Here is a 72,089-nt window from a genome sequence, read left to right on the forward strand (position 1 = left end):
TGAGGTTAAGAATAGGGCCCTCCTTGGCAAATGGTTGTTTAAGTTGTTGTCCGAAGATGGTGTATGGCAAACCCTCCTTGGGATAAAATATGTGGGTTCAAAGGCGATATCTCAGTTATACTGGAAGCTTGGGGACTCTCATTTTTTGGGCGGGGTTAATGGCAACGAAGAAATATTTCTTCCTCTATGGGTCCTTCTCAATTAAGGATGGCTTAGAAATTAGATTCTGGGAGGATAAGTGGTTAGGTAATGCTACTCTCAGGGAACTATATCCAGCTCTATACAATATTGTACGTCACAAGGGTGATACTATTGCCAAGGTTTTGGAATCATTTTCGCCAAATGTGACGTTCAGAAGGGATTTAATTGGACCTAGACTCCAATCGTGGAACATACTACTTCAACGATTAACTACGATACAGTTGTCACAGGGGTCCGATTTATCTCGTTGGAACCTACATGGGAATGGGCAATTCTCAATGGAGTCTATGTATAGACACTACTAAAAAAGACACATCTGTGACATTTTGGGCCGAACGAAAATATATTCTGTCATAATTATGACACTTCTATGACGATAATTGTGACAAAATCTGGTATCATCATAGATGTGGTGGGGTCCTACTTCTATGACAAAAAATCATGACAGAAAATGGGCTTTTTGTCCTGGGCGGGCCAGAGACGCAGCTGCGTGACATTCTTTGGGCCGTCCATGACGGAAAAAATTGTGGTAGAAGCGAGGGCGACGAAAATATAGGGAAGTTCCCGGTTACGGTGGATGGTCGGGGCTGAACCATGCGCATTTCTCTCATACGTAAGTGCGTGTGTGCGAGGCGTTGTGATCTAACTGAACCCAAGCGAGGCATTGGGCTCTAACTGAACCTGAGTGATTGCACTGCAGGCTACGCATTACTGAACCCGAGCGATCGATCGATCCCTTTCTCTTAACTGAACCTAAGTGATTCCTTCGCTACTGCTGCTAACTGAAGACGATCGATGCTGCCTTTGATGAACAGTGAGCATTTTTGGGGGGTTTGGATGAAAAGTTCCCGGTGTAGGGTTGGATGAACAGGACCCCATGGTAGTAGAGGTCGTTGCCGCTGGATGAACAGTACCCCGATTGATCGAGCCAGTGGACGAACAGGCCCTCGTGGAGGGCTAGATGAATAGGACCCCGTGGAGGGCTGGTTGAACAATAGTCGGTGGAGGGCTGGATGAAAAGTAGCCTATGGAGGGGTGGTTGAACAGGACGTCATGGAGAGGGCTGGTTGAACAGTAGCCGGTGGAGGAGCGCGCGGTGGAGGCTGGATGAACATGAGCCCGTGGATGAACAGTCGCAGGTGGAAGCTGGAGGAGGTCGACGGTGGATGAACAGTAGCCTATGGAGGTAGTAGATGATGGAGATGAACAGTATCCCGTGGAGTCCCGTTTTGCGGTACGCCACACCCCTCGCGATGAACAGGACCCTTGTTTCGACCGTAGCGCTCCAACACAAGTCTATTTGCTCCGTTTTGTAGTACGCCACACCCCTCCCGATCAACAGGACCCCGTTTCCACCGTAGGAGGTCCGTTTCCTCCATTTTGTGATACGCCAGACCCCTCCCGACGAAAGGGATCCCGTTTCGACCATGGCCGGTCGAACACAAGGTCGTTTCCTCTGTTCTGCGGTACGCCAGGCCTCGTTTCGATCGGTTGTTCCGTCCAAGCCGGTTGGCTCCCGATGAACAACATGTGTTCCATTGCCCCCCGATGAACACGACACTGTTTCTCCGTTCCGACCCAGTCGGTTCGCTTCCCGATGAACAAGACATCGTTGCTCCCGTTTGTTATCTCTCCATGTACACAAGCCCTGGTCGTCCGCGAGTATGCACTCAAGACCCTGCCCGTATGTACGTACGTGGCCGTATTTTTTCCCTGTGGTTGTACGTACGTGTACATGACTTAGACGGGACTGTGTGAACTGCTATGTCGGGTGCTCTACAACGACACACGTGCCACTACTTACTCGGCCATGGTTCATACTTGCAGAGAGACCGGTCGACTAGTATGTACGTACACGTTCGCGACCAGAATGACAATGCTACATATGCTTCGACCAGGTGGGTCCTGACTGTCAGGCACTTCCTTGTGTGCGAAGATGTAGCTGGTGGGTCCCAGCAGTCAGCGGGGCGAATCATTTTTTTGCCCGTAATATGGACGCACTTCCTTGCGTGCGAAGATGTAGCTGGTGGGTCCCAGCAGTCAGGGAGGAAACATTTTTTTCACGAAATACGATGGCCCGTCCGGTGGGTCCCTACTGTTAGGAGGAGGAATAATTATTTTGCGCGTAATAAGGAGGCACTTCCTTGCTGCGACCGTGGACCCAGCTGCCAGCCTCTCCATGCACAGTACTCTTTTGATGGAAGTCATTTGTTGACCACATTGACCACACCGCGCCGAGAGCACCAAGGCGGTAGACGACGGCGAGGCCTAGGAAGGGGACGATGCAGAGCCGGGAAAGACGCGGCAGTGGATGCCCACGCGGAGAGCAGTATGAGGGTTCACTAGTTCAGCTACGGTGTGAGGCTGCCATCGCTGGAGAATAAGAGGAGGTGTGGATCAGTATAGAGGGATGGCATGGCCAGCGGTGCAGCACAGCCAGACACGGGAGGCAGGAGCAGGCGGCACGGCTGACGCTTGTTTGGATAGCTGGAGCAAGAAGACCAGAGGTTGAAGAAGCACTACAGCCGTTGGATGGACATCGTACAGTCTGGAGCTAGAATCGTTCATACTGACTAAGTTGACAAAGCCCTCCGTCCCCGTTATCTCAGTAGGCCCACAAGTCAGCCTGACACTATGGTGGGTCCCAGCTAGCAGGGGAGGTATTCATTTTTTGTGTGCGTAATAACGAGGCACTTCCTTGCATGCGAAGATATAGCTGGTGGGTCCGACCTGTCAGCGGGGGAATGTTTTTTTCACGAAATACAGAGGCCCTTCCGGTGGGTCCCAGCTGTCAGGTGGAGGAATCATTATTTTGCACGTAATAAGGAGGCATTTTCTTGCGTGTGGCCATGGACCCAGCTGTCAGCCTCTCCACGTACAGTCCACTTCCGATGCATGTCGTTTGTTGACCACATTGACCACGCCACGCCGAGAGCACCAGGGCGGTGTACGACAATGAGGCCTAGGAAGGGAACGACACGGAGCCAGGGAAGACTAGGCAGTTGTTTCCCACGCGGAGGGGAGTGCGGGGGTTTACTGGCTCGTCTACCGTCGCCGGAGAATAATAGCAGGTGTGGGTGAGTAGAGGGATGGCTAGGCCAGCGATGGGAGAACGATGGGGCGGTGAGGCCTGCGCGGCAGCATAGCCGGTCGCGGGAGGACACTACTAGGGAAAACCCTAGCAGTAGCGCTGGTTTTGTGCTCACTAGTAGCGCGGGTAGGCGCGCTACTAATAAGGCGCTACAGCTATTGCTTAGCAGTAACACGTGCCGCACGCGCTACTGCTAGGACAAATAGCTGCAGCGCTTGTTCACTCCCACGCTGCTGCTAATGTAACTACTGGCAGTGTGTTTTCTTTCCATCGCTATTAGTATTGTTTTTTTATTTTTATTGTATTTATGCGCCATCGTACAAATATTGGTACAATACCAGTTATGAGGTTTACATCATTATGTCCATAATAGTGTGTCAAATGAAGGTGGATTAGGTTCAAGTGGAGGCAATATGTGGTGCATGTCAAAAGTATACTACTAATCCAAACTTGATCTAGTTTGGACTAGTAGTACTTTCGATGTGCACCACATGTTGCCTCCACTTGAATCTAATCCGCCAACACAAGCTATTTAATCATCATCATAATCATTAGCACCAACAATATTTATTTAATCACCACTAACACTAGCTAATAATAATCATCAGTCATTACCACCAACACTAGCTATTTTATCATCATAGTAATAGTGTAGCACATCATCATCCTCAAACTCATTTCTAGCTAATCACTCCTGCTGCTCTCTCTTAGGTAAAACAACATAAAACATGTGTAGCTCTCCTCCTTGATCAAGTTGGAGCATGCAGATGAACCTATCTCCTAATTTTGGGTAGCACATCTGTTTGCTGCCCCCTAGTACTTGTTTGTGCTCCCCCATCACATATCTGGTCCAGTCTTGCACTATTAAGCATTCATCGCTGATCTTGAATGCAGTAAAGTAACATGTAGGATATCTTGGCTGTAAGCTAATAATACTCATGGTACCTTTAGTCTCGATCCCATAAGGCACAACATTCATCGGGAGTCCCTGTTGAAGAACATCGTATGGTCACATACTTAGCAATGAAGTTTAGCTTCACAAATAATGTATGGAAAAGATGCACTAAGGACAAATAGTAAAAATCTTACCATCCTTCCTAAATAGATGTGACCGTAGTTCATGACGAACACTATTGGTCGCACGTTTTCAGTACTAAGATTTCTAAGTCCAGGAAGAAAATTTGTCTTGACGGTATCAAGATCCTCAAGCCATGAAACATAATGACTTAGCTCCTCGCAGTTTAGTTCAGCCCCGGGACAGTAGTAGGTCCTGTCTACCAAGCGCTGGACATGTTTGCTTGCACCAAAATAAGCTGACAATACAAATTAGTTGTCAACTATTTTTGAATAAACAATATCAAAGACATAAATATGGTTGAGAAACTTACATTTTGGTGTAACTGGAGGCGTCTGCACATCGACCCAGATGTCGGTATTACCTTCAATATCATCTTCCGGACGAATATCAAAGGTGATAACCATATCAGGCTGAAATGCATAAGTCTTGCATAGTGCTCGCCATGTTTTGCATCCAAAATAGGTGTAGTCGTCTGAATTGTATAATTTTGCATGGAAAATATAACCATGCTCGGTCTTCAAATAAACTTTCTTTACCTCCATAGTATGACTGAAACCTATCTTATCCAATACAAAAACTCTTGCATGGCAGGGGATACGCTAGTAGAATAGTAAAAAAATATAAGTTGAAGCAAATGAAGCAGATGTCATGCTTAATTACGAAAAAAGACTTGTCGTTGTGACTTACTGTATCCACTTCGAAGTTCTCGTCCAGCTTGATGCTAAAGCGCCTATCATCATCTAGGAAGATTCGGTCGCACAGGCCGCGCTCGTCTTCGCAGTATTTGCAAATACCGAAATCCTTTTTGTCGTCAGACATTTCCTATGTTCGTAGTTAAAACATTAATTGAAAATCGATAGAAGACAACTACCAGGATAGTCAACACACAAATCCGGGGCACTCGATATTTCCTACATATTCTGGCAAAAGTCATGCCAAAATTCATAGAAAAATCCGGCATGACCTTTGCTAAAATAGGATATATCGAGCGCCTGAAATTTGCCGGATCGGAAATGAATCAACACTCCGGCAAAACATAGGCCACTCGGAGGTGTAACCTGCAAACATGACCGGCCACTTGGATATAGAGCAACACAAGATATACATTTCAAAATATCTTATAAGACTCAAATTAGCATGCATTCAATAAGCAAAAGTAAATCATCTCATGCGTCCGTACATCGTCGAATATTATCACTAATATATCCCAAATAGTGTCATACATATAACATCACTAGTACAACTAAAACCCTAGCACATGACGGGTATCGGCGTGGGCGGTGGACACCCACAAAGAAGGAACCATCACGGGATCATAGCTCCAGTGAGATCCCTGGAGAACCTGCCAGGTATTGGAGAACCTGTGCTCCAACGCAAACAAGTAGCGACGGACGTGCGCGTCCTCCTCACTGACACGGTGACGCACCACCTCCGTGGAGTCCTCGAGCCTCTGGACCGTCACTGGCCCACGCGACGGCCACCAAAGAAGGTTCGGGTCAATGACAGGCTGGCTCCTCACCAACCTGCGCGCCCCGGTAGGTAGCACCTCCCAGTACCACCCCGGCGGAGCCCAGTCCCGGACATGGCCCATCTGGTCAAGCAGGTGTCGTCCTCCGCCGACTCGACGACGAGGATGCGGGATAGGCATCGTCCACGTCGATGCGGGAAAATTTCTTTAACTAAAAAAATAGCAACAAGTTCTTACTAACTAGTTCTATTAATTCAACTAGTTCTTACTAAAAATAAACTTACTATAAATAAAAATATTCTAGTACCTAATTAGTACCTAGTTCTTACTAACTAATTAGTACCTAAGAACTACTGCCCTAATTACCATCTAATTTGATGAACCTATAGGGGTGGAAAGTGGTAGCAGATATTCCAATTATCCAACTATAAAGTGAAATAAGTGGTCAAATTTTACTCGTTTTATGATTCATCTTAGAAATTTGATTCGTTTCCACCCTTACATGAACCATAACTCATTTGAGCCGCATCCGCATCCGATTTGTTTCCACCCCAACTAATTTGATGGAGGTAGAAACCCTAGGCAGAGGTAGGGGAGAGGGAGGAGCAGGTGTGCTCACCTCGGGTGCCTGCGATGAGGGAGGGGCAGGCGGCGTCGAGGTCATGGTCGGGGCTCCGGGGCGGCGTTGAGGTCGGGGGGTCGGGGGCGGCGTCTGGGGCGGCGTTGAGGTCGGGGGCGGGGCCGGCGTTGAATCTGGGGTCGGGGGCGGCGTGGGGAGAGCGCGCGGTGGCCGAGGGGCGACGGCGGCGGTGAGAGTGGATTTGCTTTGGGGGATGAAGTGGCTGTGGGAAAGGACGAACCGCGTGGTTAAGTCAGAAATACCAATAGCGCGTTCCAGAAAGGGCGCTACTGCTACGTTAGCTACAGCGCGTTCTGGAATACACGCTGCAGCTATAGCGATTTTCTGCATAACCCGCTACTGCTATTCCTTTCTCCTTTTTTCCCTTTTTTCTTTTATTTTTCTTTACATTTTATTTTTTCCCTTTCTCCTTTTTCTATTTCTTTCATTTTCATTTACTTTTCTACTTGTTTTTCACTTTATTTTATTTCCGTTAGCAGCAGCGCTATACACGTAAGCGCGCTGCAGCGAAGGAGATTAGCAGGAGCGCTAGGCCATTATACGCGCTACTGCTAGGTTGGGCTAGCCATGTGCGCCCAGTTCAAATGTAGCAGCAGCGCTTTTCGCTAGTACGCGCTACTGCTAAAGTCATAGCAGTAGCACGGTTTATTTACGCGCGCTGCTACTAAGTAGCAGCAGCGCTTGATTTTGTACAGCGCTACTGGTAAAATTCTGTGTATAGGCTTTTCCCTAGTAGTGGGAGGGAGCAGGCAGTCCCGCCGGTGCTTGTTTGAGCGGCTGGATTAGGAAGAGCGGAGATTGAAGAAGCATGACGGCAGTTGGATGGACATCCAACAGTCACTGCTCTCGTGTGTTGACTAAGTTGACACGGCATTGCGTGTGCGTCAACCTTATTTTTAGGAAATCATACGCGTCAACCCATAGTAGGTGCACAAGTCAGCCTCAAATCTGTGGAAAACAGCATACAACCCATATGCCATTATTTCTAATAATTTATAGCCCATTTGCCAATTCTTAAGAATTTTTTTCGAGCCCATCTTCTTTTTGTTAACATTACACCCCATATTGTGGCCACAGTTAAAAATTATATAAAATTTTGCATATTTTGATGCAGTCAACTATTTTTAATTCCGAAATATCGAGTCACATTCAAACTATTTTGAAAAATAATTTATATAAGTATAAAATCCAAATAATTGTCCATGCATAAAAAGCAATGGAATTTAAAATCTTGTAATGGAAAAAATAATTAAAACTAATTCCCGGTTTGATGTGTTTTAGAAATGTACAACCCATTTCTGGGCAAACCGAATGAAACTCTCCTCGTCTTGAAAGATTTGCAGCCCAGCAGGGCTCATAAAGCAAGTAGGCCTCGTTTGGGTATTTATTTAGAAAAATAGAACTGGGCTAGCTATTTTTAGCAAGAAAAAAACACAAATGGGCTCATGATGTGGTAAACATAAATAAAACCCTGGCTAGACGGGCCACAGCCGCCACACAGCCCCGTTGTTACCCTCATCCGTCGCTAAAACTAGTATAAATAACGATTGCTTATTCCTCAAAAAAAGTAAATAACAACTACGTGACCTGCTGGGTCCCTAGTGTCATCCGCTCGTTGTGTAATTCTCTCGTTTATTGACTACGTAGACAATGACGTGAGCCCCAGATGTCCAACCATTACGAGTAACCATTTTTTGGGCTTATAATAACGAGGCACTTGCTTGCGTACTGCCATGACGCTGGTGGGTCCCTACTGTCATCCTCTCCACGTGCAATCATATCCTTGTTCCTCTCGGTTGTTGACGATGTTGACAAAGCAAGAGGGCGGTGCACTGCGCACGGTGCGCGAACCAAGGCCGAGAACGATGGTGAGGCCTCGGACGAAACGGACAGGAGTCGTGGAAGATGCGTCGGTCCAGTCGCAGGCGAAGGGGAGTACGAGGGTTGACTGGTTCGGGTGCGGGTGCGCGTTGGGGCTGATGTCTCCGGAGAATAACAGGACGTGTGGGGGAATAGAGGGAGGGATTGGCCAACGTTGGAGGGTATGATAGGGCGGCAGATTCGTAGCCAGCCATGGGAGGCGAGTGCAGGCGGAGCCGACGGGGTGGTTTGGTTTGGGCGGCTGGAGGAAGAAGACAAGAGATAGAAGATACACGACAGATGTTGCATGTCAATCCAACGGCTGGTAGGCAGAATCATTTGTTGACTAGCTAGTCGACACCACCTTGGATAGGCTATTTCCTTGTGGGTCCCAATGTCAGAATCCAAATCTGTCACGGTCATGCAGCCTTTCCTATGAAAATTTATAGCCCATTTGGTGTGCTAGTTCAAAATAAGTTTGTGGGTGCTGGTGGGGGCTAATCACTTGGCTTCTATAATGCACAGTGAGCTCAAGCAGCCGGCGAGGGTGGTGTTATTTCCCTTGGTTGGGATTTGTTACAATATTTCACTCTAAATTAAAGGAATGGCATGCCATTTGCCTTGTTCCAAAGAAAATATGACAGTCACAGAAGAGTTGAAAAGGGCAAGAACATCTAACTCCAGCTTACAAATTGTACAAAAGCACGAGGGTTAATTGTTCATGAGGTTTAGACAAAACCCAAGTTGAAAAGGGCAACAACATCTAACTCCAGCACTATTTTCGGAAGTCATAGTCAAATGGATCGGTTATGTCCATAGAATGAGCATCCTGGGTCGTAAATTTACTGGATTATGACCACAATATGTGGTAAATAGAAGCCCAGCATGTTCAGAAGCTCTTTTGCCCACCTGAAACTCCTTTTTTGCTCTTCGACATACCCATCCGTCAAAACCATGCTGCTGATAAACTTAAGCCTGATGGACAATAGTAACCTCGCATTCAGCAGGAAGAATGTGACAAATCTAGTGTTTGCATGGTTGGCTACATATCATTCTAGCATTATTGTCTTCAATCGAATGTCATGTGAAGTGAGAAAATCCCGGTGCTTACGAATCCACCGATTGGTTATAACTTTCTTACCCCGTCATGTTGCCTACATAGACATGAAGATTGAAAATAGTTAAGGTCTAAAAAAAGTGTGTGGAAAGAGCAACAGCTGAATGGTTAATTCTAGTACACTATATGCGGGCTTCCAATGTGCGTGAAATTATCACCTTTATATACAACTTCTCCAAGCATGGAAAGCATTGCAGCAAGCCAATAATCTTGTTCATATCAAAACTATTCATTTGAATATATAAGATCTTGACAGAATCCAACACTGTTGATAGGTTATCCGTGGAGAAACTCTTCATTGAGCATAGAACATAATATTAGTAAAAACTGTGTACTCCCAGATGATATATAACTTATGCGCAGAAATTTAAAATGCACCTTATGGTTACAAGTGCAGATGATAATATAAAGTACCTGAAGAACTGTGGAGCCAAACACCATCTTGAAAAGAGCACAAAGATCATGTATTACACCCAAGGTCTCCAGTTTAGGCACAGAGAGGACGGTTATTTGCGACGGTGAATAACTAGAATCAAGGATCAACCTTTGAAGTGAAGAGGCATCTTGGATGATGAGCTGCCTTCCGTCAAAAGAAATTCCAATTCTTACAAGCTTAGGCGACTTTATTAGGAGACAGGCGATTCTAACTGTGAAAACAAGCACCAAGCACTCCAGGGCAGGGCAACTGGAGTGGATGATGTTGTGCAATGAGGCCTCCGATATACGAACCCGCACAAGTGAAAGTTTCTTGAGAAATGGGAGTCGAAGGTTTAGTACCAGATTGTCTGGTAGGTAGCACAACGCAAAGGTGGCGGTGTGGAGAGAGGAGGAAAACTGCGAGATGGACATCGGTGTTGAGGGCACAGGTAGATGGCGTTCGGTATCTGGTATGTGATTTCCAGGGGAATAGTAGAACTGAAGTAGCTATAGTTCTATGAATTCAGGGGATTTCAGCCATGCGTCTATCGTGTAGGGCATGGTATGCTTGCTCAGGTAGCATGACGAGATGCAGAGGCTTTGAACGGAGCCCTGGTAGGAGGAGATGATGTCTCTGGGAATTTCAAAATCATTGAAGAGAGATAGCTGATGACAGTCGAGATTAAGGGGCACGACGCACCATAGAGGGCACCACCGAATTGAGAGGACTTGGGTGCGGCAGCAATCCTTGGTGGGGAGAAGCGAGATGATCTTCCCAAGGATGGCGTCCGAGAGATCGCTGATGCGGTCCACCTGAGATTCTATGGGTTCCTGGGATCTGGTGGGGGCGGGGTCGCCGCTTCTCCCCGCGATGCCGGGTGTGGGATCTACAACAGGCATCGCCGCTACCGGGAGAGCCTCATCTTCTTGGCACTGGGGTCAACCTATTCCATTTTCCTCGAGGGCGTCACATCGCTCTCACGGATTTGAGCAGAGTAATGAATGACAAGCCTAGTTGTAGTGCGAGTGAAGAAGAAGGGGAGCTAGGGTTTTTCTGTAGTAGTGAGGAAGAAGGGGAGCTGGGGTTTTCTGTTGAAGTGAGGTGAGGAATTTGGGGGTAGGAGTGGAGCGAGCTGACGTGAGGTGGGTGGGAGTGAGGAGGAAGAAGAGCACCCAGGTTTTTGGGGGGGGCGGTGTGTTGGGTGTGGGTAGCGCCTCTCATTAAGTAAATATATGGGCTTTTGAATTGATTTTATTATTTACTAGGGTGGATGGGCTGTTTTGTCTTGGGCCCAGAGAAACAATTACTACTAGTATAGTGGAGACACTCTACAGCTACCAGAAAAACAATTACTAGAAGTACAGTGGATGCACTACCGCTTCTGGCTCCTCCTAGGTCATCGAAACGTCTCCCTCTACTAAACTCCATTTTACTTTTGTTCACCGACATGCGGGCCATGCCGTGCACAGGCCCAAATGCCATCCACCAAATTAGAAGGCAGTATGCAGGAGGAGAGTCACCTCGGTCGTAGCGAGGCAGTAACGAGCCATCGTATCACAAAACCACACCTCCCCGCAGTCTAAGTTTGACGGACGAAGCAACCATCATTTGACTCTTCGCTAAATCCCCTGCTCCCTCACCATCTTCAAGAAAGCCAACACTCGCATCTGCCACTGTTCTTCTCTCCCAACGAAGGGAAGGTAAGCGGATCTGTGATATTGGTATATTTTCGTTTAGAGAAAAAAAGAACTTTTGCAAAGCAGTAACCGATCCTCACTCTCTTTTTTGTTTCATTGTCATTGCGATTGTGTTTTCCTTTTAGTGGTCTCCTAGTATTCGTCAGTTTCATGATGGACAAAGGAGAACCAGGCAAAGATATGTCGATATTGGAGCAGACACGGGAGGCTGATCCCCACGAGACAGAGAGCTCCAAGAAGATGGAAGCAGCCACTACTGAGATGGTCAACGCCCTGTTTGAGGTTATAGCCCCTGTGGCACTGCAGGAGCAGTTTTCCCCTTTCGAGGATGTGTCCCCCCCCCCCCGCTGAGCTGCCCAAGGTGATTTTCTTCTTTGCCGATCTCGACTATGGTTTTTCATCTATGTATGTGGTGATGAATAATGCAAAATTTTATTAGCTTCGATGCCATGCTATACATAGTGGTTTAAATAACTTGTGTTTATTATACTGGAAAGTAATTCAAAATTTGTTTCTGTTTCAATTAGAGCCTTGATGCAGACAAGGATTGTGTGGTTGTACATGTCACTCGCTATCAGGCGGATGACCTGAATATACACACTGGGAAAACAGAGTTCTTAGGTTGTTGGATCCTGGAAGCCATTATGTACTGAAGCACAAGAAGTTCAAAGCTACACCTTCACTTGTGAGGCATACTGTTCTTGTCAAGCTTACGCAGGAAGATGACGTGGCATGCCTCCACAAAAAAGTTTATGAGTGGCAAGGCCACAAGGTTATCTTCATGAAGGTTCATATGATTGAGCTACTGCCGGACGTCCTCGATGATGTTCATGGCAAGGCCCATCTTTTGTCCAGCCCAAATTAGATCAAGGCATGAAATAGTTGCCCCAACTAGTGTTTAATACTAGTTTGGATTGTGTGTACTTATCCGAACATTGCCTATTATCGAGACCTCTAGGGCTAGTACTCTGTTTGAATCCGTCTATGGGAAATGCTGCTACTTTTGTGTGCCCGTGAATCATGTGAGTACCATCATAATTGTTGTCGAAACAGATGCGTCCTCGCTAGTTTTTTCATGAATATGGCATGGTAAGACATAAGTTGTCACGGTTTATCATACGAGCAGTGTGTGTTTGATGAAATAGAGTACTCGTTTGAGAAATGTGCGCCGACGTATACATAACTACTTGTAAACACTGTTGGTGCTACCCCACTTGTAAGCAGTTGTGCAAAACACGAACATTGGCTCAGCTCGCTTCAACAATAGGCTATCAACCAGCTAACAATCAATAATCTGCTCTTTGACATATAAGAAACTACGTATCTTGTTACAGTGGTTCATGTAGTTAACTGTGGCCACAATGTAAATTCCAACCGTTCACACGCTAGTCCAGCGTTCATGTGGAACACTCACGTTAAACTCGGCATCATAATTTTTTTGAAAAGCATATGTTAAGCAATTTTATACATCTCAATGATTCATAGAACATAACAAACATATACTAGTTCACCACAAAAGACAAAGTTGTGAGAAGGTTTACAAATCAGGAAAAATCAAGCCAACGCTTCTCTAAGCAAAGGGACTCCCTAGGCAGGCTTAAATTTCCTGGAGTTCACCCTGGTTTTTCCTAGAGTTCAATCTAGAATGCTGAACTGAACCATGTAGTGTACTGACCAGCTGAAAGTCTTGTGCATTCCACTAAATTTAAGCACCGCTATTTGTAGAAATAAGAAGAACACAATGCTTCTTGTCCACGCACCTGTCCCAAAAACCACCATGCAGCCATGCCAGCTAGTCCTCGGTCCATGGATGGACTGGTAGAAAGTGCATTCCGGACTAGGATGCAGTTGTTCTCGCTCGTCCTTGCACCACATTCAGGAAGTAAAACGTACGAATCAGCTTCTTTTAGATTGCGTTGGTCATTCTACCTAGTTAGAACCAATGTAGGAATACCTGGAACACTGGTGGTTAGAGGACGGTATCTAGGAATAGGCATCTCATTTTCTGCAGTTGTACTAAAACTGAGGTGTGTACTTTTGATTGCGCGGATAGAAACGATATGGAGACAGACATCCCTGTTTGCGCAAATAAGAAATACAGTTATTTAAACAGTGACAGATATTTGCAGCGGCGTATGATTAACAACAACATCTATTGTATTATAATTGGTACTAGACTGACAATATGAAAGTGCCCTTAAGTAAGTAGCATCACATCACATCAACACTGCCACTAAATTAACATGTAGAACAATAGCATTAGTATTACGGTCATGAGATTAGCACATGGTCAGTAAATGTGCAATCAAATTTGTGCAGTTCCACTAGGATGAAGCAATGTTAGCGGTGTGAGATTTAAGTGTAACTGCAAAAACACAATACATGGGAAATAAAACAAGACGGAAGCACTTCATAAAATGGCGGTGGCATTGCTTCAATTTATCGACGGAACTATACCATTACTTATAGTGACATTACGCGGCATTGCTTAATGCTTCATGTGATTTTACATTAATGGCAGCGATATGGGCGTAGGGACAACAGGGGCATAAAGTAGTGAGGCAGATGTGGTTGCCGAGAGCGGCAAACACTCAGGCAACATGTCTGCATTTGTCCCATTTTTTATCTCCTCGGCGACATTTTCCTATGTGAGCACAGGAAATCTAGACCTCCTCATTCTCATTTGCGTTGTCCCCGAACACCCCTCGCTTTCTTTCCTTTTTCAACCAAGAGACAGGTCCACTTCCCCCCACCTTTCGCCATCCGCCATGCTTTCTTCGCCTTTTCAACCAATAGACCGGTTGGGTAGCCAGTATCTACTACTTTCCCCCATTTCCTCTTAGAACCAAGTCCTAGATTCATGCTACTGCTTTCCCACTTTCTTCCCTATTTGAACCAACTCATAGATTCGACTGTATGAACTAGCTTTACCTCTAATAATAGTAAAAGTCTAGGTGGCTTTGGAATACCCGACGGAAGAAGAAAAAGATCTACACGCAGCCATGTGGGGAGCTGGAGCAGTCGAGCAAGGCAGGTTTCGAAGGAATATATACCCGAGGGTCGTCGGCATGTGGCAAAGACGGCGTCGGGAGGCCGCATCTTGGCCACAATACCGTAGGGAGGAAGAAGGGGTCGGAGGCCCTCCCGAGTCGGCGCTCTCTCGGAGAGAACAACACGCCCGCCGATCGGGACGCACGGGCAGCCGTTGATCTCCTCCCTCGCCGCCGACGACACCGTGAACAATGCACCTACACCCCTACGCCAGTCGAGGTGGTCCGGCCGGATTTGTGACCAGCCATGAGCAGAGAGAGAGAGTGTGGCCACCTATGTCTTGCTTAGATCTGGAGAGCATGAGAGAGTTAAAGAGAGGAACCCTAGTAAAGAAAGCGCTAAGGCTCCTGCTTATATATATATATATATATATATATATATAGTGGAGTGATTTTGTTGTACTAGCTTCAAAAAAATGCGCTCCTACGTGTACCCGCGAGTGGGTGTGAGAGAACTAGTGCGTGCGTGCACCGCTTCTCTTCGTGAGAGTACAATATACTATGCCCAAAGAACATTCGCCACAAGAGTAATAGTATAAGTGTGTGACGTGTGAACTAAAATAAAAGGTGTGCGACGTCTTTTGTTTTTTAGAAGTTCTGAGGGTAGGGTGTGAATAGCACATATGTGTGTGACGTCTACCTGCAGATAGACGGTGGGTGCGAGAGGACTCGGGAGAGTCATGACTCGTGAGGGTGCGTGTGTGCGTGAGAGAGAGGTGGCACGTATCAATGCAATGCATGTGTCCGTAAATCATTATCTAACAAACGTTCGCCACAAGTCGTTTCCTAACGAACGCTATAAGAACCGTTAGATCGGCATCCGATAGTGTCAGTTTTGCCATGTCATTTAACAGAGCAGCCACTCCTCCTACACACAAATCTTCCACGTGAGTGTTAGCAACTGTCATATGCTCCTCCCTCCGTTCCAAAATGCAGTGCATATAGCTTTATTGAAAATTCGAACCTCGCAAACTTTTACCGAGTTTTCATGTACCAAAATGCACATATAGAATACCAAGTATATATCATTTCATTCATCTTCAAGTGGTAACTATAAAGATGGGGGAGGAGTCTACAAAGGAAGACCGTCGTATCACCTGCAGCAATTTCAACTATCCTTTGGTGTGGAGGAATATCATAGGAACTCTATATGATATGATTTTTATAGGATTTTTCCTTTAGAGCCAATTGGTTCATAGGAATAGATTCATATACTCCACATTTCAAAGGAAATAAACATGGTATCATTTTATAGCTTTAGAGCCACTTGGTTCATATGAATGGATTCCTATACTCCCATAATTTCAAAGGAAAATAAACATTAGCGTATATTCAATAGAAAAGTTCATATGATGTGAACCAAATGACATCTCTTTTCTAATTCCTCCTCATAGGAATTGAGATACATGTCATCTCTAGATTCAATAGAAAAGTTCCTATGATGTGAACCAAATGACATCTCTTTTCCAATCCCTACTCATAGGAATTGAGATACATGTCATATCTTTCCCTACAACTTCCATGTATACATCTTCTATTCCTAAATAGCTAGTACAACCCACTAGTAGCTTTTTTCCTGGACATGCAACTCTGGCACAAGAACACGTCATGCATGCAAGTCATAAATCACATTGTTTTTTCTACTCTATGGATGCAAGCACCACATCATCAATTCGTGCATGTTACTCATAAGTTATTTCTTGCATTAAATTTTGCATTGACAATGTATGTGCTGGTCACGTGCACACATATGTAGTTCACATTCACATTTTTGTTAGAAATGTCATTCTTTTAACGACAATTCAGTTTTTCTCTTTTGTACTCCCTCCGTCTAGGTGTGTAAGTCATCTTCCGAAAACCAAATAATCCCAAAACACTTTGGCATGGTACATTAACTCCCTTCTCATTTATGTTTCGTGACATATCAACCAATAAGAGATGTGGGCCATGCATGCTTTCCCAAAACACAAGCACTTCTCCTTTGTTCTAGAATCTTCTGTATCATAATTGCCCAAACTTTTTTTCTAAATGAATTGCCATTATTTATTTTTTTACTTGATGCTTTACAATGCACAATCCCATGAATCTTAACCTTTTTTATAAAACTAATTGATTTTGAATGAGATTACTATAAGAACTAAACGAACATCTACCTCATGCATATATGACTCAAAACTTTACATGAAATAGTGTGTATTTATTCATAATTTGGTTTCCAAATCTCATGCGTTCATTGCATGTGTACCTTACTAGTTTTGAGTAGAGTAGCAAATTTCATGCGGCCGCGGGTATATCCAAATGCAGGGCCCATGCATCATTGCCTTTCAGTCGAACCTACGTCCACAATTTTTTGTACGTATATCTCCACTGGTCCCTGAACCCAAAATGCTGCCTCGTTCCCGTAAAACCAAGCGGCCCACACATATTAAGGTGTCGACTCGAACTCAATCCCTCTCCCGTTTACTACGATGTGGCCCTGCACGCCGTAGTACTCCTACAAACCCTACCGCCGCATGCATCATCGGTTTTATTCAAGAGGACGAGGGAGAAGCAGATTTGTAGTGGAGGCGCTTTAAAAATGGATTCGTAGTGGAGGCACCTACCCTAGAGTGCCCTAGGTAGCTGCCGCACGCATCATTGGTTTTCTCTTTTCTTTATGCTCTTGCACCCTAGAGTGAAACCATGGTTGCTTCGTCCATCCAACTTAATGCGGGAAAGGTGGGGCTTTGTGATTTTACCCCTCATCGCTCATTTACTACTACTGTGGCGCTACGACTGGGGTGCCTCCAAGTCCAACCGCTGCTCCAAACTGTAATTTGGTGCATCGCACGTGGAACAAGATGGTGGATGAGCCACATGTCGGCCAAAGGGGTCCTGTTAAGTGTGTCACCATTTCGTGTGCGGACTGACCCTGCTTGAGTTGCTAAGCCACCACGACAGGAGCAGCCTACCACTTGGTTTTGCTCCTTGGTGAATCCCGACTATATTGATCTAAAAAGATACGTACTGTACTACCCTCTCCGTCTTGGTTTATAGGGCCCGCACGTAGTTCTCGGTCATCCATTTGACTAACTAAATATGAGTTAGTATGTCACAAAAACTATATCATTCGATTCTTCAGCGGATGTAGTTTTTAAACATATATTGTTCATCACATATATAGCCAGTTAAATTCTCAACCTAGAACGACATGCATGCCCTATAAACCGATACGGAGAAAGTAGTAAAAATTAGGTGATTTTACCGAGGGACGGGCGGGGGAGCATGGCCTGTCATGCGGTCCCACGTGTCATGATGTACCAAGGCAATGCCCGTGTCCCTCTTGAGGCAGAACAATGGCAAAAGCAATACTACATGGTTTTCTTGAAGGAGATGATGGCGAAGCAAAGTATGAAAGAATGGTTGCTTCGTCCATCTGGGAAGGTGCGGCATTGTGATTTGACGTCTCATTGCTCATTACTACTACCGGGGCGGTACGACTGAGGTGCGTCCCCCTACTGTTCTGCACTGTTATTTGGTGCATGACACGTCGACCCGGTTGCTATATGTCCCACATGTCGGCGACAGGAAGTACATAATTCATGAAAGCGAGCGTCGACGGAGGAGTACAAGACATGGCTTGGTTTTTCCTGCTTAGCGCGATCCATCGATACAAACCCGGACTAAAAAATAGGCGAGGGCGAGTCTTTTCCTGCGCGGCAGGCAAGGGAGTTTGGCATAGTCTGTTCGAGGCAACGAGGCAGGAAGGGAAACAAGCAAATAAAGTTTGAGCGACTTAGTTTTGGGAAAATCTAATTTTACGGAGCACGTACCCACTATGGAGGTAGTATACTACTTACTACTCCCTCCTTTCCGGTTTATAGGGTTGTCTAAAAAAATCGTTTTTTCCGTTTTATAAGTCTCAATTCTACTACTACTAGTAGTAGTAGTAGTAGTAGTACCATCACATGTTGGATTTCGAGGTGCGTTAAATCACCCGATGCAAGCATTGTTGTAACACCCACAATGCGGCTATATCTCCCACTTGTCGGGGCACGACTTAGAGGCACAGCTGCATAGTAGGTTTGTCGCAAGATCGGTAATCTTCACACATCCCATGTGTTGAATAAGAAAGGGATAAAGAGTTGGCTTACAATTGCCAGTTCATACAAATACAAGTTAAACATACATCATCCAGATACAATCAAGGTCCGACTACGGACCAAAATAAAAGAAGACAACCCCAAATGCTAGATCCCCGATCGTCCTAACTGGGCACCACTACTGATCAACCAGAAAAGACATAAAACAACGATCAAGATCTTCATCGACCTCCCATTTGAGCTGGGTTGCGTCACCTGCACTGATATCATCGACACCTGCAACTGTTTGGAAGTATCTGTGAGTCACGAGGACTCAACAATCTCACACCCGCAAGATCAAGACTATTCAAGCTTATGGGTAGGAGAAGGTAGTGAGGTGGAGCTGCAGCAAGCACTAAGCATATATGGTGGCTAACATACGCAAATAAGAGCGAGAAAAGAAGCAACACAACGATCGAGAAGTTAGACGTGATCTTGAAACTACTTACGCACAAACATAACACAAGAACCGTGTTCACTTTTCGGACTCCGCCGAGAAGAGACCATCATGGTTACACACACGATTGATTCATCTATCTATTATATAATTAAGATAGAAGTCAAATAAGCCATCACGTTCCTCCACATAGATTAAATTATGTCAACCATTAATTTAAGAGATTAACGGCTAAGATTTAATGATGTCAGCGTTACATGAAAATATTGTCAAATATAAACAGTTCAACATGTCACGTAGAATGGTGTTTTTTTAACTGTCACGTAGAATATTTGATCCGAAATAATCCAGTTCGGACGTATTTATAATTGGCAGGCAATAGTGTCCGATGCAGGTTCTTACCGGGACTAAATAAAAGCAAGGGAATTTTATATGGTAGAAACAGAGCACGGACCGTGAATACAAAGAAGGCGTAGCCTCCTAGGACACAGATGCATGCATGATGATTTCTGACCACACGTTTGCATGCATGTTAATAATTATAAACGGACTCCTGTATGGCCTATCAATTTGTTTCAAGTACAAACGCATGCATGCGTGAGGCAGGGTGCTGAGCCAAAAGTTTGCATGCACGTGAGCATTCTAAACGGACTCACTATGGCTTATTAAGGTTTTGACCTGCAAATATGGTTCAGAATAAACTAGCTAAACTTATCAGTACGAGACGAAAATCTAGGGAAAAACTAAGAATAATCAGACCACATAGAAGATATCTAAATGGAATTGAGAGCAAAAAGCACACCTCCCCGACGGGCATGGTCAGAAAGATATATGTCTTGCATAGGAGTCTTTGGTAGATGTCTATGATGCCGACAACGATGAAAAGAAAAAGAGCAACTCTTTGTCTTCCACATATGAGTAATATTAGCCAACGCCAATTCGCCAGGCCACCTCATCATGTGTTGGCGACGGAAAAAAAACACTATGATGATCCGATCACTAGCCAACCTCACATTGGACATCCGGGAGCATCACCTTCGGTTCAATGCTTTGAGTACATTGATGCGCCTCCGGACCAGGCTAGAGTAGATCACCCCAATACATGAGTGTTATTCTATAGGGTGTGCCAAATCTATTGATATATCTTTGTTTACGCATTTCTCCCTTACACACAGTTTGGATAAAGTCTTTTTTCTCTACGATATTTACCTTAAGGTTAACATAAATTACCATATGGGGCACACAAAAATATACACCCAATCCAAACATGCATACATTTGAACAAGAAAAATAATCAATAATGAACTGTACTTATAGTTGTGTGACTAGGGCTTAAGTCCAGTTAAATGATGCTATCGAGCATACAATAATTCCAGTTGATATAACAAAAGTACTTCAACAACATCGAACAATTTTTGTAACGGTAGTCTCATTGAAAAGAATATCATAATTTCTTTGGAGGAATATATTCCTTGCGATTTTTAGTGCTTGCGATTGATCTGTGCATATATGTATTCTCTCCAACTCAGGATAACAATTGCATTTTTTTACGGACATGAGAACCCTGGAATCGAAACTTGCATGCAGGCTGATCTTAGCGCAAAATAGAGATTGCCATTTCATATTTAAACATTATTTTATGAGAAAAGCACTTTATTGGTATATCATATTTACTTACCTGTAATCTTTATTTTTCATGTCACATTTTTCTCAAGCCACAACATTCCAGTTTTAAAAGAAAGATAAAATAGAACTATCCAAATGTGCAGGCCATCTCCAAAATAAAAATTAAAAATTACCCAATACTTGAGTGCTAAGCGAGAACAAATGATGTAAACACAACAACACAACAAATAGAAGTACTGCAAAAAGAAAAACATGCAAATTATTTGCTTTCCCTTAAGTAGGTTAAGTTAACATCGTTAGTGAACACAGAGTGTAGGAAAATTCGCCATCGTGGTAAAAATACATAACCCACTCAACCTCATATGCATCCTACATCCACCCATATGAGTTTAGCTTGGAAAAAAAATGTCATTTTCAAACCTCATGAGGAAAGGGCCTTGAGGCAATAATTATGAAAACATCCTAAGAAATTTGAATTGTTGGAAAATCAATCCAATTATTTAAACATAATAAGGTTGATGTAGACGATGTGAGATGGATAAGGAGCCAACAGAGGACCGACAAAGAAAAAAACACATGAGATTTGTTGTGTCAATAATAAATTTTATATGACGAGTCAAAAAACATACTGTGTCTATGGTAAATAATATAATATATGAGAAATATAAGATGGAGATAAGCATACTACTCAAACTATAGATGGTAGGCAAATAAAATTATTAAAACAATATAACCTCTTTTGGACATAATAATATACCTATTGGGAGATGACTATCTATAAATACAGAACGGACAAAAATGACTAATTCATCTAAATGCAGTTCCACTAAGTGAAGAAAGTTGCACAATCCATTTACCTACACCGACAACACTTTTCTTAAAAGGAGACTTGCATCTCCAATGCGTAATAATCCATTGAGTCATTCAATATTTAAAACACGTTTTAATTGTCTATTTTCATAAAAATACAAAGTATCTAATTATGAAACAAAGACATTTTCACATATATTTAAGATAGTAAAGGGAATACAAAAAGTAAATCTAGCCGCGCAAATGCGCGGGTGAACCTGCTAGTTTTAGTTAAGTTAAGTGTCAAGTTCTCTACAACCGGACATTAACAAATTCCCATCTGCCACATAACCGCGGACACGGCTTTCGAAAGTTTATACCCTGCAGGGGTGTCCCAACTTAGCCCATCACAAGCTCTCACGGTCAACGAAGGATATTCCTTCTCCCGGGAAGACCCGATCAGTCTTAGAATCTCGGTTACAAGACATTTTGACAATGGTAAAACAAGTCCAGCAAAGCCGCCCGAATGTGCCGACAAATCCCGATAGGAGCTGCACATATCTCGTTCTCAGGGCACACCGGATGGGCAAGACGTCGGGTTGGCATAGACCCTGGTTGCCCAGGGGGCGCCGGACATCGCCCAGTTCGGACCAACACTTAGAGAAGCACTGGCCCAGGGGGGTGAAAATAAAGATGACCCTCGGGTTGGCCGGCCCAAGGGAAGGGTAATAGGTGATAGGCAAATGTAAAACCAGGGTTGGGCCTTAATAGAGGAGTTTTATTCAAACCGAACTGTCAAGGGGTTCCCATAACACCCAACCGCGGAAGGAACGCAAAATCAAGGAACATAACACCGGTATCACGGAAATAAGGGCGGCAAGAGTGGAACAAAACATCAGGCATAAGGCCGAACATTCCACCCTTTACCAAGTATATAGATGCATTAATTAAAATAATATATATTGTGGTATCCCAACATATCCATGTTCCAACATGGAACAAACTTCATATTCACCTGCAACTAGCAACACTATAAGAGGGGCTGAGCAAAAGCGGTAACATAGCCAAGCAACAGTTTGCTAGGAAGGTGGGTTAGAGGCTTGACATGGCAATATGGGACGCATGATATAACAAGTGGTAGGTAGCGCGGCATAGCGATAGAGAGAACAACTAGCAAGCAAAGATAGAAGTGATTTCGAGGGTATGGTCATCTTGCTTGAGATCCCGCAAGGAAGAAGAACGAGTCCATGAAGAAGACAAACGGACATAGTCGAACGAATCCTCACAACTCCGGAACGAAACCGAAGCTAACGAGAGAAGCAACCCGGAAAGAAGTAAACAACATGGTAAACAACCATCACATAAACATGGCATGATGCACAACCAAGTATGATGCATGTCCGGTTTAATGAGGCATGGCATGGCAAAGTGCACAAGCAAAACTACAAGTTAAGTGGAGCTCAATATGCAATGAGTTGCATATTGATGAAACACCACATGACTTATTTAGTTCTCTCTTGTTTATGTACCCAACAATATTAAATGTTATTAAACATGGCAAGAGGTGAAGCATACGAAAAACTACCTATCTAGGCAAGTTTAAATGAGGCCGGAAACAACAAACAACAAGTCCGGTAAATCCCCATATGCAAAATATGGATACTGTTCTGCCCTATACACAATTTTAGAGTTATTAAACATGCAAGATGAGTGCACCATGTTAAACTATGCATTTTTCTACCCCATTTACATATAAAAATTATTTAAAATGGAGCTACGGTTATTTAGTTATGAATTAAATCATTTTAGCAAGTTATTTAAGCAAATTTAAACAAGCAACATTTTAAACATTTTAAACTAGGATGAAAGTGACATATTATGAAACTAGATGAATTTCTAAGCATTTTTCATGTTTACAACATTTTAATCCGATGCACGGTTAGTGAGTTATTAAATGCATGAACTAGGGGGACTTTTCTGTAAAACTGCCACTCTCTGGAAAATTGCCAAAATCGCAGATCTGGAAAAAACCATTACAGACCGAAACTGGCTGGCCCAACAGTGGAAGGGTGGTGCTCACCCTGGGCCTTGGCCCGGTTGGTGCAAGAAGTAAGTCGGGCGCTGCTGGGCCGGCTGAGCAGGCCGATCAAAGCAAGGGAGGTTGCTGGGCCCTGGGCGTCGCGGTCAACGAGGGGGCGAGCGGGAAGCAGAGGAGGACCAATGCGGTAGCGAATGGCGGAATCCGGCGAAGGAATGGCGAGAGGTGGCGGACATGGGTCTGGCTGACGACGGGAATGGGTAGATCCGGCCCCTGGGCACCGGATATGGGCAAGGACGGCAAGGGTGGCACGGATCCGAGCGAAGGAACGGCGGAGGTCGCGAGCTCCGGCGAACTCCATGCGGCGGCGCTACGAAACTCCGAGGACCTGCGCGACATGGGGAGAGAGAGAGAGAGCTTTGTGAGAGAGAGAGGAAGAAGGAGGGGCAGGGGAAGGAGAGAGATGTGGCGTTCGGGGTCCTCAACTCTGGCGAGGAGGTCAGGCGGCGGCGCGGAGAGCTCGGGATCGGGCTCTCCTGATCCAGCACAAGTGGGGCGAACGGGGCACAGAGATCGGGCTCGGGATGGACCGGGATGGGCTCCCCTGGGCCTGCAGGGCCGCACGGCCGAGGGGAGACCCAGGGGCGACATGGCGTCCTCCTAGTGGTTGCGGGCGGCTGCGCTGGTTGGGGCTACCCGCTCGGGCGGCGCCAAGTGGTGGCAGGGAAGCGTGACGGCGCTGAAAACGAGGATGGCGGCGGCGGCTGATGGTTAGGGGGCACTGAAAACGAGGAGGAGGGGAAGGAATGTCCAGATTTGGAAGGCGGTCTTCCCTTTTATAGCAAAAGTGGCTAGGGTTGGGGTCTAGGGGGTTTTCGGAGCCTCCGATCGTGATCCGACGGCTCCGGACGCGAGGAGGGGTAGGTTGGTGCATGTGGGCTGTGCAGAAGGCCTCGGGCTGAGAGGAGAGAAGAGAGAGAGGCCTGGCGTCTGTTTCCGGAGACCGAAAACGTCCGACGTTTGACCAGCTTTAATGCCGCTATAAGTTTAACGGTTGGGCTATCAAACGAGCTCCGAATGCGATGAAACTTGGCAGGCGGCCTACCTACAACATAACAAGACCACACGCCAACTTTCATCCCATTCCGAGAACATTTTCTGGCCACTTATAAAATAATAATTCGGACGTACCGCGGGCGCGTGCAAGTGTGTCTGGGCTTAGAACATACAACAGACGGAACTGGGGAAACTGGGACGGATGCAAGTTTTGAAGACATGACGAGCAATGCACATGATGATATGACAAGATGCAACACGCAAGCGAATGACATGGCAAAGACAGCGAATAACTGGAAGACACCTGGCGCAACGGTCTCGGGGCGTTACAATTGTCAGAGAAAACTCACCAATGCAATTAGAGATTCACGGAAATTTAATGGTCATGCATGCATTCGTTCTAAATAATGCCTCGGTAAACATAACTTTTGAGAAAAACGAGCGTACATTACTTGTGCAAACTATGAAATTAATTCCACCACTCACCGTCTATCTTGGTTGGAGAGATTTTGAAATTGAGCCATAAACTGGAAAGGAGGGAGTAGTACCATAGCCTAGGTTAGCTTGCTGCACCACAGACTCCAAGGAAATTGTTGTAGTAGTACTACTCCTATATACGACTATACTATTCCTACTACTAATCCTACTAAAAGACATATATTCCAAACAATATGATAATATCTCTAACCAAGGTAGGGACGAGGAGTAAACGGAGGGAGTAGTAAAATTTTATCCTCGTCCTGCGAGCCACCGTGCGCGTGGGCAAGGGAGCGGGCATAAGGCGTAGCACTACTACCTCCGTCCTGGTTTATAGGTCACCTTTGTAGTTCGTGCCAAATTTCGTCCTGCGAGCCACCGCGCTCGTGGGCGGGGGAGACGGTGTAGTAAGAAAGCTTCTCCTCGTTCTGCGAGTTGACGGGACACATCAAAAGTAATATGTACAGAGCATCTCGAGTGTATAGAACCTTGCCTCTAAGGTAGGCCCCACATGGTTTGCCTCTTTTTTAACATAACGGGTCAAGTCGCAATTTGTTTATTCACCCGTGGTAGACGATCCTCCATCAAGTGGACAACCAGTACACGTGTCAAATTACCACGTGGGCTGCCTTTTCGTACAGAAATGAGCACCACCGTGTACCCGCGCGGGTGTGGTTGGGAAAGAGACGGGAGTACGTGCGCCATGCGTGCACCTCTTCTCTTCGTGCACGTCCCCCACCTACATGGGGGTGTGTGAGAGACATACAAACCTAGACATAATGCGCCGTCCATCCCCATGCCTTCGCCCAGTCCGACCACCAATCAGCACCATGCCCCACTCCTCCTCACCTTATCTCTCATCCTTCTCGAGATATCATTTTTTCGGTGACATTCTTGAGATACCATTTTTCTGATAAAATTCTCGAGATATAATTAGTTTTTACACATTGTAGGATCGAAAGTATGTCTAGAGGGGGGGTGATTAGACTACTTGACCAAATAAAAACTTAACCTTTTCCCAATTTTAGTTCTTGGCAGATTTTAGCTATTGTAGGACAAGTCAAGCAATCATCACACAATTCAAGCAAGCATGCAAAGAGTATATTGGCAGCGGAAAGTAAAGCATGCAACTTGCAAGAATGTAAAGGGAAGGGTTTGGAGAATTCAAACGCAATTGGAGACACGGATGTTTTTCCCGTGGTTCGGATAGGTGGTGCTATCCTACATCCACGTTGATGGAGACTTCAACCCACGAAGGGTAACGGTTGTGCGAGCCCACACAGAGCTCCACCCAAGGGCAACGGTTGCGCGAGTCCACGAAGGGCTCCACCCACGAAGGGTCCACGAAGAAGCAACCACCCACAAAGGGTCCACGAAGAAGCAACCTTGTCTATCCCACCATGGCCATCGCCCACGAAGGACTTGCCTCACTAGCGGTAGATCTTCACGAAGTAGGCGATCTCCTTGCCCTTACAAACTCCTTGGTTCAACTCCACAATCTTGTCGGAGGCTCCCAAGTGACACCTAGCCAATCTAGGAGACACCACTCTCCAAGAAGTAACAAATGGTGTGTAGGTAATGAACTCCTTGCTCTTGTGCTTCAAATGATAGTCTCCCCAACACTCAACTCTCTCTCATAGGATTTGGATTTTGTGGAAAGAAGATTTGAGTGGAAAGCAACTTGGGGAAGGCTAGAGATCAAGATTCATATGGTAGGAATGGAATATCTTGGTCTCAACACATGAGTAGGTGGTTCTCTCTCAGAACATATGAGTTGGAATTGTGTATGTGTTCTGATGGCTCTCTCCAGGAATGAAGAGGAGGTGGAGGGGTATATATAGCCTCCACACAAAATCCAACTGTTACACACAGTTTTCCAATCTCGGTGGGACCGAATCAACAAACTCGGTCAGACCGAAAAGGTAACCTAGTGACCGTTAGAGATTTTCGGTGGGACTGACATGCAACTCGGTAGGACCTATATGGTTAGGGTTTGGGCATAACGTAATCTCGGTGCGACCGATTACACAAACTCGGTGAGACCGAATTTGGTAAATAGCTAACCAGAGAGTTGGTCAGGCAAACTCGGTGGGACCGATTTGCTCTTTCGGTGAGACCGAAAAGTTACAAAAAGGAAACACCGAATTTACATTGCAATCTGGGTGGGACCGATTCGCTCTTTCGGTGAGACCGAAAAGTTACAAAAGGGAAATAGAGAGATTACAATCCCATCTCGGTGAGACCGAGATCCCTATCGGTAGAACCGATTGGCTAGGGTTTGGCAGTGGCTTATGACAAGTGAAACTCGGTGGCGCCGGATAGAAAGAATGGTATGACCGAGTTTGGCTTAGGGTTTAGGTCATATGTGGATATGGGAAAGTAGTTGAGGGTTTTGGAGCATATCACTAAGCACATGAAGCAAGAGGCTCATTAAGCAACACCTCATCCCTCCTTGATAGTATTGGCTTTTCCTAAAGACTCAATGTGATCTTGGATCACTAAAATATAAAATGAAGAGTCTTGAGCTTTTGAGCTTGAGCCAATCCTTTGTCCTTAGCATTTTGAGGGTTCCACTTTCACCATCCATGCCATGCCAATCATTGAGCTTTCCTGAAATAATCATCTTGGAATAGCATTAGCTCAATGAGCTATATGTTGTTATGAATTACCAAAACCACCTAGGGATAGTTGCACTTTCAATCTCCCCCTTTTTGGTAATTGATGACAACATATAGATCAAAGCTTCGACAAATGATAATGAGCATGAAATATATCGTCGCTTTGAGAGATATGTGATAAGTAAGAGCTCCCCCTAAATTTGTGCATATTTAAAATTTGCTTTGGACTGCAAATGCACAAAGAGTTAGAGTCATGGGTTACTCTTCCATGTCACATACATCTTGGTGGAGCGCTTAAAATGATAAGAATGAAATACATGCACTCATCACCAAGAATAGTGAATGATCACATAAGATAAATAAGATAATAGCATTAAGCAAACATTAAGTGTAGCTTATGATCAAACACATGATCATCAATGTCACACGAGCAATGACATAGTATCTCAAGCACTCAAAAGCAAACAAAGTTCGAAAAACCACCAAATAAACAAGAGAGAAAAAAAGAAACACACTCTCTCTCGAAGCCTATGATCTATACATTTTTCTCCCCCTTTGGCAACAAGTTACCAAAAAGTTCCTAGAAAATGCATAGTGCTAAGTCGACGCTCAGGCTTGATCTTCTGGTGGTGGTGGAGTCCGGATCACTCCAAGGACGAAGGCTTCCGTAGACGCTGGAGTTGGTGGAACTGAGGCTGTAGCTGGTGCAGACGTGGTGGCTCTGGTGTCAGCAACTGGCACTACAGACGACCTCGGACCTCGTGGCACTCTGGCAAAGGCATCAGTTGTAGTCCTGCCTCTCCTCTCCTGCATGTCATCCTGGAGCTGCTCCACTGCAGTCTGAATCTCTGTCACCTTGACATCCAAGTCATAGAACTTTTGTTCCATGATTCTCTCTAGGCTTGGCTGGTTCTGAGTTAGGGTGGCTAGTTGAAAGTGCAACTATCCCTAGGTGGTTTTGGTAATTCATAACAACATATAGCTCATTGAGCTAATGCTATTCCAAGATGATTATTTCAGGAAAGCTCAATGATTGGCATGGCATGGATGTGAAAGTGGAACCCTCAAAATGCTAAGGACAAAGGATTGGCTCAAGCTCAAAAGCTCAAGACTCTTCATTTTATATTTTAGTGATCCAAGATCACATTAAGTCCATAGGAAAAGCCAATACTATCAAGGAGGGATGAGGTGTTGCTTAATGAGCCTCTTGCTTCATGTGCTTAATGATATGCTCCAAAACCCTCAACTACTTTCCCATATCCACATATGACCTAAACTCTAAGACAAACTCGGTCCTACCGATTTTTCCTATCCGGCGCCACCGAGTTTCAATTGTCATTAGCCACTGCCAAACCCTAGCAATCCGGTCTTACCGATAAGGATCTCGGTCTCACCGAGATGGGGTTGCAAACTCTCTGTTTCCCTTTCGTAAGTTTTCGGTCCCACCGAAAGAGCAAATCGGTCCCACCGAGATTGCAATGTAAACTCAGTGTTTCCCCTTTGTAACTTTTCGGTCTCACAGAGTTCCACTCGGTCCCACCGAAAGAGCAAATCGGTCCCACCGAGTCTGCCTGACCAACTCTCTGGTAAGCTAATTACAAAAATCGGTCTCACCGAGTTTGTGTAATCGGTCTCACCGAGATTACGTTATGCCCAAACCCTAACCGAATCGGTCCTACCGAGTTGCATGTCAGTCCCACCAAAATTCCTAACGGTCACTAGGTTTACTACTTCGGTCAGACCGAGTTTATTTATTCGGTCTCACCGAGATTGGAAATCTGTGTAACGGTTGGATTTTGTGTGGAGGCTATATATACCCCTCCACCTCTTTCTCATTCGATGAGAGAGCCATCAGAACACACACATCATTCCTACTCATATGTTCTGAGAGAAAACCACCTACTCATGTGTTGAGATCAAGACATTCCATTCCTATCATATGAATCTTGATCTCTAGCCTTCCCAAGTTGCTTTCCACTCAAATCCTCTTTCCACCAAATCCAAATCCTATGAGAGAGAGTTGAGTGTTGGGGAGACTATCATTTGAAGCACAAGAGCAAGGAGTTCATTACCTACACACCATTTGTTACTTCTTGGAGAGTGGTGTCTCCTAGATTGGCTAGGTGTCACTTAGGAGCCTCCGACAAGATTGTGGAGTTGAACCAAGGAGTTTGTAAGGGCAAGGAGATCGCCTACTTCGTGAAGATCTACCGCTAGTGAGGCAAGTCCTTCGTGGGCGATGGCCATGGTGGGATAGACAAGGTTGCTTCTTCGTGGACCCTTTGTGGGTGGTTGCTTCTTCGTGGACCCTTCGTGGGTGGAGCCCTTCGTGGACTCGCGCAACCGTTGCCCTTGGGTGGAGCTCTGTGTGGACTCGCGCAACCGTTACCCTTCGTGGGTTGAAGTCTCCATCAACGTGGATGTAGGATAGCACCACCTATCCGAACCACGGGAAAAACATCCGTGTCTCCAATAGCGTTTGAATTCTCCAAACCCTTCCCTTTATATTCTTGCAAGTTGCATGCTTTACTTTCTGCTGCCAATATACTCTTTGCATGCTTGCTTGAATTATGTGATGATTGCTTGACTTGTCCTATAATAGCTAAAATCTGCCAAGAACTAAAATTGGGAAAAGGTTAAGTTTTTATTTGGTCAAGTAGTCTAATCACCCCCCTCTAGACATACTTTCGATCCTACACTAGTCCTTTCTCAATCCGCAGGGTGGATGCAATCAGGTAACCAAGCTGCTCTTGTTTGGTTTTCAAGAAATACTCAGATGCCTCCTCTTGAGTTGGCATCTTGGCAGCTTTCTCCTTCCTTGCTTTCTCCTTTGCTTGTGCTTGGGCAGACGATGGTTCATTCTCAGTCATAACAACTTGATTATCTTCAAAATCTGGACGGATGGGCAGGTGTTCCTTGTCCAATAAGTATATGCCCGTGCCCATCTTGGAGTTGATGAGCTCCTGAATCTGAGGGGCATATCCACAGCTCCTCTTCTAGTCTGCTGCTGTCCTCTTGATTGTCTCTACCATGAGGCTCATCACCTTGAACTTCTGTGGCACATCAAAGATATGTAGCAAGTTGATTGCATGGCCTCTAATCATCTTGTGATCTCCAGACTTGGGCAATAAGGTGTTCCTAAGGATCCAGTTAATGGTTGGCAGCCCTGACAGAAGATAATGCACTGAGCCAAATTTGAAAGTGTCAAGTGCTTCATTTGGAATCTCCTTGTACATGTTCGACATTGAGTTGTGGTCCATCTTCTTCTTGGCATAAATGTCCAAGTCATCTGCTTGCTCTTCTGGGGCATTGATGAGCTGTGCCCACTCAGCAACTGTTGATTGATATCCGGTTCCTTCTGACATCCATACAATCCTGCCATCTGGATAAAAATGGGCTGTGGAGTAGAACTGCATGATGAGTTCCTCGTTCCACTTTGTGAGCTTCTGCCCAACAAAGTCCTCTACTCCACATGCCTTGAAGCTGTCCTACACTCCAGGGTAGTACTCTTTGTTGTCCTTGATGTATTGCCAATCGACCCATCTCATGTCACAGACTATTGGCTTCTTATCAAGCAGCACTGTCTCATAGAAGTCCTGCTGTTCCTTGGTGTGGAACCTGTAGTCAACAGCAGTCCTCCTCCTTGAAGCATACGGATTTGCTTCTCTCCACTTCCTCAGCTCTGAGTCTCTCCTGAGCTTCATATCCTCAGCCACAGGATGAGCATCGTTGTGGTCTGGGATCTTGGGCTTGAGTTTTCTGAGTACTTGCTCTTCATCATCTTCTTCTGCAGCTTCAGGCACTGGGACCTTGTTCTTCTCAGCAGCAGGTATGCTCCTTGTATTTCTCTTTGGTGCAGACTTGGGCTTGGAGGCAGCTTTGGGTGCTTCTTTGGGCTTGGATGCAGCAGCCCATGTCCTGATAGCATCACCCATAAGCTTAGGTGCCTTAGGTACTGGTGCAACAACCTCTTCTTCTTCCTCTTCTTCCATGATGGAAGCCTTTCCAAGCACTCTGGCTACGGTCTTCTTGACCCTTTCCTTCCTTTTCTTTCCTTCAACAGCAACTGGCTTAGGAATCTGAGTTGAGGCTCTGGCCTTTGGCATAGGCTGCCTACCTGCTGGCCTTTTGATCTTTAACCCTGGCTTTGTGCCCTATGCTGGCTCAACTCTCTTTGATGTGGCTTCCTCTTCCTCTGCCACATAATCTTCATCCTCAGAATCTGAAGTTCTCTTCTTCCTCTGTCTGGTGGCAGCTTTTGGCAAATTGCTAGGGGTGCTCCTGCTGCCATCATCTGAAGAACTTGAGGGACTAGTGCCCTCACTCATGTGCACTTGCTGTTCTGACACATTCTGGCTATCACTCTGATCTGACATGATGAACAAGCTGTCTGCTGACCCTGTGAATAGTCTATAGATGAGGTAGAATAGATGAGCATCACAAAATGCAGAGATTTTTGCAAAAGAATGATCCAAAAACATAGTTTTAGTTTCCCACTGAAATCATCTCGGATCTACCGATTTTTAAACTCGGTGATACCGAAGCAGTTTTGGAACCTAAACTAGTGAACTCGGTTGGACCGAGTCACAGTTCGGTGGCATCGAGACTGCTAGGGTTTCACAAAGTTCCAAAATCGGTCACACCGATAAGTAATTCTCGGTCAGACCGAGTCTCACTTGTGCAATGGCATAAGCCAAATCGGTGGGACCGAGTTTTTCAACTCAGTGGGTCCGAGATGGTTTCGGCGGAAACCTAACCCTAAAATTTTCGAATCAAACCTAATCTACGAGCGCACTGACTGGATAGGAGTGTTTCAATCGTGGCAAGAATCATGATGATCACAATGTGCTAAGAATCGGATTGAAGAATAGCACAAAGATCGAGTCCATACCCTAGTTCGGCGGAGACTCGCTACGGCGGCAACGGCGGGGTAGAATTCCGTTGACGGTGATGGAGACCAGCGACTGGAGGCGGCTGGCGGCGAGGAGACGATCCGGAGACCACGTTGGCAGAGCAGGCTATCGCGCGGGCGAAGGGGTTCGGAGAAATTTCCAAATCTTTGCCGTGACTATATATAGCCCGACCCTGTCGGTGTGACCGAGTGGAACAACTCGGTGGCACCGAGATTTATGACTGCAAGCAGTTACTGAAACTCGGTGTGACCGAAAGGTTCAAATCGGTTGCACCGAGATCGAAAACCTAGATCAACTTAATGATCTCGGTAGGACCGAAAGTGGGGTATTGGTCAGACCGAGAATCATAGAGAGGTTTTGAAAGTTTAAGTCTATGACGAATCGGGGACTCCGAGCGCTCCTCACAAAGAGTGGTTCGAATCTGACTTGATCAAATTTTGTGATGCAGCATGAATAGAGTTTGAGACGAGGAAAGCATAGATAGCTAGAGGAGGTTCTTAGGCATTCTTGTCCATCCACTTGGCAAAAGGAAATAAAACCAAACAATCAAAACAACAAGTGGATGTCCTCGAATGAGTAAAATATGCAACCAGCATGCTCACACAATAAGATAGCAAATGAAATATGTGGCAAAGCATGCACAACCAATTCTAGCATCTATCAAGCAATTTGCGATGACTAGGTCATCTATATATGAGTATATTGACTTAGGAGTCAAGTGAGAACACTTGATCATAGGTCATACTCATCTTTTAAGCTCAAGTGGGGTTGCCACTTTTACATAAAGCATTGTTTTGTTCACATCTTTAGAGTTGCTTTAGCTCAAGTCTTGGAGTAAAGCTCCCCCTAGATGTGATATCCCCCCTAAGAGGGATGAACTAACCTTGGGTTTTGTCGATGATGACTTCATGTAGATATTGAAGATGTGGATGCTCAATGTTGATGTAGATCTCTTGGAGCTATCCATTTGAGTGAATTGCACTTTCAATACCTACATGGGTTAGTCCCACAAGGAACAAACAAGGATATCCATAGACATAGAATGATGCACACACAAGATGATGTCCATGAAAGCTTTGGGTTACCTTGTCCCTTGTCTTACCAACAAGAGGGTTTGTGACTTCTTGAACTAGTGCAAGATGTGGAAGTTGATTGCACTTGTTCTTGCCAAAATGATAAGAGTGAAGTATGTTGGCGGAGTCACCCTCAAGAACTCTCTAGTTCTTCTTCTTTTGGATCCACATCATCTTGATGGGAATCCTTGGAGTTGTAGTCGTACTTGATGAAGTGGAACTTGGAGTAGTTTTGGGAATCCACTTGACTAAGGTCTTTGGAGCTTCTTCAAATGCATCAATTTCCTCTTGAAGCTTGTCCTTGCCTTTTTGCTCGTAGTCTTGTGGTGGAAGATCATCTTGAGCTTGTGTCCCCTTGAAAGAAGTATACTTCTCTTGTTGAGGGACAAACTTTGTCTTGGGGTATTGATCTTCTTCCCACTCAACTCCATTGGCATTGAACTTTCGTTCAAAACCAACACCTTGATTCTTCCGGTGCATTCCTTGCTTGCGCACAATTTCCTCGAATTGCTTACTCCCGGCAAGGCTTTTGTACACTCCTTTCTCTATAATTCCCTTCAATAAGCTATTTTCTTGCTCAAGTGTAACTTGGCTAAGAGAATCATTAGTGGAATCAAGAGAACTACTAGAAGCAACAATATTGGATTTATCATGATCATTGTTACTGCTAGAGGAAGAATCTTTCTTGTCACACAATAAGATATCGGGCAGGATCGGTGGGCCATCCAGCTGGCTTGGATGTGGGATAACTACTCTTTGTAAGCCATTGTAAGAGTGGACAAAATGGTGAAGGAGGAGATAGGGGAGCGGCGGAGGTGTGCGATTCATGGCCGCCGTTTGGCCTCATTTAAATAGGAGAGTAAATAGATGGCGGACAGGAGGAGCTCGGCTGGTGTTGCGTTTAATGTCGGCCCGGTCATGAACGGACGTGTGTCCAGAGTGGGTTTCTCGTCTTCCACAGAGGTTTCATGGAGGCGTTTGAATGCGGCAAGGAGGCGTGTTCAGCCGGGCATGCATTGAGTGGCACCCTCGACTCTGACGTACGACACTGCGCCTTTCTTCCACTAACGTGTGGGCCCTTTGGGTACATGGTCTGCATGCTAGTGACCCAACGCAGGCAGCGCACGACAGAGGAACTTTTGGTGGGTAGGGCAGTCAGAAGCAGGCATTTCATAAACCGATGATTGTTCATTGAGTGTGAAGTCATCTATTTCATCTAGATAAGCCTACTATATAATGTAAGAGAATTTTAAATTTTTCATGTATACGTTGATAGCCCGTTTGAAACATTGTGATTCATAAAGACCGCTGCAAATATCAATGTTTTACTTATCACAGATAAGATTGATTAAACCATGCAAAAAAGATAAGGCTGATTAATACCCGTAACAATCCATGTCCTTAACAAAGGGTGCATGCACGTACAGGTTGAGCGTGTGTCTTGCGTCGTGTGCGGTGTGCATGCAGGCGCGCGAGTGTTGCGTGCATGCATGCATGCGTATGTTTCAGTGTTGCATGTATGTGTGCGTACGTGCGTGTGTTCGTGAGTGCATGTGTACATGTCAGTGTTGCACGCCTGCATGAGTGTGTGTGTTCATGCGAGTGGTGCATGCGTGCATGTGTACGTGCGGGGTGAGGCTACACGTCAGTCGACTGACTTTTTCATCTCTGGTCAGTAGATTTTCCAGTCATTGGATACGAAATCAAGGGCCTGCAGTTTATCTTCAACCTCGACCTCTTGAGCCAGCAGCCACGGCCGGCCGCCGCCGGTTGCGGCCACGCCGCCCTGAAACCACTCCCCAGCGCTGGTCTGCCGCCCCCGGCCATCCCTCTAGCCCCCCCCCCTGCCAAGCTTTTTCTCCGACGATCCCCACACCACCGCCCAATCACCGCCCCCATTGCCGGCGACTGCCAACCAGAAGTCTCACGACTTCGAGTCCCCACCGACCATTAATTTATTACCATTTATGTCCTTCATATACGCGCTGATGGGTGGGCCCTATGTTAATGCATGCTGCTGAATGTGGACCGTTTGACTGGTCAATTGATCGTGTCATCAACAATTACGGATATGTATGGTGAGCCATTGACCGTATGATCACCCTAAATGTATTATATTAACACAATACAAACTCAAACTACCATTTCTTTCTTTCATATGCACGCTGATAGGTGGGCCCCACTGTTACGCGCCCCGATGTTGCAACACTAGTTGCGCCACGTGGAATGTTTAACTGGTCAATTGATTGTGTCATCAACAAAATACGGAGTTGTACGGGTGAGCCAGTGACCATATAATCATGAAATGTATTTTTTAACACGGTACAGACGCAAGCGCTCATATATACGCGCAAGCACTCATCGCTATAAGCGCACACATGCAGACCCTACCCCTATGAGCACCTTCGAGAGAGTGAGGCAGCATATGATCTTGAGATTTTACGAAGTCACCATAGGTGCCTCGTAGTCGAGTGGAACGTCTCCTCCCACTGAACGCACATCGCCGGAAAAATACTGAAATAAACCCAGGATAAATGCGAGCACCAGGACTTTAACCCTGGTGGGCTCGAGAAACCACTGTCCTCCTAACCATCCAACCACAGGTTGGTTAGCACCACAAAATGTATGTGTTGACCGTTATGAGCTTATTCTGAAGTCCAGTGACCATATGGTGCTTTCTCTTCAAATACAGTGACCATAAGTGTCATCAACAAAATACGAAGACGTATCTTGAGTTAGATACCGTATGATCACCATGAGAATGTATACGATGACCGTAATGAGCATATTCTAAAGCCCATCGACCGTATAGTGCTTTCGATTGAAATACAGTGACTGTCACGCCTGAATGAGTCATGGGCATGCATACTTTCAGAGGGCCGAGAGATAGTTTGTGTGCGTGCGTGAAAGTGATGTAGAAAGAGGGGGTGTCCGGTGGAGACAAGGAGAGATATGCCCTTCGTTTCTCTTTCCCGTGACTAATATTTTAGGAGAAAATATAAAAATTCACAATGCAGAACAAATATTTTTGGATGCACCATGCAATTAACTTTCATGTATAACATTGTACTATTGTATATGCTTATTTTCTTAGTGGCCGATTGCGTGTGTGGTGTGGTGGGCACATCATTTCTAGTTGGGGTGGGCACATCATTTCTAGTTGTGGTGGGTCAACATGAGGACTCATGGGTTGGTTCCATCCTGCGCCACATAGGTTGGACCGAGATGCATTATACGAAGACCCATGTGGAGGACTCGGCGTACAACACGAAGCTACCAGAGTCGTGGAGGACTCTATCCCCACTGGTGATAAGCCGACTATATATGATTTGTAACCCTAGGCCTCGAGTATGCTATAGAAGCCTGAGGGCTAGTTCGTCGATAGTATACACACACGCACAATGCCTGGTATTCACGTGTACTTTGTACACACCCCTATCACTAATATACAGTACCAGGAGTAGGCCTTTTCCTCAATTTTAAGGGTCCGGACTTGGGTAAAACTTTGCCTCGTATTACCATCTAGCCTAACAGTCAGGGATATCCTACCAAATGATCTGATGGAATCATATCTGCCAACTACTAAGAGAGAGGTTTGTCTGTGTGGGGGGGGGGGGAATGTGTGCGAGAGAGGCCTAAAGATAATGTGCATGCGGGAGACACGTAGGCACATATATGTGTGTATAGAGGGCTAGTAGAGACAGTGCGTGTGTATATATGCATGTGAGAGAAATAGTGTTTTCCAACTGAGATTAATGAAAAGAGTGGTACATAGTAGTCAGAAAGAGAGAGAGAGAGAGAGAGAGAGAGAGAGAGATACAGAGAGAGTGTGTGCGTGAGACACCCCGACACCCCGGGAGAGATTGTGAGCATGTGTGAAAGAGAAATGCCGATGTATATAAAGTGTGCGCACTTATGCGTTGGATAGAGAGATATATAGCACCTTTGTGAGAACGGGCCGAGGCATAGTGCATCTACGTGTAAAAGGCGGTTCTACGCATTAAATTAAAATATAAATGGCATTATTATTTTTGGATGAGATCATGAATTTTGCAATTTGGATATGAACGAAAATTGGTCTATCAGACACCCATACTCTATTGAATTCTAACATGTGCATGTGTTTATTTCATATTATCGATCCATAGAGTGAGAGCAGTCTGAAATACATGCAATGTATTGCTTTTGCAATTCATATAAGAACATTAATTAGTGCACTCCATGTTGTTAGTGTGAAGCACTTTATACATTTGTCACTTCCATGGATACATTCAAATTTGTCAGGACCCCGATTCCAAGTCACATCGATCTAGCCGGTAACACCTCATATCACATTGCGGCCTCACGCACGGTATCCCCACGGGTGTCGCCTTACCATGGCCAGGGACCGTTTGCACCTTTTGGCTCACGTATATGATAGTGTCGCTAGCATCCACATGACAGAGAACCCGGGCCGACATGGCTAGTCGGGAACCCAAAGCGGCACAGACCTATGGAGACAGGCATACATGATTCACATCAAGCATGTCGGTCATCAGCGAGTGAATCCGGGTTGTAGCACTGGGCTAACAGGACTCCGGGGAAACCGGGCTGTAGCAGGCTAGGCAGGACTCCGGAAGTCACCGCGTGACATTTCCCCGAAGGGACAGACATAGGAACGAAGTGAAACACATGCCGGCCAGCCAAGCATCCTAAGCAGTAGTGCTGGGCTAGCAGGACTCCGGTGAACCGGGCTGTAGCGGACTAATATGGCTCGAGGAGCACTAGACTACATTTCCCATAAGAAAGGCTGCCAAGGATAAACAACTAGATTGCCGGATCCCACACATACCAAGCATTTCAATCATACACACAATATGCTCGATATGTGCAAATACAACATGGCATCACAACAAAACTCTACAACTCAAGTACTTTATTTAAATGCTCCAGAGAGCCATACATAACATGTTCATACAGGTAGGGGTCACATGACCCAACACTCAAGTCATACAAGCATACAAGCACATGCGGAAGCAAATAGTCTGAGTACAGACACTAGAAAGAAAGAAGGCTTCTCGAAGCCTGTCTATCTACATAGGGCCCTCCATGGCCAGGATCACCACCTGGGTGGCAAGTCACTCATCGACGTCGAGATCTACATAAAACCCATCGGAGGGGGCAGTGTTGTCGTCTGAAAACAGTAATTAAGCAAACATGAGTACAAAGGTACTCAGCAAGTCTTACATCAGAACCTACTATACATGCTCATTCTCAAGAAGGTGGTGGAGTTATTGCAGCAAGCCAGCTTTGACTCTTGGCCAAGCTATCCTACGAGACACCACTAGTAAAATAGTTTTCGCACACAAATCCACTAATCACCAACACAATACTCCACCGGGGATCCTCCCTCGTCATCCTACGAGAGAGCCATCCTCGATACTCACACTTATCTTGAGTCTTTTAGTAGTAACCATTAATTTGTCTATGAACTATATAGGCAACCAAGTAGTCCTTTACCGCGGACATGGCTATTCGAATAGATGATGTTAACCCTGTAGGGGTGTACTTCTTCATACACACTCTCACCACTTACCGTCGTTTACATGACATGTACTCGGCAACCTTCAAGCGGAAGCCCGACGAGGGTGTCGGCCACGGCCTACCTAAACACTCAAGTCTCTAGTCCAGGTTTATCGCCTATCCAGGTTCCATCCGCAGGGAGTCCGGCCGAGGTTTCCACATACGGCCCCGAACGATGTGAACAGGGTCCCGAGACGCCAAACGGGCGCCCGGCATACCCGGCCACGGTGTATCTACCGCAACATAGCCCACCCCTAGGGTCAGTGCTACGCACGGCCGCCAACACATAACCTACAAACACCAGAAACTAATTGCAACTCCTGGACAGAGTACTAGGGTGATTAAGAAGCCGAGAGGGTCAATTAAGGATCCCAATGCATGGTAGTAGCTGATTCTTAAAATCACACATACAGATCTCAGTTCTTAGTGACGGCCTCAATGAAACAACCCACCATGTACTCCTACATGGCCTCTCATTGATACCTTTACCAAATCATGTTCAACACATCCCTCACATTACTGACATAATCATTTCACTCTAGCCCATCACCCAGATGAACCAGACCTAACACAACTCTAAGCATAGCAGGCATAGCAAGGTAGGGAACACAAACATGGCTCAATCAACTCCTACACATGCTAGTGGGTTTCATCTAGTTACTGTGGCAATGACAGGTCATGCAGAGGATAAGGGTTCAACTACCGCAGCACACAGCAGTTTGAAACGTTGTTGTCTTAATACAGTAAATGAGAGCAGAGGCGAGAACATGGGTTTTTATCGATATGATCAATTGGGATGCTTGCCTGACGGAGTGGTAGTAGGGTACTTCCCTTCAGTTGGATACTCGGAGATATCCTCGGAGGCAGAACCTACCACGAAGGACGCAGAGAACATAATCAACACATGAAAATATGCAACAATATGATGCATGCTGTGACATGGCAAAATGATGTGTCCTGCCTAATGCAATGTGAAACAAGTTGAAAAGGGCCCATTTGAATCAAAGATTCAAATGAAGGTTAAAGTTCTTATGCATAATGAGTGTGTTATCTTGTTTTACCTAAACAGCAAAGTTAAAGTGGTTTGTCATGCATGAAACCATTACAGATGGATAGATTGAATTTTTCTGATCATTTTTCATATATAATTTGTTTGATTTGGAGGTATGGTTGATTTTCTATGATTTTTAGCAATTTAGGATATTTTCTGGAATTTCATATATGAAAATAAATCCAGAAATTAAATAGTTGCGTCAGCACTGCGTCACTGTGACGTCAGCGAGTCAAAGGCGCCAGGGGCCAGTCAAACCTGACCAGTGGGTCCCACTGGTCAGTGACTCCATGCACTAACTACGTTTAGTTAGTCTAATTAACCGGGCAGGGCCCACTAGTCAGTGACTATACTAATTAAACTAACCTAGTTAATTAGCACTAACAGAGTAATTTGTCGGGCAGGGCCCGCATGTCAGCGAGAGAGAGGGGGAGGTCAACCCGTGTCAGCAGAGTCAACCTCGCCGGTCAGCGGGTCAAAGCCTGCCAGCGTTTAGCCGCCGGCGAGGCCAGACGCGGCGGCGCGCTGTGGGAATCGCCCACAGGGCACCATTTGATGCACGGAGAGCAGCTACGGGCAGCTGGTGCTCGCCCACATCCAGCCGTGGTGATGGCTTGGCCAGGGAGTGGCCGGAGCATCGCCGGCGACGAGCTTGGCGGAGGCCGAAGCTCGGGTCAGCTCGTGCGCGTGGCTGCAGTGGCCTAGCCGGCATGGCGAAAGCATCTACAGCATCTACACAGCGTGGGGAGTGTGACGGGCACAAGCCCGTGACCAAATGGTCACCGGAGCATCGCCGGCGACGTGATCAGGCGGCGGCGCGTTCGGGCACAAGAGGCGCGGCGTCTACGGTATTCTAGGGGCGAAACGGAAAGCACGGGGAGGTTCAGCAGCTCACAGGGAAGCCGCAGGGAGGGTCGGTGTGCTCGGGGAAGGCTCGGTGTGGTCGGAACGGCGACGGCGATCTCGGGCGGCCTGAGGTTGAAGACGACGGCGACGGCGACGTTGCAGGGGCTCCGGCGTCGTGCGGCTTGGCTAGTCGACGTAGTCGACGACGGCGATGCTGCTAGATACGATGGCGCGGCTCGGGGACGGCGGCGACGGTGACGGCTCGGGCATCATCGGGGAGGGTGAGAGAGAGGAGCCAAAGGGGAGAGCAAGTGTCTACGAGGTCGGGGGCGGTGAGGGGGTTCGTCCCACATCGGCAGCTCGACGAGGGGAGCGGTGAGGCGGCGGGCAGCTGCATGGCACGCATGTTGTGCTCGCCGTCGAGCAGCAGCTTGCCTGTGCTGGCGAGTGCAAGCAGCTCGCTGGCACAGGAGGTGGGCTGGGCTAGTAGGTGGGCCTGCTGGTGGGCTTCCAGGTAAGACTCTGGTCCTTTTTGTTTTCTCTTTTATTTATTTCCTGCTCTGTGTATTGAAATGGAACAAATACTATTTCATTTCCAAAAACTTTGGAAATATTTAGGGGCACATTTGAGAATATTCTCAACTGCCTAAAAATTCTTCCAAGATTATTTGAGCACTTTAAAATATTTATGGCTTGTTCAAAAATCCAGAATGGCTCCATAAATGCAAGACCATTTTTGGCAGAGGTTTTAATCAATACCAAAAATGGTGGGCTTTTATGAAGGGCATTTTGGGTTGATTGAAATTCCAATTGTTGGATATTAGCATTTTCAGGGGGTGTTGGGGTTGATTAGCCCCCATTTCAATTTTAAAATAAATTTAAACATGATGCACAAGTTCAACCAACCCTAATGCATAACAGGAAAGCAGGGATGTGACAAAATTGCTAGCTACAAAATGGAATACATGTTGAATTCAACATAAAGGGAGTTTCGAAGATTCGAATTCATAGGAAGTGCATTCATCTATTTGAACCCAAGATAATGGCATTTGTAAATCATAGGAAGGGGGCATCAATCTTTGTTGTGTGCTTGAACATACTATATATTCATACGCATGTCTAACTATCTTTTTGCAACCAAGGAGATTATATCTGGAACCATGCATGAACTGAGGTAAGTTGCATATTTTTCAATATATACTCGTGTACAATGTATATTCAAATGTACCCCCTCCATTCCAAAATAATCGTAGTTTTAGGATTTTCAAGAGTAAAGATTTGTGAAGTTTGACAAATCCTGAAAGTTCAATTCAAGAGAACCGAAAATGTTAATGCTTCTGCTCCCAAATATTGAACGAAGCGCCAAATAAGCCTCTGGTCACCCAAAACCGCGCAAGACTAATGTTTGGTGGTAGGAAATTACTGTCTTGACTCTGGCACGTGTAGCCTATCGTCCCGATGTCCAAAGGTCTAAACCGGGGTAGGTTTGCAACTTCACCAAGACGCCAGTCTCAACCGCCTCCAAGAAGCATTCATACTCCGTGGGCGCGTAAACACCCATGCGCATGGCCGAAATCTATCCCGCCCAACATTTGGGACACCTGAGATTACTGTCCTACCCCCAAACTGCAATATATCCGAAATTTTAGATGGGGGAAAATTTTGTAACATTCCCCAAATTTCAAACAAGCGCATCCCAAATCGAAACATTGTTCACCCTTAGCTCCCCCTCCCTCTGTTTCCCCATTCATACTCCGTGGGCGCCAAAACGCCCTCTCCACCAGCCACAAAACCCCAGCCTCCTCCGTCCTCCACCCCATCGCACCCAATCCACCACCGCCCTCCTCCATCACGCCGGAGCTGGTACCCCAACGTCGTCGTCCAACCAACCACAACCGCAACGCCCTCAAGGACTTAGCAACTGAAGCCGAGGCAGAGCTTCCTCCACGACGCCGATGCCGATGTGTGCCGTACCAGAACCACTTCGACCATGCCGTCCTGCGTCTCACTGATGCCGCTCCACTGTCGCAACCGTCCACCACACCGGGGCTGTTCCCGCTATGCCGTTGTTCGCCGCCTCGGATCTGGTTCCCCGCCGCCGACAGACGTCCACCGCACCACACTCAACAACTTGGCCATGGGTTCGCCCAAGGCTCCACTGTCCTCCACAACTTATCGTTTCCAGCGAACCACAAGAAGATCATTTGAAAAACAGAAGGAGGACACAGAATTGCCAGCAGAAAGAGGTACTCCTCTTGCCTTATTCGTGCAAATCTTACGTCTCTACTCACACCGTATTCATCCCACGAAAGAAATTAGTTGAGTGCTTCGTACTGCATCTTCTTCATGATACTAAATGCACAAGGTTTCCTCCCATTTACTATTTCACCTTTGCTAGAGGTCAATATCCCACCTGGATTTCAGTTCAGGGTCAGTAAAATCGCAGTTAAAACAAGCAGCACCCGCTTAGGCGCGCAGAGCACCTAGTCCGCCTGTTTGCCGAGGAAGCGGCACATCGGTGTCTATCATAGGGGTGTGAGGCACGGCAGCTGCTTGCGCCCGATCTGGAGGTCGGTGGGGCTAGAAGGGATGGCCGGGTGCGGTGCCAAGCACGGCGGTGCGGTGAGGTCGAGGGGACTGGGCTGGTGGTCGCTGGCGTTTCGAGGAAGATCGTAGCACTGACTGGCTGGAGGTAGATGAAGGCGATATGCCCGTTCTTTGTACATCAGGCGGTGTAGAAAAAATGGACTGGCCTATTTGTTTTCAGTCGACTGTTATTTTCATAGGACCACACCTTGTGGTGTGCTGGAGGAGCATCTGCATTTGCCAGCCATCCCTGTGCTCATATTTCAAAATTCTAGAATCTAGTAATTTTGTGTGACATGCATGTTGTAGAGCTATCATATGTCTCCCATCATTTATTTCTCACCGACCTACTATCTGGTAGCTTTACATTGTACTACTTGTGCACACACTTCACCCATACTCACACTATTGTTTTTTTATGCATGGGTATTTCAGACTCTGACGCGGTGTTGATGAATACAAAAAAGAAAAGACAGAAGTCGCTCTAGTGTAATTAGAAGATAAGCACTATGTCGGGGGTTGGGTGCGACATATGCCAAAGGATGGCTTATCATGGTAGGGGCGAGTAGAATGTCGCCGGTGCCTGGAAACGGGATGAGGCGTAGACATGCACGCCGGCGAATCTTACCCAGCTTCAGGGCTCTCCGGGGAGATAATACCCCTACTGCTGCTCTATGAGGTCTCCACATGATCACTATGGCAAAGTGTTTACATGATTGCTCCTTGAGCTGTTTCCTGGAGGTAGTAGAGGGCAAGGCTAGCTCTCTCCCTCCTATATGATTTGGTCTAGAGCTAATGGATTCCAACCCTTTGCATGGGTGCCCTGGGGGTTTATATAGGCCTACCCCCAGGGGTACAATGGTAATCCGGCTGGACGCGGGCCCAGCCGTCAGTGCCTCCGGCCTCCGTCTTCTCCGCCGACTGCTGGGCCCCACCGACTGGCTAGGTACGGAGCCGACAGGCCGCGTCCGCCGTGGGCGGGTCTGGCCGGCTGCTGATTACTGTAGCTGTGCTTCTAATGACGCGAGCTTCGTCATGGAGTCATGGCAACAGCCCCGCCGCCTGGCGGACGATCACTATTGCCACTCTCCATCACATCTAGTTAATGGCGCGTGGTCCCCGGGGGAGGAGCCAGCTGACTCGGGGGCCGACTCCCGACGGGTCTGACTTGTGGCGCACTTGCCGTCTTCTGGGATCCCGCTGGCCGGTGGGACCCGCCGCCCAAAGTTCGTATAGACAAGCCGTCGTGGGCGCAGGATTCGGTCCACCGATGCTGATGTCAGGGCCAGCATGGCGACAGTGCCACGCCGCACGGAGATCTCCGCGGGTACGGCGTACTGTGACCATGCTTGCCTTCGGAAAGGGGTGGGAGCAGTCTTCACTGTAGCCACTCCCCTGTCATGTCCCTCTTGATGAGGACATGGGGTTTTGCTGGAGTCGTGGGCCGACTCCCTAAGGCCAGCTTCTCTGGAAGTCGCCAGTCAGGAGTCGGCATATCCTGAAGTTGTCCCCGGGACTCGGCCACGAGTGGGCAGTCGGTCGCCTTGCCACCGACTTCTCAGAAGGCGGCTCTTCGTCCTGGGGTCTTGAGGGGCGCGGCCTGCCCCGATGTCTTGAAAGGTTCTGGGGCTCGGGTTAGCCTACCTGTGGACCATTACTCCGACAGTAGTCCCCGAAGCTGGTGAGGCACCTCGGTCGATCGGCCGAGAAGCCTCAGCAGTTTCTCTTTCCGGGTTCTCGACACATGGTTCTTGCTTGATTTCCGCCAGGCCGACTAGAAGGAGTCGGACCCGCCCAACTCTGACTAGCACAGTATTTCGAACGTCATGGAGGGATCCAAGTAGCGTGCTGGCTAAGCCTCCAGGCCGCTGCCCGTTCCGGGCCTGTCACGTGATAACACGCGGCTAGGCCAGTCTGCCAGCCTACGCGTGTGACGGGACAGGCCCGTAGGCGGGGCCCGCCACTACCGTGCCTCGGCGCCCGAGCGGATCCGCTGTGGCCCAGGCGAACGGTTGGGATTCCCGTGGAGTTACTGCGCGCAGTAACTTTGTCGTGGAAATGTGGGGGTCGTGGGGCCGTGGGCGCAGTAAATCCCACGACCGCCACCTCGGCTTCGCAGCCCATGAGGCTATAAGCAGGGGGGAGGGGGCGTGGCAGAGCACGCGCGCCCCTCCTTCCCACTACTCCTTGCTCTTCTCCTTCTTCTTCTTCCTCACCCCGCCGTGCGCCCAAGCTCTAACGAACGCCGCGGCGATCAGCTCACGATGAGTTCTTCTTCTGCCGCCGCGCCTCCCTCGGTGCGTTCTGGCACCTGGGACGGCTCAGAAGTTCACGACGACCACATCGAGTTCCTTCACAAGACTCGTCGGCTCCCCGGCGAAGACTACATGCGGGTGCGTCTTGCGCTGAGCGAGGAGATTTCGCCAGCGCCGGAGGAGGGTGAGCGGGTCATCTTTCGCTCGCACTGCCTGCACGGATTGGGGCTACCGGCGAGCAGCTTCTTCCGCTCTTTTCTGGAGTTCTACGGCCTCCAGCCGCACCACCTGACGCCCAACACGGTGGTGCTGCTGTCCGCCTTCATGGCCTTGTGCGAAGGCTTCCTCGGAGTCCTCCCGACCCTCGAGCTCTAGGGGAGTTCTTCTACTGCAAGCTCGGCACCCAGGCTACAGGCGTGCCGGCTCAATGCCGCGCGTTCATCGCCGTGCGGACATCGGGAGCCGACAACCCCTTCCCCACCATCAAGCTGATAAAGTCGGTGAAGATGTGGCAGCGATCATACTTCTACGTGAAGAGCGTCTTCGCGGGGGGCGATTGGGTCAACCTACCGGCTTTCGAAGCCGGCCCGCCGGCTGGGAGACTGCCCAACTGGTCGTACCGGGCCAAGTCGCTGACGCTTGCGGGAGCCGGCACCGTCACACGACTCCGAGTGCTGACACAGTCGGAGGGCCTAACTGGTCCGGACCTGCTGGCCGCATTCGTGGCGCGCCGAGTTCTACAGCTCCAAGGCCGCCCGCACATGATATGCGAAATGAGCGGGCGCCGTGACCCGAGTCGGATGTGCACCAAGGACATGCCTCACAAGGAGGTGGCCTACATGGTGAACTACCTCTCGGACAGCAAGCTGCTGGAGGACTGGCAGTTCGGCAAGGAGCCGTACTCCCGCGCCAACCCCCCACCTACAGTGAGTTGCCCTTTCTTTCTTTCTTCGAGTTGTCTTCTTTCTTGCAGAGTCTGTTTTGTGCGACCTGACCAGTCGGCTTTGGTCAGAATCCCCTCCTCCATCCACCAGCCGGCACCTCGGGGCCGGCCCGCGAGTTCCTTGCCGACTGGGCGGAGAGCGACGTCGACGACCCCGATCTGGGGGCGACGGCTTTGGAAGATGACGCCGAAGGAGGAGGCGGCCCGCGGCTCGGGGCCAGTCTAGAGGACTTGCCTGACGATGATGACGAGGTCGCCCCCCGCCCCCGGCCAAGAGCCAACCATCCTGGTGCGGGCTCTTTTGCCGCGCCGGGTTCTCCAAGCGGCTGGAAGAAGCGCAGGGCCGTGCCGACTTTGTTCGGCAGTCGGCCGAAGAAGCCCAAGAGTTCGGCTGCAGCGACCAAACGGGACGAGGCGGCCGCGAAGGCCATCCGCTTCAGCAAGGAAGTGAAGAAGCCGCCGCTGGTCTCCGTGTGAGTATTCTGTCTTGACGCTTTATTCTTTCTTTGTAGCTTTGTCTGAGTCTTTTACTTGCTTCCCCCGCTTCAGGGCTCCCCTCACTCTTGAGAGGGTTGCCGCCGCCTCCGTCATGGGGTCAGCGGAGACATCCGCCACCACTCGGCGGATTGACCCCGCTGCTGACCTCTGGGAGGCGACGGAGCGGAATGCGCAGGCGAAGCGCAGGAGAAGCGCAACGAGGAAGAGGCCGCCCGCCTAGAGAAGGTGGAGGCCGATAAGGCGGAGGCCTCCGCCAAGAAGAAACTGGCGGAGGCCGAAGCCGTCGCTGCGACGAAGCGGCAGGCTAAGGAGGCCGCGCACCGCCAGTCGGCGGTGTTCTTCACCCCGCTGAACTCTGCGCCGCCACCTCTATAGTTCACGAGGCAGAGTGGGGAAGCCGGCCGTGAGAACCCCGTCATGGAGAAGGAAGGCGGCAACTCCTCCACGCCGGACGTGATAGTTTCGCCGCCGCCTCCGCCGCCGTCTGGGAGCGCACAAGGCGAACAGCCAGCGGACCCTCCGGTGCCGCCGACTGAAGAAGAGGCCGTGACGAGGCTACTCCTTCAAGTCGGCTTGCCAACGCGCCACCGTCTTGAGAAAGCGACCTCGGCGCCACGCCCCCTGGAGACCGGCACCGCCAGCTCGGCGATCCCGGATGCCGAAGCGACGAGCGCCGCGCGCATTGGGTGGGTGCGGGGAGGCGGCACAGGGCCGCTGAACCAGGCGCTTCTGGACATCCAAACGAAGCTTCGAGCTAAGGGCGACGCCATCCATAACTGCACCAAGGCGTACCTGGCATCGCGGGCAGCCGTCCGGGTATGTTTTCTCTTTGGTCCTTGTTTTCTTGTTCCTCTCTGTGGGGGCGCGCCAGCGCACCCACTGGGTGTAGTCCCCGAGTTTCGGGCCGGCTGCTGAGCAGGCGGCCCGAAACTATAATTGGTGAGCTCCGGGTACTAATTGTTGTCTAAAATGCTTGTCGCAGGACTACCACAACCTCCGAGTCACCGCCTTCAACCACAACGTTGAAGAGCTGGGCAAGCGGACCGCCGACTTGTCGGAGAGTCGGAGTGAGTCCTTTCTCTTCTTTGCGTGGGCGCGCTGGCGCACCCGCGGGCTGTAGTCCCCGAGATTCGGGCCGACTGCTGAGCAGTCGGGCCGGATCTCCCCGGCGACCTTCTTTACTAATGACTTAACGCCTTCGTTCTTCCTTCTCTTCAGAAGCCAACATTGTTCTTCAACAGCAGCTGAGCGAAGCCAATTCCGCGTTGCGCGCCAAGGGGGAGGAGTGCAGCAAGCTCGCCACCGAGCGTGATCTGCTGGCCACTCAATTGGCAGAGCAAAGGGAGCTGCTTGTGAAGACGCGGAGGGAGGCGGAAGAGGCGGAAACCGCCCTCCTGGCCGAGTTCGCGAGCGAGCGCTCCTCCTGGACTGACAAAGAGGCAATGCTGGCCTCCGGCTTCCATGAGATTGAAGACATTGTTGATGGTGAGTTTCTTTACTTTCTTTCTTCCAGCTGCCGATTATAAATCGTGCCGACTCCTGATTTTTGACTTGTTTCTTCGTTTCTTCCGTCTTGGCAGACTTCTTTCCTGGGCACTCGCAGGCCGCCATCCAAGCCATCGAGGCTGGCCGTGAAGGTCGGAGGGCGGAAGGTGCAGAGATCGCCGCCGACGCCCCCCGAACCCTTGATGAGCATATCCTGAGCATCGAGGCTCGCCTTCGGCCGACTCACCGGATGCTGCGCCGGCTTCAACGTGTTAGTGCCCAGGCGATTGCCGCCCTATGGCCGGAAATGCAGGCTCCGCGCACCCCCAGCCTGACTGCCGACTGGCTAGAGGTTGCGGCTGGTCGTCTTGAGGCCTGGAAAGGTTCCTCGACCCGAGCTGGAGCGCGCCGGGCCTTGAAGATCGTCAAGGCATGGTATCCGGGGCTGGATCTAGACCAGCTGGCCACACTCCGGTCAGAGGCCCAGCCGAAGCAGGCGGCCGCGGAAGACGCCCTCGTCAAGCGTGCCGCGGCGATCGCCGAGTACACCGACACCAGCATCTTCGTCCCCGAGTGGTCTGAAGACGGCGAGGAGGTACCGCCAGAGTGGTTTGGGATGAACCCAGACTACGGCGAGGACTCAGCGGAGGTGATCGGTTCCAGGGCCGAGGAGGACGGCGAGGCAGAGGACGGAGGCGAGGCGGAAGAACCAGAAGACGGAGCGGAAGGCCAGCCTCAGCTCGACCGTGCCTCCAGCAACGAGCCGCGTGCGACTGAGCCGACTGCCGCCGGAAGCGATCGAGCCGAGACTGCCCAGCCGGCCGCCCCAACGCCTGACGCTGCCGTCTCCTCCGACGCTCTGAATCCGTCTGCCGCATCTTACGCTACCGCCTATTTTATCTGCTTTAGTAGTCTTTTAAAGAACTTGTTAATTTGCACAATTCCACCTGCGGGGTGTATTTTGAACTTCTGCTCGAAGATTCGGCCAAGGGCCTATGCTATGTAAATATTTATCCGAATTCTATCTTTTCTTGCTCATTGCTCTTTTGGCTTTTTTCCTTTACCGCTTTCCCTTAGTTTCCTGTCTTGCCAGTCGGACAGCCGCTCTGCGGACTGCCACTGGATCAAATGCTTGGCTACTTTGGGAAGGCAAGTACTTTGCCGTTTTAGAGTTTTTTAGCAAGTGGAATAGAAGGCGGTGAGCCGACTGCTTAATAGTCGGTTTGCGAAAAGAAAAAAGGAAGGCTGGAAGCCGACTTAAGCTATGTTTTATGCTTTGAGTCCTTAGCCATTTTTCATGCGAACGCCCATTCTACCTTACTCCTGCCCACCGTACAGTCGCTCTACGAGCTGCGGCTTCTAACAGGAGATGGCTTAGGCGCCACACACTACTTGTCCGGCTGCAGGAAGCATTTCATAGTGCAAGGCGGCAAGTCCCCGGGCCGACCTGTCGAGCCCGGTGCCCAGCGGCAATCAAAGAGTAACATACTCGTAGTCATAACTTTTATCATATAGACAAAAGAGGGCAGTCCCTGAGCTCGTCTCGGGGGGGGGGGCGAAGTCTTGGTACTTTAATACAAAAGGTAGCGTGGTACATACTGCATCAACTGTAAAATCTTCGGAGGAGATTTGCATTCCATGGCCGCTCTGTCTCTTTGCCGGAGTCGTCCCTCTTGCATGCTTGGGGCTTCTGAGCGTCAATAAGGTAGTAGGAGTTGTTCCCCAACACTTTGCTGATGATGAAAGGGCCTTCCCAAGGTGCCGATAGCTTGTGCTGGCCGGCTGTTCGCTGGATCAACCGGAGCACAAGGTCGCCTTCTTGGAAAGATCTTGGCTTGACCTTCCTGTTGTAGTATCGGCGCAGGCTCTGCTGGTAGATGCTGGACCGGCTGAGTGCCAACAGCCAGCCCTCTTCCAGCAGATCGACGCCGTCTTGACGTGCTTCTTCTGCTTCCTCCTCGGTGTACATGGTGACTCGCGGGGAGTCGAACTCTATGTCTGTTGGGATGACGGCTTCGACACCGTAGACGAGGAAGAAAGGCATGAAGCCGATTGACTTGTTTGGAGTTGTGCGCAGACTACAGAGGATGGCTGGCAACTCATCGAGCCAGCAGCCAGCCGACCGCTCCAGAGGCTCGACCAGTCGGGGCTTGATGCCGAACAGGATGAGGCCGTTTGCTCACTCCACCTGGCCGTTTGACTGTGGATGGGCGATGGACGCTAGGTCCAGTCGGATGCCCTGTGTTGCGCAGAAACGGGCCAAGGTGCCTTTGGCAAAATTTGTGCAGTTGTCGATGATGATGCTGTGTGTTATGCCGTATCGAATTGTGATATCGGAGATGAAAGTCATGGCAGTCGGACCATTCAGTTTCTTGATTGGCTTCGCCTCTATCCACTTGGTGAACTTGTCCACTGCGACGAGTAAGTGAGTTAAGCCACCTCGTGCCGTCTTGAATGGTCCCACCATGTCTAGACCCCAAACTGCGAAAGGCCAGGCAATGGGGATGGTCTTGAGTGCCAAAGCCGGCTGATGCGGCTTGGAGCTGAACTTCTGGCACCCTTTGCATTTTTGGACCAATTCCTTGGCCTCTTCTAAGGCAGTCGGCCAGAAGAAACCATGTCGAAAGGCTTTGGCGATGAGTGCTCTTGAAGCCGCATGGTGGCCTCACTCGCCTTGATGGATGTCTTTGAGAATTGCTTGGCCTTGCTCTGGCTCTATGCAGCGCTGGTAGACACAAGTGAAGCTGCGCCTGACCAGCTCTCTGTTGACTATGGTGTAGGCTGCTGCTCGGCGTTGTACTTGCCGAGCTGAGGTCTCATCAGTCGGCAGCTCTTTGCTCACCAGGAATTTGAGGATGGGTTGGGCCCATGCGGGTGCTGCTATTTCTTCGACTGCCAGAACTGCGACTTGGACGAGGGCAGCTGGGCTGGGAGGCGGTGGGTTGGAGTCAACAACCGCTTGCTTTGTTAATGAGGTCCCCAGGCCAACTGGCGTGGCTCTTGGGCCGAGTTCTGGAGTCTTCGAGCCCGCCGCCGCAGTCCCCGGGCCGGGTACTGTAGTCCCTGGGCCGGCTTCGACTGTGGCGCCTTTGGAGCCATCTGCCAAAATTTTCATACTGTCTGCTGGGGCTCTGTAGTCGGATTCGACTTCTTCGGGGGGAGCCGGCACAAAGATGGATTCTGATTCTGGTGAAGGCTTGACAGACGGCTTGAGGAGGCGTTGAAGGGCGACGCCGGATGGTATTGCTTGGCGGGTAGAGCCGATTCGTGCCAAGGCGTCTGCTTGGTCGTTGTCATTTCTTGGCACACGGAGGAACTCGCACCCCTCGAAATACCCACTGAGTTGCTGCACGAGGAAACGGTAACTCGCCATGTTTGCATCTTTGGCGTTCCAGTCGCCAGATGACTGTTGGACCACTAAGTCCGAGTCGCCATAACACAGGATCCGGCGAATGCCAAGTTCTTTGGCAAGCCGGAGCCCATGAATGAGCGCCTCGTACTCGGCGACGTTGTTGGAGGCGGCAAAATGGATTTGCAGTGCGTATATGAGCTTGTCGCCTTTAGGGGAAGTGAGGACGACACCGGCTCCCAAGCCGGTGCGCATCTTGGAGCCGTCGAAATGCATCCGCCAATGGGTGGAGTCGGACGCTGGAGGTAGGTACTTGGTCTCGGCCCAGTCGACGAGAAAGTCGGTCAGTGCTTGTGACTTGATGGCGGTGGGGGCTGGTAGTGGATGGTGTAGGGAGCCAGCTCTATGGCCCACTTGGCCACTCGGCCAGAAGCATCTCGGCTTCCAATGATCTCGTCAAGTGGGGCCGTGCAGACCATAGTGATTGGATGCTCTTGAAAGTAAGGCTTCAATTTCTTGGCGGTAAAGTGCACGCCATAGCACATCTTCTGGTAGTGAGGGTAGTTCTGCTTGGAGGCTGTCAGTACTTCGCTTAGGTAATATACCGGTCTCTGGACAGGTAGTGCCTTGCCTTCCTCCTTGCGTTCCACTACAATGACCGTGCTGACTACCCGGTGGCGGCGATGTACAGGAGCATAGGTTCCTTAGGAGTCGGAGCCGCCAGAATGGGTGGAGTAGTCAGCATCTTCTTCAGTTGGAGAAAAGCTTCATCCGCCTTGTGGTTCCATTCGAAGAAAGTGGTCTTCTTCATGAGTTGGTATAAGGGGAGAGATTTCTCGCCCAGCCGACTGATGAATCGGCTGATGGATGCCAGGCAGCCGGTGAACTTTTGCATGTCCAGCAGTCGGCTGGGTACCTCCATCCTCTCAATGGCCTTGATCTTCACAGGGTTGCATTCTATGCCTCGTTCAGAGACCAGGAAGCCAAGGAGTTGGCCGGCTTGTACTCCGAAGACGCACTTCTCGGGGTTGAGCTTGATCTGGAATCGGCACAGGTTCTCAAAAGTCTCCTTGAGGTCTTCTAGCAGTGTTCCACGCTTTTCCGTCTTCACCACCACATCGTCCACGTAGACGTGGGCGTTTCTCCCGAGTTGCTTGAGGAGGCACTTCTGCATGCAACGCTGAAAGGTGGCGCCGACATTCCTCAAGCCGAACGTCATGGTGAGGTAGCAGAAGGCTCCAAACTCGTGATGAAGGCGGTCTCCAGTCTGTCAGCCGGGTTTAGCTTGATCTGGTGATATCCTGAATATGCATCCAAAAACCTCAACAGCTCGTATCCGGCGGTGGAGTCTATCACCTGATCAATTCTTGGTAGAGCAAACGGGTCCTTGGGGCAGGCTTTGTTGAGGCTCGTGTAGTCAATACACATTGTCCACTGCTTGTTCTTCTTCAATACCAGGACCGGATTGGCTAGCCATTCTGGAAAGAATACTTCCATAATGAAGCCGGTCGCTACGAGCCAGGCTATTTCTTCTCCGACAACTCTTATCTTCTCTTTTGATAGGCGGCGCAGGGGCTGCTTGACCAGCTTTGCATCAGATCGGACATGTAGCTTGTTCTCGGCGAATTCCGTCGGTACACCTGGCATGTCTTTGGGGGACCATGTGAAGATGTCCCGATTCTCATGGAGGAAATTGACGAGTTTGCCTTCCTATTTTCTGTCAAGGTTTGCGCCTATGACAGTGTACCTCTCTGGGTGCTCCGGATCCAAGGGTATCTTCTTTGTCTCCTTGGCCGGCTTGAACGAACCCTCAGCCTCCGACTCCTTTGGGTTGGGTGATACTTATGGCTGCTTGCCGGCCATCGCCACAACCCGCTCAAGGAGCCGCTTCTCGGCCGCGATTACCAGGGACTCGGCTAGCCGACTGCTCTCACTCGCACAGGCAGACGACTTCCGGTAGTCGTCGGCTATGGTCAGAATCCCCCTGGAATTGGGCATCTACATTTTGAGGTAGGCGTAGTGGGGGACCGCCATGAACTTGGACAAGGCGGGTCGGCCGAGTAGTGCATGGTATGGGCTCTCAAGGTCCACCACCTCAAACCAAATTGACTCTCGGCGGAAGTGATCTTTGTCTCCAAAGAGGACGTCCATCAGGATCTTGCCGATTGGTGAGCAGGAAAGCCCAGGAACAATACCGTGGAACACAGTCCGGCTGTTCTGAAGCTGTCTTTGTTTGATTCCTAATTTCTCCATGGTGTACTTGTACAGGATATTGATGCGGCTGCCTCCGTCTATCAGAACTCGCGAGAAACGAGCAGCTCGTCTATCAGTGGCAAAGGTGGCATCCAGGACCAAGGCATAAGAGCCCGGACTTGGCATCACCTCTAGGTGATCAGCCCTGCTCCAGCTGATAGGCTTTTCGAACCAGTGCATGAACTCCGGCGTCTCTAACGCTACTGCATTCACCTCTTGTCGCTGCAGCCACCTGCTGCGTCGATCATCAGCCATACTGGTAAATACCACGTAGGCTCCGTGTTCTTCGGGGTATTCGTCTTGTACTGCGCCGACTGGTCTAACAGCCGGCTGTTGGGGTGGAGGCGGAGGCGGCTGCCCAGCAGGCGGGGGAGGTAGGAGGCCGTCTCCCTTGGCGATCCTGGTGAGCCAGTGGCACATCCGGGTGGTGTGATTCGGCAGCTTCGCGCCGCTATGGAACTTGCAAGGTCCATCTAGAGTCTGCTCATAGAAGAAGGATGGCAACCAGTTGGGCTTGCCGCCTTTCTGTCACTTGGGCGGAGGCTGCCCATCTGGCTGCTGGGCTTCAACTGTCGCGACCTGCCGGTTGCTGGAAGCCGGCTGCGGGGCCTTGCGCTAGTGGTTGCTCTATTGTTGCTGCCGACTGGCATCTCCCGCCGGAGTTCTTTGAGATTGAGGGGCCACTTTGCCAGTTGCCCTAACTTGAATCTCCGCCTTCATGGAGGAGTCAGCCGTGGCGTACTTGTCTGCTATGATCAGCAGCTCGTCGAGGGTTTCTGGCTCATCGCAGAGGAGCTTGTGCTTGAGGAGGGTGCCTTCTCTGCACCCGGTGGTGAAGTACTCGATAGCCTGCACCTCGTGCACGCCCTCGCAGGAGTTCCGAAGTTCGGTCCAACGCGTGAGGTAGTCTCGAGTCGACTCGTCGGGACCTTGCATCCACAAGGAGAGCTGACGAGGCTTGGGAGGATGCTTGTACGTGCTGGTGAAGTTGCAGACGAATGCTTCGGTGAAGTCGACCCAGCCGTTGATGCTGCGGGGCTTCGGGCTGTTCAGCCATGTCCGGGCCGTGCCCTGGAGCATGAGCAGAACGTATTTTACGGCGACACAGTTGTTGCCGTTCGCTATACTGACAGCCGTGGAGTAGTCGACTAGCCAGTCTTCCGGCTTCACGGGGCCGGTGTACTTGGGCGTGTCTCTTGGGAGCGTGAACCCTTTGGGAAAGGGCTCGTCTCGAATGCGGGGCCCGAAAAAGGCGGACCCAACTTGTCTTCTTCTTCCAACGCCAGGGATCGGTGAAGCCGGTCGATCCGGTGGCGGGCGTCGTTTTCCCCGACTCCCTCTCGGCGGCCAAGGCAGTCGCCAAGAGTCGGATGATCAACAGGCGGCGGGGAGACTCGCCCCTCCTTGCGAGGAGGAGGAGGCGGACAGTCGTCCCGTCGTTCCACTGCTCTTGGGCGGCCATCTCGGTCGCGCTCTATGGTAATGTGAGTCCGACTGTGGCTGACAGCCGAATCCTTGTCTCTTCTTCCTCGGGCGCCATCAGTCGGCGTCCGGGATGTCGCGCCTTGGTCTCGGTGAAGGTCGTCGTTTTGCCGCTGCGGCGCCTCCGTGCGGCAGCCGGCCTCGTTCTGCGCGGCAGCCGCGTAGAGGAGCCGCTGGACTCGCTCCATCATCAGGCGGCGCTCTTCGCCCTCGAAATTGTCCAACTCGTCTGCCGCCGCCTGGGCGGCTTGAATGTTCTCCGCAGGGGTAGTGTACACAGGGCGGCTTGCCCCGAACAGGTTGGCGATGGCTACGCCGCGCTGCTGGACCGCGCCAAGGTGGCTGGGCCCCGCTGGGGCCGGCGAGCCGCCAACAGCGCGATCCATCTCTCGCTGGTAGGCTTCTGACAAGCGTCTCATGCTAGCCAGCTTCTTCGTGCCTTCGACAACCTGAAGGCGGCGCACCTCCAACGTCTCCGCGTCAGCGTCTTCCGGAATGGGCACAGTCCGGTCTTGTTGCGCCGCGCCAAGCGGATCATGCATTCGGTGACGGTGCTTCCGTCGCTCTCTACGCGAGCGAGAGGTTCGTCGTAGACCACCACATTAGTGGGGAATGCGTCGAGCGACGCGGTGTCGGAGTCGACCAGCATCGGTTCGGTGGAGCCTACAGACTCCAAGTCCATGGCAGGCTCGCCGGCGACGTGGAGTTGATCGAGGAGGCCCGTGAGGAGGCTCTCGGAGCCGCCCGTGCCTGCGTTGGATGCAGGTTCGTCGGAGATGCGAACCTCGCCAACAAGTTCGGCGAGGCGGCTAGCTGCGCAGGCGATCTCAACACCGTGCAGCGCGTCGGTGCAAACTCCGTCTGGCGTGCCTGGCTGGCTATGCTCGCTAGGGAGGAAAAGGGTTCCCGTCCATAACAGCTCTCCGGACGACGGTGCACCAGGCCCCACGGCGGGTCCCAAATGTCGGGGGTTGGGTGCGACATATGCCAAAGGATGGCTTATCATGGTGGGGGCGAGTAGAACGTCGCCGGTGCCTGGAAACGGGATGAGGTGTAGACATGCACGCCGGCGAATCTTACCCAGCTTCAGGGCTCTCCGGGGAGATAATACACCTACTGCTGCTCTATGGGGTCTCCGCGTGATCACTATGGCAAAGTGTTTACACGATTGCTCCTTGAGCTGTTTCCTGGAGGTAGGAGAGGGCAAGGCTAGCTCTCTCCCTCCTATATGATCTGGTCTAGAGCTAATGGATTCCAACCCTTTGCATGGGTGCCCTGGGGGGTTTATATAGGCCTACCCCCAGGGGTACAATGGTAATCCGGCTGGACGCGGGCCCAACCGTGAGTGCCTCCGGCCTCCGTCTTCTCCGCCGACTGGTGGGCCCCGCCGACTGGCTAGGTACGGAGCCGACAGGCCGCGTCCGCCACGGGCGGGTCTTGCCGGCTGCTGATTACTATAGCCGTGCTTCTAATGACGCAAGCTTCGTCATGGAGTCGTGGCAACAGCCCCGCCGCCTGGCGGGCGATCACTATTGCCACTCTCCATCACATCTGGTTAATGGTGCGTGGTCCCCGGGGGAGGAGCCGGCCGACTCTCGGGGGCCGACTCTCGATGGGTTCGACTTGTGGCGCAATTGCCGCCTTCTGGGATCCCCCTGGCCGGTGGGACCCGCCGCCCAAAGGTCGTATAGACAAGCCGTCATGGGCATAGGATTCGGTCCACCGGTGCTGATGTCTGGGCCAGCATGGCGACAGTGCCACGTCGCACGGAGATCTCCGTGGGTATGGCGTACTGTGACCATGCTTGCCTTCGGAAAGGGGTGGGAGCAGTCTTCACTGTAGCCACTCCCCTGTCCTGTCCCTCTTGATGAGGACATGGGGTTTTGCTGGAGTCGTGGGCCGACTCCCCAAGGCCGGCTTCTCTGGAAGTCGCCAGTCAGGAGTCGGCTTATCCTAAAGTTGTCCCCGGGACTCGGCCACAAGTGGGCAGTCTGTCGCCTTGCCGCCGACTTCTCCGAAGGCGGCTCTTTGTCATGGGGTCTTGAGGGGCGCGGCCTGCCCCGATGTCTTGAAAGGTTCTGGGGCTTGGGTTAGCCTACCCGTGGCCCATTACTCTGACACACTAAGCGTCTCAGCGCTCTAAAGGGTGCAGTGCCAGCAGATGGAGACAGTAAATGTAACTCTTTAGTTGATGAACTCAATTGCCACACACAACCATCCCAGGTGCTTGCTTTAACTTTGCGCTCTCAAATGTGGTTGCATGTTGCATATGGTGTCTAGCTTGTAGTCTTCCAATTTGGTTAAATAGCACCAGCTTACTTTACACATTATACCTTTGATAATGACAAGCCTTCCTATTTTTGATACATACTACATGTGTCTATTAACCATGTTCGTTCATCAAACTAATGCTCTTTTGTATCCCTCATCAATCACTTATGACGAGACAGTCACCCCGGTGGGTTACTGTTAGACGCACTACTCGTTTAAAGAGTGCAGTGTCATCTTCCCCACATGATTCTCAAAAAACAGTAAGGCTAAATGAAGATAGTCAATGTAGCTCTCTAGTTGATGACCGCAATTCCCCCACACCACCATCGCAGGTGTTTGCTCTTATTTGGCAGTGTGATATGTGGTTGCATGTTGCATATGGTGTCTACCTTGTAATGCTTATAATTAGGGTAAATTGCATCGCTTAGTTAACACATTATACCTGTGAATATGACATGTGTTCCTATTTTTGGTACATATTATGACTTTCTATTAACCATGTTCTTAATCAAACTACTTTTCTTCTATATCCCTCATCAATCACTTCTGACGAGACACCTTCAAGTTGACAGTGTAATATTGGTTGCATCTTGCATATCATTTCAGACATGTATTGCCTCTAATTTGTTGAAGTGCCACTTATAATGAGACACATCTAACTTGGTAGAGTGATTTTGGTTGGATCTTTCATATGGTGTCTAGATTGCATTGCTTCCAATTTGTTGAAATGCCTTCTGCTTAGCGATTTACGTAGATATTCCATCCTCCTACAATGTGGTTGCCATACATAAAAGTTGTGTTCGTTAGTATCATGCATCAACGAATTTGGAAGTGCAAATTCCATTCCTTTTTCTTTTGTGTGTACTTGACAAGGCAAAATCTAAAAGGACGAAGGCACGGAATGATGGTGGTCCTCTAGAGCAACCGAAACAGATGATCTCTGCAGATTCTCCTGCTACTCCTACTTCAGTGCAAGTTCAAAATCTCATCTCCCCTACTCCACAACCCCAGGTGCTTGCTCTAACATGGCAGTGTGATATCTGGTTGCATGTTGCATATGGTGCCTAGCTTGTATTGCTCCTAATTTGTTAAATTGCATCTCCTTAGCTTACACATTATACATGTGAATATGACACGTCTTCCTGTTTTTGGTACATACTACATCTGCCTATCACACCATGTTCTTACATCAAACTACTATTCTTGTGTATCCTGCATCTAACGCTTATGATGAGACAGTCACGCCCGTGGGTTAGTATGAGAGACGCTACTCTTATAAAGAGTGAAGTTTCATCCTCTCGACATGATTCTCAAGAAACAGCAAGCCTAAATGAAGATATTGAACGTAGCTCTGTACTTGAAGACTGCACTTCCCCTACACCATCATCGCAGGTGCTTGCTCTAACTTCCCAGTGTCATATGTGGTTGCATGTTGCATACGGTGTCTAGCTTGTAATGCTTCTAATTAGGGTAAATTGCATCTGCTTAGTTTACACATTATACCTGTGAATATGACATGCCTTCCTATTTTTGGTACACACTACATCTATGTGTTAACCATGTTCTTGCATGAAACTACCTCTCTTCTGTATCCTGCATCAATCACTTATGATGAGACACCTTTATTCGTTGCATATTGCATATTATTTCTAGCCTGTTGCTATGTATTGCTTCTAATTTGGTCAAATACATTTGTTAGGCCACCCTTTTAATTTGGCAGAGTGATATTGGTTTCATCTTTCATATGGTTTCTAGCTTGCATTGCTTCTAGCTAGTTCAAACACCTTGTGCTTAGTTTACACTTTATACATCATACATGTCAATATGTCATGCTGTCCTGTTTTTCATACATATTCCATCCTCCTATCATGCGACTGTCTTACATGAAAGTAGTGTTCGTCAATATCATGCATCAATGAGTCCTGAAGAGCAAATTTTATTCCTTTTTCTTGTGGGTTTGACTTGACAAGGCAAAATCAAAAAAGAGGAAGGAAAAGAGTAAGGAAGGCGATGATGGTGGTCCTCTGCAGCAACGTAAACGGAGCATCTGTACAGATTCTCCTTGTACTGCTAGTGCATTACAAGTTCCAAGTCTCTGCTCCCCTACTCCACCATCCAAGGTGCTTGCTCTAACTTGACAATGTCTAGCTTTTATTGCTCCTAATTAGTGTAAACTGCATCTGCTTAGCTTACACATGATACGTGTGAATATGACACGCTTTCCTGTTTTCGTACATACTATATCTGTCTATCACATCATGTTCTTACATGAAACTACTCTTCTTGTGTATCCTGCGTCAGTCACATATGATGGGACACCTATAAGTTGGCAGTGTGATATTGGTTTGCGTCTTGAATAGGATTTCTAGCATGTAGTGCTTCTAGTTTGATGAACGCCACCTATGATGAGACAGTTTTAACTTGGCAGAGTGATATTGATTGCACCTTCCATATGGTGTCTAGCTTGCAGTGCTTCTAATTTGTTGAAGTGTCGTCTGCTTAGTTACCACATCATAGGTGTGAACATGTCAAGACGTCCAGTTTTTCATACATATTCCATCCTCGTATCATGACTTTGCCTTTCATCAGAGTAGTGTTCGTCAGTATCATGCATGAATGAGTTCCGAAGAGCGAATTTTATTTCTTTTTCTTGTTGGTTTGACCTCACAATGCAAAATCAATAAAGTGGAAGGAAATTGGTAAGGCATTGGATGGTGGTGGTCCTTTCGAGCAACTGAAACGGAGGGTCTCTACAGATTCTACTCCGCCATCCTCCCAACAAGACTTGCAAGACAACGCAAGGTTAGACAGTCAACGTAGCTGTGTAGATGATGAGCACATCTCCCCTACTCCACCATCAAACGTGCTTGCTCTAACTTGGCACTATTATATGTGGTTGCATGTTGTGTGTGATGTCTAGCTTGTATTGCTTCTAACTTTGGTGAATTGCATCTGCTTACTTTACACATAATGCTTGTGAATATGACACTTGTTCCTGTTTCTAGAACATACATGTAGACGATGAGCACATCTCCCCTACTCCACCATCACAGGTGCTTGCTCTAACTTGGAACCGTTATATGTGGTTGCGTGTTCCGTATGATGTCTAGTTTGTATTGCTTCTGATTTTGTTGAATTGCATCACGTCGTCCTGTTTTTCTTACATATTCCATCCTCATATGGTTGTCTTACATCAAAGTATTGCTTGTTTGTATCATGCATCAATGAGTTTTGAAGAGCAATTTTATTCTTTTGTGTTGTGGGTATGCCTTGACATGGCAAAGTCAAAAAAGAGTAAGGAAAAGAATATAGTAGGGAATGGTGTTACTCGTCGGGTGAAACGGAAACGGGTATGCCCTCGAGATTCTGCTGTTACTTATAGTGCAGTAGAAGGTCCAAGTCCACCGGCTAAATCTACAAACACAGTATCACCTGCTCCACCAGCTGCAGCATCCGCTTCAACTGTACCAGCATCTCAATGAGTTACTCGTTTGTTTGCTCCGGAACTGGCCAGTTCCCAAGCTGCATTCACACCTAACACTACTTCCGAAGCACTGCTGACACAACAAGACTTGGCAAGATCAGATGAACCTCATGAGCATCAACACCAAGACGGTACCTGACTGAGTCAAGTTGAAGTTGCATGCTCCTTTATATGTACTCTCATAGTTTGATGTGCACTAACACTTTCCATATTTGTTGTTGAACTAGCACCACGGTGCAAGCGGAAAACAGATATCAGGGATAATGCTTGACAGATTAACAAAATCTAAAGGAGAAAGAATGGAAATCCATTTTGAGGCAGGTTTTAAAAGGCCACGTGATTCTATAGAGTCAGCGAAATTAGTATCAGAGGCAGCCATTGCCGTTAGGTGTCATGCACGTATCCTCCCAACATGGATCCAGTACTGGAATGAGAATGACAATACCCAGTTTAACACCTTCCTTGACCATTTATCTGTAAGTAATGTTATTCATCGCAATTTGTAATATTGTCTTGCTCTCTGCCATACTTTCTAGCTTCCACCTAATAAGACTCATGCTTTTTCAATGTTTTCAATAGATGAGGTTTAAGTTGGATCTGAAAGATGATGCAACAAAACAAGCATGCACTCATGTTTTTCAGTCTGCTCTGTGATAGTATCGGTACCACCTTAGAAAATCTCACTTTGAAGGCAAGGCTAACAATGAAATCGCCCAAACATCTCCAGTGGAATATATTACAGATGAAGACTAGAAAGCCCTTGTTAAACATTGGTCAGATCTAAAGTATCAGGTAGGGTATGTGTATTTGATTAGACCACATATTGAACTTGTATTTATGTATGTGCCTTACAAGTGTATCTTCTTATAGGCTAACTGTTTGAAGAACAAGACCAACCGTTCTAAAGTGAAATTCCAATAGACAACAGGATCTCGTAGCTATTGCACACTGCGAGGCTCTTGTAAATAGCTGCTAGTTCCCTCTTTTTTCTATGTCATATTATCGTATCTATATTGACTTGTTCCAAATACACAAGAAAACCCGTGCGGACCAAAAAGAACCTGAACCGAATGCAGTGCAAATCTTCAAGGATTGCCAGACAAGCAACATGAAGGGCATGAGCACACCAGTTCAGACCGCTATTGTAAGTCCTTACTCCTCCTACCTTTGAATTGATTTGTACTGTGATGTGTTTATTTAACTTCTTGGTTTGCATCCAATTTCAGTTACTCTGTTCACTTTTATACACATTTGTCTTAACATATTATTTCACCTTACATGGTTTAAAAGAGATGAAGGATATTATTTTGGTCTTGATCTGTAATCTAGTTGTGATGTTCATGTGCGCACACAATGATACAGTAGCCTGTTTGTTTTATATCTGTTTTCCCATGATATGAATGATATCATACTATGTCCATCCTACTTTAAACCATGTCTCTTTATCCTTAGATGTCAACGAATGTGAGGAAATAGACAATACAGTAGGTATGCTACAAGGACATATGTGTCGGCGTTCTGGGAACGGGAGTCCCCAGACTTGCCTGCCTATGGCCCGCGGCGTGGCTAGGCCGGCAGGCCGTACGGCCCATCTACACCAACAAAGCATCCAAGACCCTTGCGAGGGTCCAAGCCTCCCAAGGCAGACGATGCAAGGCCTCCTCTGGAGTGGCCTAGCTAGGCAGGCTCACGAGGAGCGGAGATATCAAGGCGGGGCAAACCTCACGAGGCCCTTGTGACGTGAGCCATGATGCACGACACCAGGTGGGCGCCAGGCGGGCGCCAGCGCGCGCAGCGTCCTTGTTTCCTCTTTGGTGCTGAGGAGGCCAGCGCAGGCGAAGAGTACCGAGGCATCAGGCAAAGGTTGCTAGCAATATTGGTGAAACGAGACCAAGACCAGGAGGACGGCAAGACGGAGGTCATTATGGAGCCCAAGACGGCGTCACCACCAGAGCTTTTCGCAGGCGAAGACCACTTTTGTCAGGATAGCTTGTACTAGCTGCCCCCCTTCAAATTGGCCCGCCATTGTTGGCTCCCTTCCCGATCGATATTTGGGAAGAGGACCAGGGCCTATATAAGTAGAGCTAGTGGCCATAATAGAGGCATCTCATCTTAGCTTGATCCAACCCGATCGAGATCCTACTCACAAGAACACCTCAACCTCGGGAGGCTGTTCTTCCCTTGTACTGTTCATCACCAGCCCTAGAGGCAATCCACCACCACCACACTGGAGTAGGGTATTACACCACAATGGTGGCCCAAACCAGTATAAACCTCGTGTCTCTCTGTGTTGCGGGTTCATCGAGTTCATCCGCGAGATCTTAGCGAGCTAGGGCATAGATCGGTAGGAAGGAAAGACTTCGCGCGCACCCCAGTGTTCAAACCTTAAGGGTTTGCCGGAACCCCACATCTGACATTTGGCGCGCCAGGTAGGGGTGCGTCGTAGCTTCGTCGTCTCCATGGCGACACTCGCCATGCCCGAGCTGAGCGTCGGGCTGCCCTCACGACCCGCATCGCTCAAACGGCTCCCGTCGGTGGGCCACATCGCCGTTCTCCGTCCCCCGCCGCCAACGCTGCCACCGGCCCGGCGGGTAACGAGCAGTAGGCGTCCTCGATGCATCCTTCGGTGCGGCAGGACGGCTGGAGCGTCACTCCATCGCTGACCCCTGCCGGTTCTTCGTCTCACGCACACCGCGCTCCCATGGAGACACGGGCCGCGCTCCTCGCGGCGAACGAGCTCCCGCACTACCGCCCCATCGACGACCTCTACGAGGAGTGGCTCGACCGTGTCGCCGAGCTCGTCCGTGCTGCGGGGGGCTCTCTGGCGCCGTCCCACTCTCTGCCTCCCCCTCAACCAGCCGCGGGCGATGGGGCTCATGGCATGCCTCCACAACCTCAGCCCCAAGACGGCGCCTTGGCACCAAGGCGCGCGGCTCCGTGATGTGATCCGCCACGCCCGGCGCCCGCGCGCGAAGAGAGAAGCTGCCAAGAAATTCCGCGGCCGTGGGAAGCTGCACCTGCGCTCCCCGCGTGACCTTGTCAAGACCGCGCACCGCCCGCAGCGGCGCAGCGCGGACCTCGTCAAGACCAAGATCCACCTCTGAAGTGGGCCCCAGCAACCACGGCTGGCTGCCGCGCCTTCACCCATGAGCTGCGAAGCGTCGCCTGGCCGGGCAAGTTCAAGCTGGATCTGCCTCCTCGCTACGATGGTACCACTGACCCAGCGGAGTTCCTGCAGCTCTATGAGCTGAGCATCGAAGTGACCAACGGCGACGAAAAGGTCATGGCGAACTGGTTTCCCATGGCTCTCAAGGATGGAGCTCGCTCCTGACTCCTAAACCTGCAGCACGCTCGATCTCCTCCTGGGACGAGATGCGCGACTGCTTCGTCGCCAACTTCCAGGGCACTCACGACCGCCCACCGGCCGCGGGTGATCTACGCCGCATCAGGCAGCAACCAGGAGAGACCCTCCAGAAGTACATCCAGCGCTTCAACAACGCCCGCCTCAAGATGCCCAAGGTCACGGACGAGGCCATCATCTCCGCATTTTCTGACAGTGTCCGCGACGTCAAGATGAAGGAAGAGTTCGCCATCCACGAGGAGCTCTGCACATCTCAAGAGTTGTTCAACCTGGCGACCAAGTGCGCAAGAGCTGAGGAGGGGCGCCTCTCTCTCCTTGAGTTGTCAGCCGTGGGCGCGGAGGAGAAGAAGCCCAAGGCCAAGGATGTGAAGCGCAAGGAGGCAGCTGTGCTCGCAGCGGAGCCCAACATCAAGCGGGGCAGAGATCAGCCCGAGTCATCCAAGAACGGCCGACCGTTCTGCGCCTTCCACAACCTGAACACCCACAACACCAGCGACTGTTAAGAGCTCAGAGCCATACGAGAAGGACTCTACGGTCGACGCCCCGAGCGCAACGACCGGGGCTACGGTCGCAGAGGAGGACGTGGAGGCGGACGCTGGGACGACCGTGGCCCGCGCCAGGAGTGGCGCTACCGGCCTCGTGAGGATCGCTGGCAGGACCAACCTCGCAAGGGCGCCTGGAAGGACCCGCCACGTGAGGATCGCCCCCAGGGCAACGCCGGTCTTCCCCAGCTGCCTCCACCAAGAAGGAACGACGACCACCACCAGGACGAGGGGGCTGGAGGCTTCCAGGAGCCGCGTGCGATCGGCTGCATCTTGGGCGGCGCCCAGGCCCCAGCCTCTCAGCGCATCTTCAAACAGTTCCCTCACGAGGTGAACGCGGCGCTCCCCAAGCTCGAGGCCACGCGCCCGCTCAGGTGGTCCCAAATGTGCCATCACTTTCAACTAGGCGGATCAGCTCAAGTGCGCAGCCACCGCTGGCGCCCTCCTTATGCTGTGTTCCCCAGTCATCAGCAATGTGCAGGTCACCAAGAGCCTCATCGACGGTGGCGCAGGGCTCAATATCCTGTCCGTCGACACGTTTGACAACCTCCAAGTGCCATATGAACAGCTCCAGCCCACCAAGTCTTTCACAGGAGTGACCGATGGCTCCACCACAATGATAGGGCAGGTCCGCCGCCTATCACCTTCGGGGAGCGCATGAACTACCGCACCGAACTCATCGACTTCGACGTCGCGCACATCCGTCTGCCGTACAATGCCATCCTCGGGTATCCGGCCCTGGCCAAGTTCATGGTAGTCACGCATCACGGCTACAACGTTCTCAAGATGCCAGGAAGCGGAGGAATCATCATGGTCCTGTGTGAAGAGAGGGATGCGGTGTGCTCCCTCGAGCGCACCTTTCAAGCCACTGCTAAAGGGGACGATATCGAAGATCAAGTCCCCACTTCGGAAGTTGTCCGGAGATCCAAAGACGACTTCCAATGTAATTGAGCCTGTGCAGCGGGTGTCGGTGTCAAAACCGGCGGATCTCGGGTAGGGGGTCCCGAACTGTGCGTCAAGGCCGGATGGTAACAAGAGACAAGGGACAAGATGTTTTTTACCCAGGTTCGGGCCCTCTCGATGGAGGTAATACCCTACTCCTGCTTGATTAATATTGATGATATGGGTAGTACAAGAGTAGATCTACCACGAGATCAAGGAGGCTAAACCCTAGAAGCTAGCCTATGGTATGATTGTTGTGTATGCAGTTGATTGCCTACGGACTACAACCCTCTGGTTTATATAGACACCAGATAGGGTTAGGGTTACATAAAGTCGGTTACAATGGTAGGAGATCTTGAATATCCGCATCGCCAAGCTTGCCTTCCACGCCAAGGAAAGTCCCATCCGAACACGGGACGAAGTCTTCAATCTTGTATCTTCATAGTCCAGGAGTCCGGCTGAAGGTATAGTCCGGCTACCCGAACACCCCCTAATCCAGGACTCCCTCAGTAGCCCATGAACCAGGCTTCAATGACGACGAGTTCGGCACGCAAATTGTCTTCGGCATTGCAAGGCGGGTTCCTCCTCCAAGTCCTTCGTAGAAGATTGTAAACACCAAGAATAGTGTCCGGCTCTGCGAAATAAGTTTCCACATATTGCCATAGAGAGAATAATATTGACACAAATCAAATCTGCCGACGTATTCCGTAGTGCGTCATCACACTACGGCCAAGTCCTTTACTCGAATCGTTTTTACTTTTCCACCTTAGCATGTTTTGCGAGGCGGTTTCCTTGGCACGTCTTGTCAAAGCAGAGATCGTGTAACCCTTTACGGGATTCTCATCAATACAGACGTGGGTAACCCAACCGCGCCATTTATCACAGCGCTTGGGAGGCAAGCGAGTTTTACTAGGCTGGTGGGGACGCACAACCGCATCCGCCCATATAAGGGGATAAGGATCCACCCTTTTACCTACGCCTTCTTCCTCTTTTGCCTATCCATCTCCTGCGCACTCGAGCTCCAGCGCCCAAGCCCGCACTTCCCACCTCAACCTTCTCCAGCAATGTCCGGAGCGGGAGGCAAGTGGATGGTCTCCTCCGTGACGGAGGGCCATGTCAAAAAGCTAAGGAAGGCCGGATACTTGTCCAAAGACATCGCGCACCGGCTTCCTGAGGAGGGGCAGCTTCTCCCCACCCCAAGGCCCCATGAGAGGGTAGTATTCCTTCCCCACTTCCTCCGCGGACTGGGTTTTCCACTCCACCCATTTGTCCAGGGTCTCATGTTTTACTATGGCCTGGATTTCCACGATCTGGCCCCGAACTTCGTCCTCAACATCTCGGCGTTCATCATCGTGTGCGAGGCCTTCCTCCGCATCCGCCCCCATTTCGGCCTGTGGCTCAAGACCTTCAACGTCAAGCCCAAGGTGGTGCACGGCAGCCAGGCGGAATGCGGAGGCGCCATGGTGGGCAAGATGGCCAACGTCCTATGGCTCGAGGGCTCCTTCATGGAGACCCTGAAGTGGTGGAAATCGTGGTGGTTTTACATCACTGAGCAGCGCAATCCGAAATGGATCGCAACCCCCGAGTTCCGATCCGGACCCCCCACGCGGCTTATGTCCTGGAAAGAGACGGGCTTGTCGTGGGGCGACGAAAAAGAGGTGACCGGACTGCAGACATGCATCCAGTCCCTGGTGAGCAAGCCGATCAAGCTCGTCAATGTAGTCCTGGTTATGCTCGTCTGCCGGATCCTCCCGTGTCAACAACGGGGCTTTAATCTATGGGAGTTCAAACCGGCGCAGCACCAAACCCTTAACAGGCTCTTCGACACGACGTATGAAGATGTCTGGAAGGTGCTAACCAAAGGCGCCGAGGCTCCCACATCCACTTCCGAGGACCGCGGATACAGCTCGCAGCGTCACGCTAGCGTGGTAAGCTATTTTGACCTTTTATAGGATGTTAAGTTTTTTCATAGTTTGACTCCATGCGGGATCTAAGCTCCCTTACCTTTGACAGGCTTGGCGGGCGAAGTCCGGATCGATTAACTGTCCGGCTCCCTTGCCCGAAGACCCAGCCCCCGCTCTACTAGCGAAGCTGCTGGTTCCGGCACCTTATGTGGTGCCGGAGAAGAAGGCCAAGAAGAAGAAGGCCACGGGGACTCGAAAGAGTTCCCGGCATATGGTGGTGTCGGACTCGTCTTCCGACGAGTCCGAGACGCACTCCCCCCGTGAAGACGAGGAGGAGGAAGAAGAAACCTCTCCCCCCCAGTGGGGGGAGGAGAGAAGAGGAAGGCCGCCCCAACGGGGGAGGCCGAGGGGTCTAGGAAAAGGAAGACCCCTCCGCCAGACTACGCCCCCAACGCCGAAGAGGGCAAAGAGGAGTGGCCAAACAGGGCCAAGCGTCCGGTGAAATCGTAAGTTCGGATATCAGAATAACTCATGATGTTCCTTTGTTGCACAGCTTTCCCTAATGTCGAACATAATTATGCAGCCTGCCTCAGGCCGAACTCAAGGAGTCGTCGAGCGGCTCCCTGGATTCATCGGACGTGAACTCAGTTCCGCCCGCTGTCTCCCCCCGCACTGCGGACGACGCCGAAGTGGCATCGCAACAAGCTCCGGGGCAGGAGGAGGTGGTCCTCGAGGAGCCGCAGGGCGACCTCCCGGACCCCAGGAGTAAAGGGGACAAGACCCCCCAGGGCTCCAAGTCTGGCTTTGTGCCGGACACCACGCCGGAATCTTCAACATTTCTGGACCGCGGTAGGCGAACTCCTTCCAAGAGGAGCAAGCCTTCTGAGCCGGCGGCCTCCGTCCAACCGGAGGTGCCGGACAATCTGCTCGAGGTGCTTGACGGTGCCTCCATCGACGAGGAGCACCGTACTATTATGAGTACGGTGATCCAGAAGGTAAGTAAATTTCGAGGTAGGTAAAAATATGTAAAAATATAACCGCATAGACAGTAGCCCCTGATGCTCTGTTTGGCATTCGGAAAGAAAAGCCGAATAGAGGATCTAGTAAATTTCGCAGGAGTCTAACAATAAAGAGTCAATATGTGTGTGCAGGCTTCGCTGCTATCCACCGCCGCACTGACTGCGGAGGTGGGTGTCCTGAAACAGGACCTCAAGCGGACCGAGCAAGTGCTCGGCCTTGCCAAGCGGCAGCTCGAGGAAAAAGAAGGTAGGAAATACCTTACAGAAAAAGTGCCTATAGATAGGCGTGATTGCAAAAATTAACGGGATTGCACTGCTTATTATAGGGGCCACGACTGAGGTGGCGACCCTCAAGCAGGCGCTGTCCGAGGCCGAAAAGAAAACGACCGTGGAGCGCACCGAGCGAGAGAAACTTGGGGCTCAGGTCGCTGAGGTGCAGCAAGAGCTTCAGGCTCTCATGAAAAAACATGAGAGTTTGGAGCTTGAGTCAAAGACCCAAGCGTCGAGCTCACGGCGGCCCTTGAGACTGCCAAGTTTGCCAAGGCCGAAGCCCAAAAGGCCCTCCAAGAGTTGGAGGAGATTAAGAAGATAGCAGCGGGTAAGGCATTCTTTATGCAAAGCAGAAATATAAAAGTAAAGTACTTGTTACTTACCCGAATCCGGAGTTCTCTAGGGGCATTCGCAGATCTTCCCCGCAGCGTATCCGACGCCACCGCATTCTACCGAGCTGAAGAGAGAAGCTCGATGGAGAAGGTGTTCTGGTCTCAGTATGCTGAGGCCGGACACCCTGTGCCCTTGAGCGACCAGCTGAAACAGCTGGTCGAGCTCCACAAGGCGGACGAACAGGCCATGAAGGGCTTCATAGTTCGGCTGTGGCCCGGAGAGGCCCTGCCTGGGAGCTACTTTGGGCTGGTGCGGCGGCTGGTGGAGGCCTGTCCAAGGCTCGAGGTCATCAAGCGCTCCGTCTGCATCGAAGGTGCCTGTCGGGCCCTTGCCCGTGCAAAGGTGCACTGGGGTAAGCTGGACGGTGAGAAGCTTGTGAAGGACGGGCCGCCGCCGGGGAAGGAGCATCGCAAGCCCGAGAACTATTACAAGGATGTTCTTGCGGGTGCCCGCCTTGTGGCGGATAAATGTACCAAGGATGTAATTTTTGAATAAACTCGCTCGTTTTTATCCTGTGCACTGAAAACTTGTTCATAGGCGCTTAAGCAATGCTTGTTGAATTTAAAATATTATTTTCTGTGCGGCCGTTGATCAAAAAATTGAGAGATGGCCAGTCGTCGGCTTCTGCCCCCATGCCACTAGTGCTGGGGTGTTCGGGATAAACCTGAGCGCTCTTTTTCCCATAGTTGGGTCCTTCGAGGCAGGCGCTCAGCACAACGAACCAGGCAATCGGACTATAATGCTTGAACACTCTCACTTAGCCATAGAACATTATAATTTTAAATTTCGGCGAAGCCCCTAGTTCGGAAGACCGAGTTCGGGGCACTATCCATGCCTTGGCCGGACAAATCCGGCTCCTCGCTCGAAGCGGCATAAGTCTTTAGGGACTCGAAAAAACCTCTCAAACAGCGACCGATCTCTCGGCTCATCATGACAGTCAGTTTTAGCTTTCTCCACTGAGGTGCTTAACCCAGCTCAATCGGGGCACAATCACAGTGGTTCTCCTAGTGCTACCTTAGCTGATATAGCGGAACGTAAGGCACCAAAACATAGGAGCCGGTCAAACCCAACTATTGACCCAAATCATGATTCGGAGCCGATGCATATAGTGCTATAAGTTCGGGGTGCCGCACTTGTGAAAGTGTACGGACTTCTCACACCATATTAAAGGGTACTGAAGCCCCTGGCGTACTTGTCGTACCACAGCGTACGAGTGCAACATGTCATTAATGAACATATATAAAAGAGAGTAATGCAGAAAATAGGCAAAAGCTATGCATTGTTTATATAAAGGCGATTTATCAAAGTCGAACGATACAAATAGTGCGGTAAGCAAAAGATATTGGACTATTCAGTATGTCCTGACCGGGGGCAGGCCGCGAAATTGTATTTAAAACAGGTATACCGCTCGTAACAGAGACCACCTGGGAGTTCCATAGTGCGGCATGGCTTGTCTGCCTCCCTGGATCTTGCATCGTTTGTGCGGCAGTCGAATTGCCAAACAGGTCGTCCGAAGTATGGAGTCCTGAAGGTAAGAAGAAAAAATTAAAAAGAGAATCCGGCAGCCCCTAGTACGTTTTAAGCCGTATTCTGGGCGTGCCGTTATTGTGCCCCTTCCCCTGTGCCCATGGTATTTCAAGGGCGTAGTTATGTATGCGAGGTACTGGTTTCGCTATGTCGCGATAGCTGGGGTTGGGGCCGCATTGCTACGCTTGCTCAGAGTGTGCCAGGCGGTCCTGCTGTGGGTTACTCCGGGCGCGCTTGGCAGTGTCTGGCTTTTTAATGGCCGGACTGGAGAATTGCCTGAGAAGGCTACTTCGTACCTCCGCTGCGAGAGCCGCCGTATGATCCTCCGTACGGAGGGA

Source organism: Triticum urartu, chromosome 7 (assembly GCF_003073215.2).
Source record: "Triticum urartu cultivar G1812 chromosome 7, Tu2.1, whole genome shotgun sequence".
In the NCBI taxonomy this organism is placed as follows: domain Eukaryota; kingdom Viridiplantae; phylum Streptophyta; class Magnoliopsida; order Poales; family Poaceae; genus Triticum; species Triticum urartu.